The 71025-nt window shown below is 45.8% G+C and overlaps 2 protein-coding genes across 6 annotated transcripts in view; one reads left to right on the top strand and one right to left on the bottom strand.

Annotated features, from left to right (window-relative positions):
* Positions 1-11003, bottom strand: part of CNEP1R1 (CTD nuclear envelope phosphatase 1 regulatory subunit 1) — an 11860-nt gene extending 857 nt beyond the window's left edge. The window contains exons 1-6 of the mRNA XM_039880821.1: positions 10846-11003; positions 9612-9683; positions 7466-7539; positions 4226-4335; positions 4047-4101; positions 1-492 (exon numbers count right to left, since the gene is read on the bottom strand). The exon at positions 1-492 is cut by the window's left edge and continues 857 nt beyond it. Of these exons, the coding sequence (XP_039736755.1) occupies positions 451-492; positions 4047-4101; positions 4226-4335; positions 7466-7539; positions 9612-9683; positions 10846-10870 (378 nt within the window). The 5' untranslated portion in view covers positions 10871-11003 and the 3' untranslated portion in view covers positions 1-450. The remainder of the gene's footprint in view (positions 493-4046; positions 4102-4225; positions 4336-7465; positions 7540-9611; positions 9684-10845) is intronic.
* Positions 11004-14898: 3895 nt separating this feature from the next.
* Positions 14899-51757, top strand: LOC120617250 (nuclear receptor coactivator 5-like). 5 transcript variants are annotated; one of them, XM_039880820.1, is made up of 10 exons: positions 14899-15238; positions 18747-18871; positions 26068-26134; positions 38056-38138; positions 38288-38414; positions 41805-42004; positions 44929-45204; positions 46111-46302; positions 48327-48425; positions 51018-51757. In XM_039880820.1, the coding sequence occupies exons 2-10, from the start codon at positions 18865-18867 to the stop codon at positions 51047-51049; spliced, it is 1083 nt and encodes a 360-aa protein (XP_039736754.1). In that variant the 5' UTR covers positions 14899-15238; positions 18747-18864; the 3' UTR covers positions 51050-51757. The 5 variants fall into 5 exon arrangements, with proteins under 5 accessions (XP_039736754.1, XP_039736753.1, XP_039736750.1 ...); XM_039880819.1 differs by having other exon boundaries at positions 48324-48425; XM_039880816.1 differs by having other exon boundaries at positions 48279-48425.
* Positions 51758-71025: the final 19268 nt, after the last annotated feature.

Below are 71025 nucleotides of genomic sequence, written 5' to 3'. Positions count from 1 at the left end.
CGACGGCAGGTTCTGGAGCTGTGGGGATGACGAGCAGAGGTTCCTGACGCACTGGAGCAGGAGATCACCGTCCACAGGACGCTTCCTCTTTAACACTGGCATTGATTTGCTATTTACAGTAGTTTGCAAAAATACATTATAAAAACTGGATGAGGTTCTGTTTCTAAGTTTAACTTAGTAATGTACATACTTCATCTGCAAAAATCTTTGCAGGAGCCGAAGTACTAAAGTGACAATAATACTGAAAGACAGATAATCAAAGGTACCAAAGCACTGATGACGTGAGTCGTCCCCCTCAAGATTCCGGGTAAATATTGCACACTTCTCGTCAGTTGCTGCTGCTGCGAGGCCGTCACGTATCCAGCTGTAAGCGGGATCCTGTATGGCTTTCTGCTGTACCAGTTGTTTGAAAAAGGCTGTTTTAGGTCCCGTAACAATGAGTGCAGATTGTCACTGAACATGAGGCCTAGGTTTCAAAATTAGTTTTCCTGTCTGTAAAAATAAAAAAAAAAAAGTTTTTCAATACGTAGTTCTATTAAAAACACCACCGCTCAACAATAACCCTTAAAGGGCACGTGAGGGGATGAGAACACCTACTTTAGTCGTGATTAAGAATTAATGGTTGTTTTCAAAGTTTTCTTTGTGTGGAGCTTTCCTCCAAAATCTTTATTACTTTAAAACACACAAATACAATCTTTATTTGATGAATTCCATGTCCACTGGCTACCTAAAAATCAGCCAATCCATCCACTGGATAAAATAAAATCCCAACCTGTACACACTAATTTATGAAGCATATAAAACATGAACAAAACTATGTACCTGGCAAAGACGTTTCCCCTTTTCCAACATTAATTTTAATCTCTTCAAATTAAAACATAAGCCAATGGCTGGAATGACAGACACTCATACACAGCTGCCACAGGGCTGACTGTCCTATTTATGCAAAAAAAGTACATGCCACATAACCCAAATGATTCCACTTCTAGGAATTTATCTGAAGAAAACTAAAGGCCAGTGTGAAGATGTACACGTAAGTGTTATGCATCTGTTCAGCATTTACTGAGTGCCTCCCGTCTGCCAGGCCGTGTGTGAAATGCTAGGGATCCAGTAGCGAACTCAACGAAGCCCCTGTCCTTGTGGGGTTAAGTTCTACACCAACTTAAGATGTAAGTTGTAACATACAACTTACATGACATGCAAAGTGTGGAAACGAAACGGGGATCAAACTGATACAGCCATTAAAAGGGGACAAGGTGCAAAAAAAAATGGAAAACCTTAATTGAGATAATACAGGTAAAAAGGTGAGTCCAGGATCTCACACATGCTTAATATCTAACATATAGTGGCTCTTAAATCCTAACGTGTCAAAGGTTTGAAAAACCTGTAACACATTTTTTATAAAAAGTAAATGAGGATATATAACAAAATATAAAACATGGTGATTATCTTTGGTTGGTTAAGATTCTGGGTGGTTTTAATTAACACATTTTATTATTATCCTCAGGTCAAAAGTGTTGTCAGGATTCTAGTTACCTCTCGATTCTCGCTTTCACTTAACTTTTTGGTAATTTGAGTTTTGGTAATTCCTCAATATCTTGGTGGAACTTTGATACTCATTTCCCACTGTTTGAGGTATAATTTATATACAGTAAAATGCTCAATCTTTGTGTAGATTCATGTGTTCTGACAAATGTATATACCCACGTAGCCACTGCCCAGACAAGCTAGAGACCATCACCATGCCCTAGAAAGCTCCTCCACGCCCCTTTCCGATCAGCAGTATCCCCACTCCCTACTGGAACGTAACCCCTCACCACAGATTAATTTTGCCTGTCTCTGATCTTTAAATAAATGGAATAATACAGTGTGTGTTCTTTCACATCTACTTATTTCACTCAATGAGTTTGAGATTCATGTTACTACGTTTTAGTAGTTTGTACCTTCTTGTGTAAAATATTCAATATTCCACTGTATGAATATACCACTATTTCTTTATCCATGGTTTGAGTCTATTTTACCTCTATTTTAAATTACATGAATCAGATATTAATGCAATTTCGCTATAAAAAATTCAAACATAGGTAAGCTAAAGTCATCCTTTCCATCTTCCTGAAATTCTAGCCCTCTTAGAAAAAAAAAAGTTTTAGCATGAATTCTCCCAGATTGTTTTCTATGGATTATATTCACATATATCAATAAAAATTTGGTGTTTCTAACATGCTGAAATATTTGAGAGTAAAATGTATCACTTAGGGTGTGTTCCAAAATTGTCTGATGAGGCAGGTGGCCAGGGGTACAGAGGAAATAACAGCCATGGCTTTATTATTAACAACACTGGTCAATGGGTACATGGGAGTTCACAAGTCTTCTCTTTGTGTCTGGACATTTTCATAATTAAAAAAAAAAAAATTTAATGGTACCAAACTGAACATATTGTTTGGCAACTTTTTGCACCCAACCTTCCGTCATGCCCCTATTTATGGATTCGCTTCCGGTTTCCTATGACATGGCTACAGCACGGCCTATTTTACCACTCCCCTGCTGGGAAATACAAAAATCGTTTCCATTGTTCACTACTGCAAAGGATGTTACAGCAACTTCGCGCTTGCCTTCTATGTGCATGTGTGATGGGCCCCCCAGGGTAGATGGGGAGAAAACCAGAATGGTTAACTCTAAAAGGCATACATGTTTTACGTTTTAGAAGAATGATAAAAAGCACCCTCCGAAATGGCTGTACCAAAGTATGTTCTCAACAAGCAGGGGGTGGGCGCACCCATTTCACCAGGTGTTGGAATTATCAAAACGGTTCACTGTTTCCAATCTGACAGGTAACACAAATGGAAACTCAAGTTTTACTTTGCATTTCCCTGATTATAAATGAGGCTGTCCAGTCCTTACATGTTTATTGGCCATTTGTATTTCCACTTCTGTGATAATGACTTACCTTGTTCTGTTTTTAAAGTGTATTATTTGTCTTTTTCTTATTAATTTTTAATAGGTCTTTAAATATTCTGGATACTATTCTTTACAGATACCTATCACATACTTTCTTTTAATCACTGCTTAATATCTTGCCTTCTGCTATACAAAATTTTCAAAGGCTAGTGCATTTAAATGTATCCAACCTCTTCCATTATGGCATTTCTGTTGTGTCCAAAGAAGGTATTTTTGTATAAATATATTCTTTTGTATTTTCTCCTAAAGCTTTTATGGTGGGATGTGTATGTCGTTTTAAATGTATTTAAGACTTTACTTGGAATTAGTTTTAATTGATGTGAGGCAGAGATCTAAATTCATTTTTCCTAAATGAAGAACCAAGCGTCTTAACATTAGTAAATAGCCTGTTTCTTCCCTTTTGACTTGAAATACAATCCTTATCCTCTACTAATTTTTAAAAAATCAAAATGTCTAGTCTTTACTTTCTTCCACTGATCCAATTATCTTCCTGCCTTAATGCTTTTTTTGCTCTCTATTCTAATTTTCTATACTTGGTAGGTATCAGTTGTTTCAAGGCTTTTTAATTGAAGGTAAAAACACTTTTATAAATAAGCAACTCAAAACTGTCAGACTCTTATAATACATCAATACAAGATCAACTTTTAAAAACACAATAGGCTCCTATGTCCATAGTCTGTCAATGAATCTATGACTCTATTTAAGATCCTACACACAGTATACCATTAGAAAAATAACAGCTGACAAAACCAACATTAATGAGTCATTTTTGGCCAATAATTAACACTGTATTTCATTGATTCTAAGATGGCTTCAATTATAAGATATGTCATGATTTTGTCATTTAAAAAAGTTAAACTGTCAACTCTTACCAATTTACTTATAAGACACCATCGATTTAGATGCGTCTCGATTTTGGAGATGTTAAAATGTAAAAAAAAATAGTCTTAGAATCAATGCTATAAGGAAAATTCCCACTATTAATTACATAGTGAGTATTTATCGTTAATAAAATGCCTGTTCTACTTAAGCCAAAACATTTCAGTCCTTTCACAGAGTTATAATTTTCTAATGAAAAAAATACTTACGTCATCACAAGACATATTGTACTCTGCTAATACAGTTCGACATCGAGCGGCTATTCTGAATCAATGAGGTCAAAGGAAAACTTCTCATTTCAAGAGTCAGCTTTTAACAGCACCTAGATCATCGAGAAGGTGCTTTAACTCAGATCAGAGACTAAAAGTCCATTCACGGTAAAGGATACATTGACGGTGCCACTACTCTCTTGTGTATTCCAGCGAAGAACAAGCCTATCAGAGTGATACAGCTAATGGTGAAAAACGGATGATTCCATAATGATGTGAAGAAGGACACCTGGAAGAGAGTTTGAAGGATAAAAGTGTTAGAATCCTGATTCCTACCGCCCCAATCATATATAAGATATAGAACATTTTAATCCCCTAATGTATGAGCATGTGAAGATTTCCAGAAACCCTAGTTCTCCACATTGCTATGCTATCATGATAAATACATGTAATACGGGTTTTATATCTTCAAATGCAGTAACACAATATTGCGATACTCCCTCCTTTCGTTCCAAATACTTGAACCATTACAAATTCATTCCTATAATCGAAAACCACCCTACCAAAAATATTTACTGAACCTTCCTAGTGAGAAGCAATTTTAAAAGCACAAGACAAGATGTTCCGCCAGAGCAGGGCCGCCGGCTCGCGCCCTGCTGCTCACTCCCAACATCTGAAACAGCCCTTGGCAAATGCAGGTGCTCAATAAACATTGCTGAGTGCAGGTGAGGCCGCTGAGCTCAACGAAAACGCAAGTCAAATGTTACCTAGTTACCTTCCCTGTTAAAAAGCTTCCTTAAGAGAGCTGGGCGAGCTCTGCCATGCACAACCCAACCCCGGTCGAACCATTTCATGCCACACTTGCACATGTGCTACCATACTCCTTCTCTCCTCTCCACCTGGCTAACTCCTACACATCCTTGTAAGACTCAACTCCAGCATCGAGATTTCTCTCTGCAGAAACAAACATGAGTTTGGTTTTGAAGCTGAGATTCAGATGGCCACATGACATTCGAGCGGGGAAAAACAATTAGTAGCTATCCATAGAGAACTAGAGCTCAAGAGGAAAAAAAGGCTAATTTCAGATGTGGGCACAATCAGGTGACAGCAGAAAACATGACAATACACAATACTAAGACTATTTAATTTAGATGGAGGAGGGTCCAAGATCCAGGATTGGAACAAGAGGAGTCAGACTACTGGGAAACAGTAAAGTAGACTGAAGAAAAAGAGAAAACAAGTATTCAGAGAATCTGAAAAAAGAAACTGAATGAACTAGCAAGTAAGTGGGAGCAGCGGAATCAGGCTGAGGGCTTCTGTGCTCTACTGTCGGTACCAAGAGATGCCCCCAGGTTTCAAGACAGAGAACTAAACGTAGGAAAGGACCTGGCAGACGGCCTAGCCTGGTATCGGTTAAATAATCTGTCAAATGCAGAAATGAGAGGCTAAAAACATCAGGAGGGAAGCAGCTCCCAGAAGGATGAGATCCTGAAGACAGATTAATATTCCAGAGGAATGTCTTCTTACAACCTGTGAGGGCAGCTGAACTCCCAGGGGCCAGCTAAGTTCCATGCGCCCTGCAGTGTTATCACATTCAGGGTTCTACGCTTTAACTTTAATTCATCAGCCAGTACCAGTCTTCTTTCTTCTGTGGCAACAATCAACTGCATCCAACAATCAACTGCATCCCCTTGGCTCAGGCGTTCACGTACTTTCCAGGATGCCATATTCCCGCTCTCCCGGGGTTCTTCCAGCTAGCCACTGGCTTCTGAGTTTGCAACTCCTGCTACAGACACAATTGCTATTTAAAACTCCTGTCAGGTTTGAGGTTATTAAATACTAAAATATAAAGAGCCAACCCTTAGGCTAATCGTTATATTCTCACCTAATTTAGAAAATCATATTAACTACAGACTTTTGGGCCTACTTCGAATTACATTTAATTCTGTGATTTATTAAGATCTCAACTAGCTGAAATCAGCTTATATTTTTCCCAATTAGAAGTCAGATTCATTTCCCAAGACAGACCTTTTTCAATCTTCTCGCCAGCTACCTTCACTCTGCCCCTGAAGATGAATGCCAAGCGCAGCCTTAAGATCAGATTTTATAAATGAACACACAAGAGAGTTTCCTACCTGCCACAAAACCCCTCTATTAACATAAAATCCCATCACCACCCTCCTCTGCCTTCTACCCTTGTACACCTCCCTGCCAGTGGATAAAGTCAGGGAGGCTACATGCTAAATAAACCCTTGGCTGACTTGCCGTGCGGTCTGCTGACAAAAGCCTTACTATTAGGTTTTTCTCCTGTATAACCTAAAAAGTTATAAATAGAGCTAATGGAAGTAGTCTACCTAGTTACAGTTCAAAACGGAGAAGTGAGGTTAAGATCTGTAAAAACTACATCACCGTTACCTAAATAAAGGGGCCTTGGGGGCGGGGAGGGGGCAGGACGTCACTGATAAATTGGAGACTACTGCTTCTCTAATAAAAAAGCCAGAGTTTGAAATTAAGACACAAGTTAGTAGAAAGAGGGAGAAATTTGAGGAACATGCTATCGGCTTTCGTCAAAGGATGCTTCGAGAACCAAGATTATGAAACCTGTTATTGCACTTGCCGTAGGGGTACCCTTGGCCAGTGCCCGATGGGAGCTCTCTCAGTGTTTCCTATATTAAACTTCAGGCTGGGTATTTTTTTGAGAGAGAAATGCTGAGGGAAAAAAAAGTTCTGCTAGCTCAAAGAACTTACACACGTGTTCTACTTAAACAATGAAAACCACGGAGCCGGCTGTGACTTTATCGGTTAGGGAACTCAGAGACCAACCTAGAATTCAACTTTGGCGCATGTGCTGGCCCACACGGCCTAGAGTGTCAGTGACCTGATCTCCTTCCTGGTTTTGACCTCCTAGTCTCATCAGATTTTGCCAGTCTTGACTTTTAATTACATTTATATTTTGCTACTTTATTATATGCTTCCTACGAAGTGGTCTCAAATGTTTTATGGGATGAGGGAGGATATCAACAAAGATAATTCACAGGAGAAAATGTTGTTTCACAATTTTTAAAAGCTGGCACCGAGGACACGAAATGAACAAAGCAGAACAAAGACAACGTTTACACTGAAATATGTAAAAATATGTTCAAATGAGATACGTAAGCTGGACACAAGTTCAGAAAGAAATGAGAATGTAAGTGAAGTAATATTTCTGGGGCTTTTTTTTTCCTGTCAAGAGACATCATCCAAAATGGCCAGCCAAAGGTCTTCTTAAGCAAATTAATGTTAAGCATATTTTTAATATGATGATTAATATCAGTGTTAGTAGAAATAGGTAGCATGTGGATAACACTTTACACTTAACAAGACACTGCTATAGCCAGCATGTCATTTAATCTACTAAGGTTTTAAATGAAAAGTTCTACCTTTTGTGTCTCAGGATCTATCAACCAGTTCCAGGCACCCGTAGCTGTACAGACAGATACCACTATAAGCAGCACTGATGAGAGATAAACACGAAATTAGTAAGGAAATAAGCTCTTAATGTTTGATACTACATCATCAGTTCCTAATAAATGATGGCCAAAAGACACAGCGCTTGATTAAACGGAAAATGCACTTGACCCAGGAATTGGGAGACCTGCCATGTAACCTTGAGGGATTCTCTAAAACACTGTGAACCTTAGTAATTGAGGATGATACTGTCTCCCAATTTCTTGTCAGAACTTAAGAAGATTAATGAAATTAAAAACGACAAGAACCAAGATGGTAAAACTATAACGTAAAATTCTACGTTATTTAACTTTTAATGTGTTTTGTGCTAATATTGCAGATGCTGTAAATTAAAAAAAAAAAGTCTCATTTTCTAATGTAAACAAACCAAACAAAGACTCCTTTATAAATGCACTAAGAATTCTGACTAAAGGATTTTGCCTTGCAGATAACTGCCTGCTGTTCAATTAAATAAAGGCCAGTGTTAGGCCGAAGTGTGGATGGAGGCACCAATCAGTATCAGATTTTAAGGGACTTGAAGGAAGGCCAGGGTAGAAATCACTTATAGTTAGATCTTATAAAACGTTTTTTTCTTCTCATTAATATAAAATTATTTTTAAGATCCTAAACAGGTAAGTAACATTTAATAATAAGTGGCATTAAAAAAAATAGTAAAAAGGGATCAAGACTCAGTTAATATTCTGATCGAGACAGTCATTGCCTTTCGCTGGGCACATACGTTTTTTCAGTGCAGAGATCAAGCTTCAAATAGCAATACGGATATAGCAAAACCTTAATTATCTAGAATTCCCGGCGATGCACTGTTAGAAGAGGCAAATGACAGGGAAAAATCTCATTTTAGGTATTTAATAACAGAATCAAAATTTCAAAATTATGTTCTCTGCTCAGAACAGATTAAACTCAATTTCCTATCATTCTATATTTCCAATAAGAAATATAGTAGTTTGTTTGTTTTTTAATGAAGCAAATTCAACCCAATGAAAGGGACTTCACACACCTACTTTTACATGTACATTAACCATGTTATTAATATGCAAGACTGAGACCGTGAGCCAGAAAATGTATGTTCAGTATGTTACGTTTTATGAGATAAAACAGCAACACATACATTTGAAAAGATTCTCAAGCAGCAGTGAAACAAGTAATTCCTATGTAAACCAGAGAACACGAGAAAATTCATTACTTGTGAATTCTGACCAATCAGAATTCTCACAGCATATGAATTAACACTTTGTAAATAGATCGAATAGCAAAATTACATGAGAAACTGTAACATAGAAAAGGTCCCCCCAACTTCACAACTTCTCTTTGGGTCCCACAAACCGAGTTACACTCTGAAATAAAGTCCTTGACGTGTGCTGTTGTATTTCTTTCTTGGTAGGAATTAAGCTTCAACATCGAACATCCAAGAAATTAAGACTGGTCCCAAAATAAGTTAGCTTTTTTTTTTTTTTGCTGATGTCATCACTTGTGTATTTGTCTGCATTTCCTATGTATTTCCACTGGGCACTATCACGATTCTTTCAAATCATATTTTGCAGTATTCATGATATTTATGAATAGACAATAATAAAGTGAATTTTTTCCAGGTTAGGCTCCAAAGCAGCACAATTTTGCTGTTAAAATCAATTAAGGGTAATTTTATAAACTTTGCAAGTGTACGTTAAATATGATTGTCCCTAACAAAACTCTATTTCAACAGCTTGTATGTAAATTGTAAAACCGCTATACAGGTTATTGAAATTTTTAGTATGGTGCTGCTTATTGAATTTGTAGTATTTGTTTTATGAAGCATATTTTAATAGAAAAATAAAAATTCAACCACAAACACTGTACTTTTAGGATGGCCACTTTTCTTAAAAATTTCTTTATAATGCATTGTTTACAATGTTAAATAAACTTAAAAACTGTCAAAACAAAAGGAAATCCTATGGTTTAGTAAAGCAAGCATTTGTTAAATCAAGTTTTACATAAAAGCAAATCATTGCTAGGCGGGAATTTAAAAAAAAGTCTCAACTGTCAGTTTATTTTCCCTTAAAAAAACATTCAGGCACTTACTTCTCCAACGTCCAGTGGCAGGTTGCAAACAATGAATATATTCAGTAAGTCTCCTCTCGAAAGCCTTGAGATCTAGGCAAAAAGATTTCAATCCTCTAATTAGCTACTCTCACTAGTTTGAGTCTATTAAGATGAAATTTTAGATACTCTAACTGCTTCAGGTCTTAACACACCAACTTACATGTATCACTGCACTGTTACTTCGTTTACTATGACAGCTTTAAGCACTTGACAAAAACATTAGGTTTCTTTAATTCCAATTTCACATATAAGGAAACTGGCTGGTTCACTTTTAGAAGCTTCGTAAAATGGTATGAGGAAAATCAGCAGCAGCCTCAAGCCGGAGCCAAAAGCTAGAAATTTGGGAGTTGCAAATAGAAGGATCAAAATCAGGTCGAGGTTTAATTCTGTTGGAACCAAGAACTTCCTACTAAACAGAACGTATTACCTCCCTCACCCCACGAAGTTTTCGAGGTCTACTTGAATGCAATTACTCGATTCCGATTTCTAGCCCTTCTATTTAATTAACGGTTATGCTTTCTGTCTGGTCTTACTGGACTTCAGACCCGCTAATGCGTGGGTGCGAAAAGACACAGTCCCCTTTCCACCCTCCCGATGGGTTACGGGTGATCTTGACGCTATCAAAGCCCGACACCTTGTAACAGACAGGGGCGTCCGAGGTGTTCCCTCTGAACGAGCAAGGTGGGCTAGTATTCCCCTAGACGCGTTTTTTAAACGTTAAAAGGGAGATCCAGAGGCACTCTTACCCCGGCAGTTGCCAGAAACCAGCGCAGGGATTAGGAAAACAACTCGCAGGATTATCGGAATAAAGGAATTAGGGATACAACTCACGGGGCTATCACAATAAAACGAAGATAAAGTGAATTAGCATGCTACAATGCAAGAAGTGCAAATGTTTACTGATGAATAAAAAATGGCCCGGAAGGCGAGACCTATGGTTTAAGCTGGGAAGACTAAAGGGAGCTGATGCAACGCCCCCCAGCGTCCGCAGAGGCCACGCGCGCCAGAACCAGCGTCCGGCCGGGTCCGGTCGCCCCTCGGCCGCTGGGCCGGGCGGCTGGGCCGCTGGGCCCCCGCGCTCCCGAGCTCCTGACCGCGTCAGTCCATCCTTCGCGGTCCTCTCTCCCCGGGGCGGGGTCTCCGCGACTCCTGTCCCCCCGGCTTCCGGAATGAGCTCAGGGCGCGCCCCGGCGGCCCAGGAAGCCCGCCGTACCTTCTGCCTGCTCCAGCGAGTTCATGTCGGGCGGCAGCTCCGGTCACGGCCGCGGTCCCGTCCACATCGCAGCTCCGCGGCCCCCGCCCGGCCCGCAACGCCGACTCCCACCTCTAACCGCTCCTCTCGGCCCCTCCTCGTCGCACCGCCCCTTGCCTAGACCCGCTACGCTCATTGGGCATCTCTGCCGGACCCCACAACTAAGACGATTTTCTATTGGCCAACTTCTGCACCGGCCTCGGGGGCCCAGCTTGGACGGTCAGCCGGAGGGGCCAAGAGCTGCCGGCGGCCGGGCTCGCGAAACGCTGGCGCCGCCTCCTGTCCCGGGGAGGAACTGCAGCCTGTCCGAGCCCGTTTGTCCGTTCGTCTGTTTCCAGTTTCGGCTTCGTTTTTTTCCTTCCTCAAATACTTATTGAGCGCCCACTACCTTCCGTGCAGTGTTCTGATCGCTGACAAGGGATACAGAAAACAACGAGTTGGCCCTCCCTCTAGGACTCAAGAGGAAATATGCACGGAACTAACTAGAACCGAAAATAATGAAATTTCTTACAGTTCCTCTTTCCTAGATACCCAACCCCTCAAGCATTTCTCCCTAGATTACTTTTTTTCTCACGTCAACTTTCATAAATCATAAAGGAGGCCAATAAAGTACCCCAAACATCCAGAACTCTAAAAAAAAAAAAAGTCTGTAAGGGATCAACTACATTTATATTTGATTAAAATGCTTCCTTGCTCATTTCCTTGCCATTCGTTTGAGAACTATTCACTTGGAGACGTGCTAGGCCCTGTGTCAGGGATGCCTTTATCAGCAAGATGGACAAGATTCCCATCCTCAGAGTGGAAGGGTTACAGCAGGCGATAAACATGCAAATAAGTAACTAGTTTCAGATAAGCATAGTTCTGCCAAGGAAGTAATAAAATGGTAATACCATGCAGTGAGATAAAGAAGGCGGGTAGGGATGTTTAGCTGAGAATCCCCAGATGGACGAGAAGAAACTAGCCATGCAAAGATGAAGGCTAAGGAAGCTCCAAGCAGCCTTCACCTCAGTACTTTTCAAAGCTTCCATTCACAGAATGTGACTTTGGACCAAACCCTTTACGTACATTATCCCATTTAACACTGAGGAGGTACTTTTTAAGCTAGAGGTCAAAACCCCTGAGAGGGTCGTGAAATCCATTTAATGAACCGTGACTTATTATTTTTTTTAATGAATTAAAGTAAAATAAAAAAATACCAGCGTCACAGGAAGTAAGCATAAGTATTGTTTCATAATCTTTCGGTTGTGTATGTGGGCGCTCGCTGTGTTCCAATTATATTTAAATAACCGAGGGTTCCGGTAAAAAACAAAAGTTTGAAAGTTTGAAAGCAACCAAGGTAGGTATTAATAAGCTCATTTTACAACTCAGAGAAGTAAAAACGAGTTTGCCCAGATCTTGAAATTATTGTTATAGCCTGGATTTAAGTAACTAATTTGATATGCCATAGGGGATGGGGGAAAGTCCCTTCTGACTTCTTGCTCGCTGTTCTGTTTCTCAATCTCCAAGTCTTACTCATCCCATTTCCTTCTGGCACCCAGCAGTGCTTAGAGAATGGCTAGTGAACATCTGTTAGGTGACAGACTGTCCTGGGCCGGATCCTGGGGAGAACAGTGAGACAGGCCTATGAATAGGACATTGCAAAGCATTGTGATAAGTGCAGCTTTGCTAACTTGCCTTCAAAAGAGACAGTTCTCTTAACTGCAGGGCTTTTGTGTGCCCGAGGTGGTGTGCAAGTTTCCAGCAAGAGCTTGGCACAAGAGAGGAAAAACTAAGGACCGCCCCCTGGGGTTCTTCTTTTCCATCTTTGGTTTTCAATTGTGCACAAATAGATGTTGAACACGCCTTTGAAAGGGTGCACACTATTAACCTGTCGTTGACATCCACGTGTATGGATCATGGGGGTGGGGGCGGTAAGGGAGGAAGAGAGGAAAATAGAACCTTTTGGGCAGGTTAAGAAACTCGAAACCTGAAGTAACAGGGAGATCAAAGATAGATTTGTAGAAACATCCTATCAATGAGATTCAGCAAGGTGAAGATAGTCAACAAATATTGAAGGATTCCATGTTCCAGACACTGGGATATGATCATGCCGAGGATGTAAAGACCTTTCATTCTTGTCCTCTGTAAAGGGAAAGTTTGGTATAAAAACAAAAGACAAAACACCAAAGTTTCGTCTTTTTTTTTTTTTAAATCAAAGATTCTTAAAACATCAGTGATACAGATCAGCTTCAAAGAAGGATATCCAATACAATAGCTAAGTTCCGTATATTTTACTCGGAGGTCTGGCGCTCCACCTTTTATACTTTATGAGCATGACATCTCCTTTAAATCCCACAAACGGCTCATGAGTCAATGAGTCAATGGGTGTTATTAAACCCATTTCAGAGAGAAGTCTATAATTGAGTTGATCGACCCCAAATCCTGTAGCTGGAGTTATTGTCGCTTCTCTCTCTGTCTCTCTGTCTCTCTCTCTCTCTGCTCCTTCCCCTGCCCCCATAGTATATCAAATTAGTTAGCAAATCCTGTTGGCTTTACCTTCAACATATATTTAAAACTTAATCACTTCTCACTGATTTACTGCAATGATGTCACTGGTCTGCTTCCTCCCTTGTCCCAAACAGTGGTCTATAAAACACTAAAAGGCCATCTCACCCTTGTGCTCAGCACTTTCCAATGGCTCCCTAACGTGACATCAGCAGTGATTTTCATACTACTTTCATGGCTTCTGTAATACTATTTACAAATGCTATGCCTCTTCACGTTTTAAAAGTTACATCTGAAATTTTCATCATGGGTTTGAATACTTGTAAGAGATGGAGTTTCTGGTATATTACAGACATTTAGTAATGAACTGTTATACCGCTGTGTTCAATGGAATCTAAAGACCAAGGCAATTTGACATCCACCATAATCCATTTAAAAATGAATATCTTCTACATGAATATCTCTTATGAATATACACACAAAACTCTCAAAAAATAGTCACTTCTTACCTCCGCCACTCTCACCCAACTCAAGGCCACCATTACCCTTGTCTGGAAGACTGCAGGCCCCGTTCAACTGTCTTCCTTCTGCTGCCCTGGTAGGGTGACAAGCTTGACCTGGGCAAAACCAAGATGGTTGGTGACCCTGCACAAGGCTGGGTAGGCTCCGACATGCCTACCTCTTTGGCTGCTTCTCACGGGACTCCTTGCTCCCACTTGCCATCCTCCTCTCCCCTCCCCCACTGCCCTACATTCTCCCCTCTAGGGCTTACTTAGCTCCAGGCCCATGGGCTCCTTGCTGTCCCTCTGCTTGGAACACTCTTGCCCTGGCTCGCTCCTGGACCTTAGACTCCAGCTCGATGTCCCCTCTTCAGAGGCCTTGGGTGGCTCCAGCTTCAGCAGCTTTTGCCATCACCGCCCGGCCCCCCCTCCCCCCTCCTCGTTCACCGTGGAGTACCAAGCTCTCTGGGCCTCGCTTCACCCCCACCAGGCCTTCACATTGCTGCCAGAACGTGGTAAGTGCTTCGTAGTGATGGCGACTGTCGCCTTGTCCTGTTTTTTCCCTGCAATATCTGACTCGATCACGTTTATTTATTTCTTCCATGTTTGTTGTCTGCGTCTCCGACTGGGATGTGGGCCGCGTCGTGGGGATGTGGGCCGTGTCTGTTTCACGTCCTTCAGGGCCCAGGACAGAACCCGGAGACTATGTGACACTCAGGCGCGTGTTATGCGCCAATGAAGCTTATTGGCTGCACAAAACGTGACTACGCTTAATGCCAGTGAATTGTCCGCCTACAAATGGTTAAAATGGTAACCATTATGTTCTATAGATTTCACTACAGTAAAACAAATGCACGCTGGTGTCACATAACACATGTTTAATAACTTTCTTAGTTACAAAAGTCAGTGAATAAAACTAAGTCTGACCACCCCAGGAGTTGTCAGCTACTCAGGGAGGGGACAGCCAGTGTTTGCAGCTTTCCGGAACTTTTTTACATACCACTCCTCCCTCCGATTGCCCTCCTGGGGAGGTGGGTGGAGTGCGGCCAGGGGAGCCCCTGGAGACTTGTGGCCGGCTGAAGTGTTCTGAGAATCATTCTGCCTCCTTCACAGAGTGGTTCGGGGGAGTCCTCGGCAGGCTGAGCTCCCCACGCCGCTTCGTCACTCTTCCACGGACAGAGTCTCTGCAGCTGATCAGTACTGTGCCACTTCGCAGCTGTGTGACCTGAAGTCAGCTGCCTGACCTCCCTGTGCTTCAGTCCTTCCCCTGTATAAACAGGGGCGGTAAGAGCCGCCATCTTCCAGAGCCGGTGTGGGGGTCGGATGGGATAAAGCACGCAAGAGCTTAGAAAGGTGCCGGCTTCCACACGGTCAGTGCTATATAAACGTTCACTATTATTATGAATCTCTTTATTTTCCATCCAGTTTCTTAAGCCCCAGATCTAGGGGTTATCCGGGCCCTTTCTTTGCCCCGTTTCCCGTCTTCAGCCGCATCGAGTCCATTCGCTTCTTCTTCCGAACGGTCTCAAGTTTTGCGTCTTGCACTGCAGTCTTCATGCGGATCGGGAATACACCCGATTTCTCGTCATTTCCACACGGACCACCGGCGGGGCCAGCATCCTTGGCTGAAATCCCACCTTTTCTCAGCGATCCGCGGGGACGGCGCTGTCTGCGAGGCTCTGTCTCTGGATCCTACACTGTCCCAGCCCCCAGTCGTTGCTTCTCCTTCCTCCTCGCTCCACACACGCCATCCATCAGCAAGTCCGCACCGCCGCCCAGACACCTGTCCAGGCCATCGCCACTCATCGCCACGGCTGCCGTCCCCACCCGGGCGGACGATTGCGATGGTTTCCACCCCACCTGCCCTCAGCTCCCCTTCTCCTCCGGAACTCCTCACCCCATCCCATTCTCCTTCTCGCAACCCAGTAAAACTCCTTCTCGCTCTCCCCATTTAAAATGACAAACTATTTGATGTGCGCAAATATATGTCAGCCCTCCCCTTGGAGGTTGTGAAGCATGGCAGACACCCCCGCTCAGGAAACTGAAAAAGTCCTTTCATGTCTTGAGCGTCCTCAACAGTGCTAGGAATTAGGTGGGGTTTTTTTTTTTAAATTCTTTCTTTTAAAATTATTCCCTTGCTTTCCTTTAGAGTTTTACTATATATATACATATATATGTATATGTATATATACATATATATGTGTGTGTATATATATATCTATTCCTAAGCCATTTACTATTTAGTTTTGCTTGTGTGTAAGTTTTACAAAAATAGTGTCATGCTGTGACTGCTCTTCTGAGAGCTGGCTGGTTTACTCGCCATTACTAATTCTAAGATTCATGTGTTGATGTGTGTGCCGCCACCAGGCATTTTCACCTCTACTTAGTAATCCGTTGGCAAATCCGTTATTCATTTATGCCTTCTACTGTTGACAGACATTTGAACTGGTGCTTTTTCTTTGCTCTCTTCCTTATTTTTATTATGAGCAACACTTATATGTGTCTCCCGGGGTACCTGTACAGGAATTTCTTCTGGCTAGTGGCTTTCGACGTTTTCCCCTTTCTACTCTCGATAAGCATTCTGTTTTAGGTCGCGACCCAGTGCACACAAACGCACATATTTATCCTGACTTTTGGTGAGGCGCCTTGGCATTCTCTATGCTATTTCATTTGATTTTTTAAGAAGAAGTCGATCCACAAAATGATCTCATGAGCAACCCATCCAAAGTATGGAAAATCCTGGGGTCCAGTTTGAGTATATAACCAAGGGTGGGATTGCTGGGTCATAGGTTGGGAACAAAGTCAACTTTATCAGGTAGACCTAGTGCTCTCTAAAGTAGTTATAATAATTGACCCCTCACCAGCCCAGATTTGGAATTAACATTCGCTCTACATCTTTACTTGGTGGTGTGAGAGTTCTTAATATTTATCAGTCCAGTAGGTATAAAATGATATCGCATGATGGTTCATCTTTAGTGATATGCCTATGCATGTCTTTTGCCATTTTACTCTTGGATGTTCTCTGAGTGATTTGTTAGAGTCCTTTCTATGTTTTGGGTAGGAATCTCTTAATGGCAGTATTTATTTTAAGGGTTGTCTCTTGGTTTATATCTTGCTTTTCCCTTCCTTTATCACCAAAAAATCATGAACGAAAATTATTAATTTTGACTTATTCAAATTTGTCAATAATTTCCTTGGTCGTTAGTACTTTTTGGATCTTGTTTAAGAACTTTTGTCTCTTCTGAGGTCATAAATATGTCCTCCAAAATTTTCTGCTAAACAAAAATTTTTAAATGTTAATCTTCGACCACTAGGTATTTATGCGGCTCTCTTTATTTCCATATGGATTACCGGGCGTTCCCTCCCCATTTACAAAATAGCCTGCTCTTTCTCCACTGATCTGCTCAGGCAAGGCTGTCGTATATCGACCTTCTCTAAGTATGGGAGTCCATTTCTGCATTCTCCCCGGCTCCCTTTGTCAATGTGTCTATCTCTGTCCTGTATCACACTATCGTAATTAAGGAATGTCTGAGTATTCTTGGCTCTTTGCTCTTTTATATCCACTTTAGACTTAGCTGCACAAATTTTATGAAAAACTCTGTTAAAACCTTGGAATCGTACTGACTCTAGAAATCGTTTTTGGAGAGAGTTGACATCTTTATGATATTGACGATTCTATCAGTGAAGTCATATAGCTCTCATGTTTTTCAGAGCTTCTTTAGTGTCTTTCAATAACGATTTGTCTCTTCTCCATACTGTAGATCTCAAAAGGGCTTTTAAAAGTGTAAATTAGATCTCCTTCTTTCCCCGGTCATAACTTGATAATGGCTTTCTATTCCCCTTAAAATAAAGCCCAAATTTCTTACCTAGGTATGCACAATCTGCCCTGGCTACCTCTTTGATTTTGTCTTATAAAACTAGCACCCTCACTCAGGACTGGCCAGTCTCATTGGCTTCTGGTCAGTTCCTCTAGTTTACCTCAGGGAAGTTGCAATATCTGGTCAGTATTTACCTCTGCTAGCAAGGCTTCCCACCTCCCCACCCCTCAGCCTCGGCCTGGCTAACATCCAGCTCAAATCTCTATTTCAGAGATCCTTTTGAACACCCTACTCAAAATGGTTCACTTAATGCCCTTTCATAGGCGGACAGAGCTCCCTGTTCTTTCCCTTCCAACTCTTTATCACCTTTGGCAGTTGTTTGGTTCACTTGTGTGTCTGTTTAATGTCTGGTTCCCTGAACAGCCTGCAAGCTCCCTGAGGTACCTTGGCCGTTTGGTTCACTAAGACACCTGGTGCATTGTTTAGCACATAATAGATGCTCAGTAAATGTTTGTTAAAGGAAGGAAGGAAAAGAGAGGAACAGAAGGAGGGATTTCCATCCTTTAGCTAGGAAAGAAGAAACGAAACCAAATGAGGGACATTCAGACGGGCACAGCTCTTTGACATTCCACAGATCAAAAGCTGAGGTCTGTGTCCTGTTCCCTGGAGTCTGGGTGCTCTTTGCTATTGCTCTGACCGGTAGAATACAGCGAAATAATGCTGTGCTCAGTAAGATAACCCTATAAATCGATACCTAACTCAGCTGCTTGCTTCAGGGAATTCATGCGAGTGTATTTATCTGGACAGTTTGCTGGCTGGGCCCTCCCTTCAGAACCTCCAGCAGGATTAATCACCCAGGAAAACAATTTGCCTATCAAACAGCAGTTTTACATGTTGCAACTTACTTTAAGACCCTTGCTTTGCTGTGTTCACCGATCCTAAAATATTATATCACGACATTTGCACAATCTCAATCAATTCCTATTTTGAAAGACCTGCTTTGAAATATAGGTCGGATCTCAACCCTATAAATTTCCTTTCCTCACCTCCCCCTATGCAGATTATGAAGGTGGTGTTCTCCGTTACTGCAGCACGTCTAACAAAGTTAGCTCTGCTTGGTCACGGGTGTCCTGGTCGTCTTTTGGGGAGCTGACAGTCTATAAGTTCAGCATCATTTTATGAAACGTGAGTTTCAATCTTATAGGTGTATGCTGGGAAGTGATGTAAAATGTCTCGCCAGTGGGGGTGGTGGTAAAGCTGGAAAGCTGTTGATTCATCGTTGTCTTTGTCTCCTGGGAGGTAACCTGATAGGCACAGAGCTTTTGTCTTCTCTGCCTTATCCCCATCCTTTGACCAGTTTCTGCCACACTAATATTCGTTGTATGAAAGAATAAATGAAAGAATGAATGACAAAATGACTGTGATTGGAAACGATTAAAAGCAGAGGGAACAAGATGGAGGGAGGGAAGGCAAAGGAGTAACCGAGGAAGAAAGGGAAAGGAAAAGTAACAGGAAGAGGGAAAGAACAGCGAGCAAAGCGGGGCGCGGGCCCGCGCCTCCCCGCAGGCAGGGGGCGCTGTGGGCGGCCGAGGGGGGCGGGGCCTCCGGGGGGCGGGGCCGCGGGCGCGCGGGGCAGGGTGGGAGTGGAGAGGCTGGCGGGAAGAGCGCGCGCAGGTGCGAACAGGCTGTAGCCAGGTGAGCGTCCTCCCGAGGGCGGGCGGGCCAGGCCCGGCCACGCCGCAGTCCCCACGTCCCTAATCACCTCACGGGTGGGGAGCCCAGGGAGTTTGAGGCGGGGCCGACACCTCGGAGCCCCGGGGTGTCCCGCTCCGCGGGGCTTCAGTTTCCACAGCTGGGAAGGGGGCAAGTGGGCTGGGCGCGTTACCCAGGACCGAGCTCGGAAGCTGCAGCCGCCGCTCGGCGGGGCTCGCCGCCTCCGCGGCCTAGGGGCTGGGCCGCTGACCTTCCCGCCTCGGCCTGGCCTCGCGCGGGGCCATGTGGCCAGCCTTCCTCGGCCCGCAGCCCCTTTGACTCCCGGGAAAAGCTCCTCCTGTTAATCTGTGGCCGTCTCCACGCAGCCTTTTGTCCACTCTGTGAGTCAGCACATTCGGCGATCACATCTGGCGTCTGCAGTCGCCCCTGCTGGGTGGGCCACTGGCGAGCGGTGCGACCCCGGTGGGCCTGCGTGTTCTCATCCCTGAAATGGGGTATAACAGGACTTACCTTGGAGGAGCTCTTGATAGTCAGACGAGTTAATATGGAGGGAGGTTTAGAGCGGGGATAGCGTCCTGCACCGTCACCCAGGTGCCTCTGCTTCCCGGCCCTGTACCGCAGTGGGCATCCCGCTTCCGTGTGTCATTTCTGTTTTGCCTACTTAATGTTCGATTGATAAATTTTCCCTAGGTGGGCAGGATGGTGCTCTTCTTACCTTTGCTCACCCTGCATCCCCTGCCCCCAGCTCTGTGCCTGGGTGGAGTCCGAAGCCAGCGTTGGCTAGGCTGGGGGTAAAGGGGCGATCAAGATGGTTCTGACTTCGGTCCGAAAGAGGCGTTTGACAAGCATGGCGGGCTTGGGGCATTGTTTGGGACCTCCGTGTCTGGGGAAAGTCAGCTCAGGTCCTGTATATTACCCTTGAAGGAATTGGACCTCGAAAGTACCAAACTGAGATTTACCTTTTTTTACGATCATCTTTGTATTTCAGTTTTGTCCCAGCCCCAGAGGCAAGGGAAGGCAAGACTATTTTGCGGGTGAATGTCTCTGGCCAGGGCTCTCCCATAGGGGAGGAGGGAGAGCAGACAGGCCACCTGCAATTCGGTGTTGGCTTTTTAATGCTGCCTTCAATGCTGAGAACACACTGGAAGCCCCCAGCACTGCTCTCAGGTGATCACTGCCATCTAGGGTGAAGTTTCATTTGCCGCTTCTGGCTGAGTGGTGGGGCGACCCTGTCCCCAAGCTCGTGGTGGAAAATCTGATTTCCCCCTTGCACGTTTGTAAGTTGACAGCTAAAGTATTTTTCATTGCACTTCTAAAGAATTGCAAAAGGTATCATTACCCTTCTAGCCTGTCTTTATTATATGTTTAACTATTTTGAGCAAAATCTAGAGGTTGCACATTTAGCTCATTTAGTTAATGGAAATCGTCTGGCAAAACAGAACTGGCCAAATTGGGCCCCACTGTCCAACCCAGAAGTCTGACTTCATTTTTAAAAATAGCTTATTGGGGTATAATTTACATATCATGCATTCCACGCATTTAAAATGTAATAGTTTTTAGTAAACTTACATAAACTATCACCACAGTTAATTCTAGAATATTTTATGACGCCAAAAAGATGCCTCATGCCCATTTTTAGGCACTTCCTATCCTACCCCAGGCAACCAATGACCTGCCTGTTTTTATGAATTCACATTTTCTGGATATTTCATATAAATAGAATCATCATATAATTTGTAGACTTTTGTGACTGACTTTCACTTTAGCATAAAGTTGTTGAGGTCCATCCGTGTCGTAGCGTATACTTAATTCCTTTTTGTTGTTGCATAGTATTTCGTTGTGTGGATATACCACATTTTTTCTATTTATCCATTTATCAGTTGATGGACATTTGAATTGTTTCCATTTTGGGGGTATTGTGAATAATGCTCCTATGAATATTCACGTGCAAGTCCACACAGAGATAAGTTTCATTTCTCTAGGGTAGATGGGTTGAACTGCTAGGTCATGTAAATTTTTTTAAAAATTTTATTTTATTATTAGTTTCAAGTATACAGTACATTGGTTAGACATTTGTATAGTTTATAAAACGGTCCCCCTAATTGCTCTTTCTCTCCTCTGGCTCTCACCTCGCCATTACGTTAATGCTAACTGCATTCCCTGTGTCGGTCATGTGGTAAATTTATGTTTAACTTTTAAGGACCTGCCAACCTGCTCTCCAGGGTGGCCGCACCATCTTACATTCCTACCAGTAATATGAGTTCCAGTTCTTTGTGTTCTCATCAACACGTGTCTGTTTAATTATAGCTATCCTTGTAGGTGCGAAGTGGTATCTCATTGTTGGTAAAATGCACACGACAGAGTTTACCATCTTAACCATTTTAAGTTTACACTTCAGTAGTGTACAGTAAATTCACATTATTGCGCGACCATTCTCCAGGACTTTTTCAACTTGCAAAACTGAAACTCCTTACCTATTCTCTAACTCTCCATTTTCCCCTCCTCCCGACTGCTGGTAACCACCATTCTATTCTACTTCCTGTTTCTGTGAATTTGACTGCTCTAGATACCGCATATGAATGGAGTCATACGGTATTTGTCCTTGGGACTCGCTTATTTCACTTAGTATAATGTTCTCAAGGTTCATCCATGTTATAGCATGTGTCAGTTTCCTTTCTAGGGCTGAATAATATTCTGTGTGTGTCTGCGTATCACATTTTGTTGATGCACCTCGTGGCTACTGTGAATAATGTTGCTGTGGAACGTGAGTGTACATATATCTTCAGGACCCTGCTTTCAATTCTTTTGGATACATATGCAGAAGTGGAATTACTAGATCATATGATAGGTCTGTTTTTAACTCTCTGAGGAACTGCCATACTGTTTTCTATAGTGGCTGCACTATTTCACATGTCCACCAACAGGGCACAAGGGTTCCGATTTCTCCATACCCTTGATCAACATTTATTTCTGGCTTCGTTTTTGGTAGTAACCATCATTATGAGTGTGATGATCTCATTGTGGTTTTGATTCGCATTTTCCTTATGATAACGTCGAGCACCTTTTCATGTTTTGTGCCATGCATACGTCTTTGAAGAAATGTCTACTCATCCTCTGCCTATTTTCAAATTGTTATTTGTCTTTTTCTTATTGAATTATAAGAGTTCTTTATATGTACTGGCTGCAAATTACTTATCAGATACAGTCATATCTCATTTTATTGTGCTTTCCTTTATTGTACTTCACAGATGTTGCGTTTTTTTGTTTGTTTGTTTGTTTGTTTGTTTTTAACAAACTGTAGGTTTGCGGTCACCCTGAATGGAGCAAGTCTATCAGTGCCATTTCTCCAACAGTATTTGCTCACTTTGTGTCTCAGTTTGGTAATTCTTGCACTATTTCAGACTTTTTCATTTTTACATTTGTTCTGGTGACCTATGTTCAGTGATTTTGATGTTACTATTGTAATTGTTTTGGGGTGCCACAGACCACACCCATGTAAGACGGCAAACTTAATATGCGTGTTCTCATTTCTCCAGGCGGCAAACTTAATATGCATGTTCTCATTTCTCCATTGATCGACCATTCCCCTGTCTCTCTCCCTCTTCTCGGGTATCCCTATTCCCTGAGACACAACAATATTGAAATTAGGCCAATTAATGATCCAAGAGTGGCCTCTAAGTGTTCAGCTGAAAGGGTCACATATCTCTCACTTTATTTTTATTTTTTCAATTTATATTTTTCAATTAGAGTTGACATTCAGTATTGTTTTATATTAGTTTCAGATGTACAGCGTAGTCGTCAGACATTTATATAATTTACAAAGTGATCTCCCAATTAGTCTAGTCCCCACCTGACACCATCCATAGCTATTACAGTATTATTGACCGTATTCCCCATGTTGTACTTCACATCCCTGTGGCTATTTTGGAATTACCAATTTGTACTTCTTCATCCTTCACCTTCTTCAACCTTTCCCCCAACCCCCTCCCCATCTGGCAGTCACCAGTTTGCTCTGTGTATCTGTGAGTCCGTTTTCATTTCGTTTGTGCATTTATTTTGTTCCTTAGTTTCCACATACACAAGAAATCATATGGTGTTTGTCTTTCTCTGTCTTATTTCACTTAGCATAATACCCTCCTGGTCCATCCACGTTGTTGCAAATAGTAAGATTTTGTGTTGTGTGTGTGTGTGTGTATGTGTGTATTTTAGGGCTGAGTAGCAGTCCATTGTATGTATATACCACAACTTTTTTATCTAATCTATTGATTGGCACTTGGGTTGCTTCTATATCTTGGCCGCTGTAAATAGCACTGCAGTGAACATAGGGGTGCATAGATCTTTTTAAATGAGCGTTTTGACTTTCTTTGGGTAGATACCCAGAAGTGGAATTGCTGGGTCATAAGGTAGTTCTGTTTTTAATTTTTTGAGGCACCTCTAAACTTTTCCATAGTGACTGTACAAATTTACAATCTCATCAAAAGGGCACGAGGGTTCCCTTTTCTTCACATCCTCACCAACACTTGTTTTTTGATTTATTGCTGATAGCCATTTTGGCCGGTGTGAGGTGATGCCTCATTGTGGTTTTAATTTTCATTTCTCTGATAATCATGTTGATCATCTTTTCATGTCTATTGGCCATCTGTGTGTCCATTTTGGAAAAATGTGTATTCTTGTCCTTTGCCCATTTTTTAATTGGATTGTTTATTTTTTTTTTTTAGTGTTGAATTTTATGAGTTTTTTATAAATTTTGGATCTTAACCCCTTATCAGATGTATCATTGGCAAACACCTTCTATTCAGTAGGTCGTCTTTTCGTTTTGTTGATGGTTCCCTTTCTGTGCAAAACCTTTTTAGTTTGATGTAGTCCCACTTGTTTATTTTTTCTTTTGTTTCCCTTGCCTGAGGAGATACATCAGAAAAAAATATTACTAAGAGCAGGGTCAGCGAGTTCACTGTCTGTGTTTTCTAGGAGTTTTGTGGTCTCAGGTCTTACATTTAAGTCTTTAATCTATTTTGAGTTTATTCTCGTATGTGATGTGGGAAGCTGGTGGAGGTGACCTTACTTCTGGTCAAACAGACTTGTTGCTGTTCATCCCTGTGATGAACACCCCACTCTCCCGGGCGGACAGGCTTGGAGTTACGCTGGGAATTGGATGAACTAAGGCTGTGTTCCCTTCAGCGTCTCTTGTTGAAATTCTCTGCTTTGTTCTACTCTCCCCCGTTTCTTGAATCTTGTTCTGAAGTTTTACACTGGGTGATGCACTGGAGTAAGATTCCAGGCGGTGAGAGGCGGGTCTTTCTTTCATACAGAGGGAGCGGGGTGGGGTGGTGGGGTGGGATAGTGGGGAGATCACAGGCCTTTTCTCAGTCAGTTAGATCAGGGCCATTTGGGAAAGAGCAGAGGGCCTGAAATTGATTGTCTTCAGAGTCCCCATGCACTCCACAGAATATCTTACGGTCCCGAGGTTCGTATACCGAGTTTGCAGACTCCTGCTTAAGGAGTCTCCTATTCCAGGAGGCATTCTCTGGTTTCCCTCACTCACCTTTGTGTTCCTTCCTCTTCCCTAAAAGATCCTTGCACACGATGCTTTGTTTCACTCTCCTGAACTGTATTTACCCATCTATTGAGTAAATGTTTTATTCAGTGCCTAGTATGTGCCAGGTGCTGTGTTTGGCTCTGAAGACAATATGGTCAGCAAAGAGACAGGCATGTACCTCTTTTCATGGAGCATTCATTCCAGTGGGGGAGGCGATCAATCGTTAAATAGCCACACAAATAAACGTAAAATTACAAATATGGTAAGGGCAGGGGAGGGGTATGTGAAACTTGGTATCATGTGAACTCCCGGGGGAGGAGTGCCCTGACTCGTGAGGGAGGTTGGGAAGGCTTCTCCGCAGAAATGAAATAGAAATCAGTTGAAGGAAGGGCAGGGAGGCGTGAATGGAGGGTGGCGAGTGGGTAGACATTCTCGGTGGAGGTCGCAGCATGTGCAAGGCCCCCTGAGCTGGTTCCAGAGTTCCCAGGAACTACTGGGTAGGTTTGGGGAGACGACAGAAGATGGATGCTGTGCTCAGACAAGGACCTTAAAAAGGTCTTTCACGTGGATTCTGCATTATACATATTTGAATCTCAGAGCAAAGCTTAAAACAGAAGTAAACATAGTGACCTTGGGTTAGACAAGTGTTTTCTTAGGTGTAACATCTAAATCACGAGCAGCCAAAGTAAAAGTAGATCAACTGTATTTCATCAGAATTAAATACTTTCGTGCTTCAAAGGATACTATCAAGAAAGTGAAAGGGAAACCCTCAGAGTTGGAAGGAATATTTATAAATCATACCTGAAAAAGGTCTAGTATCCGTAATATATAAAGGACTCTTGCCACTCAACAAAAGGAAAAAACAATTAAAAATGGTCAAAGAATCCGAATACACATTTCTTCAAAGATGTGCAAGTGGCCAATCGCACATGAAAAGATGCTCAGCATCACTAATCATGAGGGAAATGCAAATCAAAACCACATGTTTGCCTGAAAATTGGTATAATGGGGTACAGGGTGGGTGTTGGAAGCAAGCATTGCTACTTGTAACTTGTACAAGGTTTATTTGCTATTGATATTGTGAAAATGGTTTTTTAATTTAATCCTAAAAGAAAGCAATTTATTTTTCTAGGCCTTAAGATGTCTTCGCTGGTGAGACATCATAGAGGACAATATGGAAGACCTTCAGTGGCTAAAAGGTAAAGTGAAGTATTCTTTAAATATGTGTCTTGGTTTTTATGTGATCCCAGGGTAAAACAACAAAATAAGATGAGAGCATAGTGTAGATATCAAGATTTAATTTTGGCAATTGTTGATTTTACTTTAATTTTAATTTATGTAATTAAAAAAATCCTTTTCCATCTTTTCTGATAGCAAAAGTAATACATTTAAAAATTTTTTTCATTTTGGAATAATTATAGACTCAGGAAGTTACAATAAATATTTGCTTTTAAATATTCAAGCAACTCTGAAGTGCATGGACAAAAAGTCCAAATCCCCTGTAACCCCACCCTGAGCATTCGCCAGTGTGAACAGGCTGGTGTGTATTCTTTAGGCTTTTTGTTACATTTCTGGAGAAATCTGTAAACAAAGTAAACTCGAGTTTGGCATGGTGGTCAGTCGTCTGCAGACCTAACTGCTTGTGTTTTACTCATTAACATTCACCTCTGCAGATGCCAAGACAGACACCGTCAGGCCTTTGCACTGCCCTGTCCTTCACTGTCACTTTTGTACACTGCTTATGGCTCTGGGGCCTAGTTACTGGGAGCTGGAGTTGGGCCCCCACCCTACTGTGGCCTTGCTTCTCCTGCGTGAAGAACTTATGAATGTGCAGTTTGTCAGGCCCCATTCCTGCTGTTTCGAAGGTCTGGGGCCCAGGGAGATGCTCTCTAAGTGCGCAGCTTAGGCGACGCATGCTGTCGGGGCCGGAACCTCTCTGGGAATCCTGCACCAGCACATTGGTGGGACCGGTTATCTGGGGAACTCTGCTAAGCCCAGCTACACCCAGCATTTGACCTATGACAGGTTGCTGCTGGTTGGAGTCAGGGCGCCTGTAAATGAAGCTCGTGTGGGTGCTGCTGTAGACCTGAGCACCCGCACCACACGCTCAGCCCTCAGGTCTGGCCTACTGCCTGCCTGCTACAGAGCCGGTCCTCCTCCAGTATCTGTGAGTTGGTGTTGAGTAAACATCTGAAGTGCTAAATAAGTAGTAGTCATATAGACTACAGCCTTAAACCAAAAGAAAGGAGAAAAATATGAAAAGCAGACGGAAACATTCAAAACCATAGATGTTTTTGGACCATACCTTAGTCTTCCATTTCTGCCATATCAAATTATCACAAATTTAGTAGTTTCAAAGACCACACGTTTATCATCATCTGGCTTGTAAGTCAGAAGTGCAACGTGGGTCTCACTGGGCTGAAATCGAGGTGTCACCAGACCGCGCTCCTTTGTGGGGAGGCCAAGGGAGAGAATCTGTGTCCTTGCGTGTTTGGAATTCAGTTCCTTGCAGCTGTAGGTCTGGGGACTGCGTTTCTCTGTGGCTGTCAGCCAAGTGCCGTTAGGGTCTGCTAGAGGCCTCCCTCTTGCATCTTCACGTAGTCTAGGCTCCAGCGGTTCTTTTAGGCCAGTCTTCTGCCTGCCACAGGCCATTAGACAGATGGTCCCAGTGACCCGAGAGCATCGCTCTGTCATGGGACAGCATGGTTACCCTATTTGATTCTAAGATGCAATTTATTTTTAAAAACTTTTTATTAAAATTTTCTAACATAAATCGAAATAAAGAAACTTTAATATACCCCTTAGACCATCACTGTATTCTAGTAAATACCGACTTTTGGCCAATCTGTGTCATCTTCTTTCACCCCAGTTGAAAATTATTTTGAAGCAAATCTCAGAGGACATATTTTTATATATATGCATTTTAATGTGTATTTCTAGAAGATAGGGACTCTGTTTTTGTTACATAGTCAAGGTTGGTTTACTAATACAACTCCCCCAAATCAGTGTGTACATAACGTTTCCAGTTACGTCGACTCGTAAGAGTAGTTTCCGTGAACGAAGCATGACCGGACAACTGTTTAATGTTAACTAGTTTGAAGACTTCTCAGACCCGGTACTCTTTCCTGTACGATCTTAGTTTCTTTTTGCAAGTGCTCACAGGACCCTGGAAAAAATAGAGTATACTAGTTTCCTGTAGATGTCATAACAAAGTACCCTAAATCGGTGGCTTAAAACAACGGGGATTTATTCTGTCACAGTTCCGAAGGACGGAAGTCTGAAATCCAGATGTTGCCAGAGCGGGTTCCTCCTGGAGGCTCCGAGGAAGCGTCTGTCCCAGGCCTCCCTCTGGCTGCTGGCGATTGCTGGGGCATTTCTTGGCTTTTAGCTGCATCACTCCAGCCTCTGCCTCTGTCGTCACATGGCGTTCTCCGTGTCTCTGTGTCCAGATTTGCTGTTGACATTGGATTAGGATCCACCTTAAACCAGTATGACCTCATCTTAACTTGATTGGACCTTGCAAAGACACAATTGCTAGTGTCAGCATTTTCAAATAAAGTCATATTCACACATACCAGAGGTTAGGACTTGAACATATCTTTTTGGGGAATACAATTCAACCCACAACAAAGAGTAATGTTTAAAGTGACACTTGGAAATTGTTGTACCTTGGAGGAAGACTCAGGCCACATACGCTGTTATGTTGTGCGTGAATATGTTGGAGCAGGGGATGGTGCAACAGACAGCTCTCGAAGGTTAAGGTCATGCTCTTACCACAAAGGAGGAACCTGGCAGCACCAAGTGCTTTCCATGTAGTTCATTTATGATATAGGCTTGAATCACTTCACTTTTTTTCTTTGGAAAAAGAAAAAACTCTTTCGGCGGTTTTTACCATTTGTGTTTTTGAGGAATGGCATTAATTCTCACTGAGAATACCTCTTGCATATGGTATATGGTATAATTGAGGTCAAGTTCTGAGTCAGTTTTATAAATTTGATCGTTTTCTCAGTGTGTGCTCTTTTGAGGGGTAGAATTTTAGAGTAATGTGTAGATGTCCCTGGGCCTGCGAGGTTAGTATTGGTGGACATTCACTCTCTTATTTGCAGCATTGAAACCTTTTCACACGTTCTGTAAATATTTATTTAGAGTACATTGTGTACTGGGCTCTGAGTGAGTGAGAAGGGACATGCTTGGTGCTTAGCAGACTTTATATGCTCAACAATTATTTATGCGTGAACGAAATTGGATTCCCAGCTCATACAGGTGTCCCTAAAGCACATATGGAAAGGTTGACAAACAGATGTAATGAGCAGGGAATCCTGAAAAGAGACTGAAGAGGAATGAGTAAAAAGGAGCGCTGTGTATCTAATGTGGCTGTCCACACGTCCCCATTCACACGGAGCCTTTGCCAGGGTTTCAAGCACTTGGTGCTGGTTTCAGGTGATCAGCTGAGGCCTAAGAAGTATTTTCTTTGACCCAAGAGAGCTCACTTCTGTTCATCACCTGCTAGATGGCTTCTCCCAATTGCTAGCATCGGCATTTTTTTCTTCAATATTTTCACTTAAGTTTATAAAATATTAAGGGCAAAATGCAATAAAATATTCAAGTCGTTGACCCAAATAAATACCATTACACAGAAAAAGCTGTCAAGAATGAGTATTAGCTCCCACGTTTCCCTGAGGGGCAACTTGATGTGTTGGCCCAATAGTGGCTGAGGGTCTTGATATACAGTGAAGAGTGAGTTTTCTGGATGTGGCAGTCACAGGAGGTCGAAGAGGTTCTGGTTCCAGTTCCTGTAAACAGCAAGTTGCCTAACCATGTGAGACCTAATTGTCCTTGTGTGCAAAATGAGAAAGGCTGGGCTCTGTGAAGGCTAAAGGTCTTTCGACATTTACAGTTAAAAACATTATTCATTTTAGCAAATTCATTCATTCTGCTGTTATTCATTGAACGCCTGTGATGTGGCAAGCACTGTTCCAGTTGCTGGGGAAACAGTGAACAGACAGACAGAAGTCCCTAGTTTTGTATTCTAGGAGCTTACCTTCCTACTTAGATAATACACAGTTAAATGAAAATATATAGTAGGTGACCAGTGCTCCTCAACACTGTCGAGGTCGTCAAAAACAAGAACAGTCTGAGAAACTGCCACAGTCAAGAAGAGCCCAAGGAGATGTGACAGCTAAATGAAATGTATCCTGAATGGGATGCTGGACCAGGGAAAAACACGTTAGGTAAAAACGGAGGAAACCAAGTAAAGTATGGACTTCAGTTGTTAATAGTGTATCGGTATTGGCTCACTAGTTGTGACAAATGTCCCACGCTAGCGTAAGTGTTAATAATAGAAACCAGGTGTATGTCGTATGAGAACTATCTTATAGTGGTACCATGTTTATGATGTTTCTGAAAATCAAAAACCACAAAGCTGGATCAGAGGGGCAGGGAGCACAGCTGGTGGGGAAGGTGAGGGAGGGCCTTACCGAGAAGATGGTACTTGGGCAGAGCCCTGGGTGGGCGTGAGCGAGCCACCATGTGGACGTGGGAGGGGGTCGTGTGTTGAAGACAGAGGGAACAGCAAGAGGCAAGGCCTGCCGCAGAGGACAACTCGGAGGCCTGCTGGTTGCCATGCAGGGCACCCGCTGGGAGAAGAGGTGGAGGTAGGGAGTTAGGTCAGATGCATGGGCTGGGCGGGAGGCTGGAGCAGTGGCTGGGCATCCAGAACCTTCCCAGGCCTGGTCAGGAGTTTGGCATCAACTCTGGGCCAGAGGCTGGCAAAGCGGTGGCTCTGGCCTTCTCCACATCAGCACGACCCTCCTTTCAAAGGCTTTGGGAAGTGGCCACTCAAAGGCCTCATTAGGCCTTAGAGCAGGGGTCGGAAAACTGCATGTTAGGGCCAAGTCCCATGTCCGGCTTTTTTCCGCAGAGGCGAGCCCGTGCCGTCCCTCGCCCTTCCATCCGTGAGGTGGTTTCGTACACTCATAGTACAGTTTGTAATTGTTTTGTCACATTCTGTATTCTATGCTGGGATTCTCCTAAATTCCTAAACGATTTGTTAAAATTTGCATACATTAAGGCTCACTCTTTATGCTGTAAAGTTCTATAGGTTTTGACAAATGCATAGTGGTGTGTATCCACAAGTACTGTATCATACAGAATAATTGCACTGTCTGGTCACGCTTTTCCTGTTAACTCTTTCCCATCAAACCTCTGGCGACCACTGATCTTTTCTCCATCTTTCTAGTTTTGTCTTTTCCAGAGTGTCGTACGTTTGGAGTCATGCAGTATATAGCCGTTTTGGACTGGCTTCTTTCACTTAGCAATATGCATTTAAGATTCATCCATGTCTTTTTGTGGTTTGAGACCTCATTTCTGTTTATCGCTTAATAACATCCATGGTACAAATGTACCACAATTGTTTACCCATTTACCGGTGAGGGGCATCTCGGTTGCTTCCAGTTTCTGATGTTTATGAATATAGCTGCTCTAAATATTCGTGGGGTCCTTGTGTGTGTGTGTGTGTGTGTGTGTGTGTGTGTGGTAAATGTGTGTACGTGTGTGTACGTGTGTGTACGTGTGTGTACGCATAGGTTTTCAAAAAAGTCGGGTGTATTTGCTGAATCGTATAGTAACTCTGTGTTTAGCCGTGTGTTGATCTCTGCTCTTTAGAGTATCACGGAAGGAACATATGACTTGTTTTGGTTTGTGTCCCTTTGACAGTGCCATGTTACTACTCTCTTCCTATTTCTGGAAGCTTGATTGAAATTTCTCCAGAGGAGTGTTAAAATTCAAATTGTTTTCAGTGAAATTTGAAATTATGATGGAGCTTCTAAGAGTAGACTCTTAAAAATCTTTTTAATTTTAAAATTTATCCCCAGTGGGTCCTATCCTGAGAACTTAATAGATCAGCTGTCTAATAAGTTGAGGTAATTGAGATACAACAGTAAAAGTTAAAAATAATCGTTCTAGCATTCCTGGAGGCTTTGAGAGTGACATGTACATTTAATTTGAAATTTGAGGAAAGTGTGAAGACTCTATAGATGAGTGAGGTTCTCTCCGTGTAGTCTTCAGCATCTACAAGATTTCTGAGCAACTCCAAAACTTGAAACAGATTGAAACCTATTAAAGAGGAGGAAAAAGCAGGAAAGCGGTTTGGATCTTTTTTAGCTTTATCAGTGTATAACTATTGATGTGGAATATTGATATATAATAATACATGCATATATTTAAAAGGTACAATTTGAGTTTTGACGTATGGCTGTCAGACCAGAACAAGGTAATGAACGCAGCTATCACCTCCCAGAGTTTCCTTGGGCCAAAGAGGTCGCTTCTGAATATGAGTCTACGCACTGTGTCATCATAGAGAAATGCTGGCTAGCCGGAAAATGTCACTTGAACTTAACGTTTCGCAGGATGCGATTAAAATGATCAGCCACATCAAAGGACATGCCCTTCTGTTCGTGCGGCTCTGTGAGGACATGGACACAGAGCATACCGTCTTCTCATACACAGAGGTGAGACGGCTTTCTACAGGCGGGTCACTGGCCAGAGGGCTGTCTCAGAGAGTTCTTTTAGAAAAATAGTCACCACTGGCAGTACGTTTCAGTGACACAGAATGGGTCACAAAACTTGCTTACTTGTGTGACATGTTCATCCCGCTTAACCAACTCAATCTGTCACTTCAGGGGAGAACAGCAACTGTGTTCAAGTCGGCAGATAAAGTGGCTGCATTCAAAGCCAAACTGGGATTATGGGGGCGACGAGTGAACACTGGGATTTTCGACATGTTTCAAACATTAGCAGAGATTTGGAAGTGACTGAGCCAGGGCCTTCTTTCTCCCAACTGGTACCATTCACCGTTCACCGTTCTCAGCTTTTACAAGAGTCAGAGTATGACTTCCCAACCACAAACACCCTCCGAACTGGGGAGGAACGAATCCACCACCCATTTGTGTGTGAATAAGCCAGGTGAATCGACTTCGTCCGTGCCGGAAGAGGATCAGCTGCTTGAGATTGCAAGTGACAGTGGCCTTAAAAGTCTGTTTGAGACAACTTTAGATCTCCATACATTCTGGATTAAAGTCAAGGCAGAATATTCTGATTGCCACAAAAGCACTGAAAAGCCGGCTTCCATTTCCAACAGCCTGTCTTTGTGAAGCAGGGATTTCAGCAGTGACAGTAACCACAACGAGATTAGGAGTAGACTGGATTTAAGCCACACATGTCAGGTGTCGCCGCCTCCCATCACCCCTGGATGGGATTGGCTAGTTGCAGGAAAACGAGCTCAGGGCTCCCCTTGTTTCTGCATCATGGTGGGTCGTATAATTACTTCATTATACATTACAGTGTAATAATAATAGAAATAAAGTGCACAATAATGTAACGTGCTTGAATCCCCCCACGAAACCTGTCCCTCGTGCCAAAAAGGTTGGGGACCACGGCCTTACTTTGTTGTTGAGTGACGTTCCCTTGTGCCGTTCCCTTATCCGGTGCTGCGTACTGAGTCGGGCTTCCCTCCCCCGCCTCCAGCGTGACTGTATTTAGAGACAGGACTTTTAAGAGGTAATAAAGATTAAGTGAGATCACAAGGGTGGGATCCTAATCCGGTAGGATTGGTGGCCTTATAAGAGGAAAAGCCATGTGAGGACACACAGCAAGGAGGTGGCCGTCTGCAAGCCAGAAAGAGCTCTCCCCGAATGTCACCGTGTTGACATCCTGATCCCAGGCTTCCCGCCTCCAGAACTCTTGAGAAAGTCGCCTCCTGTTGTTTAAGCCACCCACTCTGCGGGTTTGTCAGGACAGCCTGAGCAGGCCGAGATGCACAGACACGCCACACTTTGTTTCCCATTCACCTGCTGGGGGTCATTTCCAGTTTGGGGGTGTTACAGGTGTCGCTTCTGTGAACACGCTTGTTCAGTCTGTGTGGACTCGCGCTGTCATTTTTGTTGGGTAAATATCTAGCAGTGGATTGGCCGGGTTATGTGTGTTTTACTTTTTTTGGAAACTGCCAAACTGTTTTCTGAGGTGATTGTACCGTTTTACGTTCCCTCCAGCGCGCGGAGAGTCCCGGTTCCTCCGCGTGGGTCTTGAGGCTTCAGCTGTGGATCGCTCTTACTTGGGTGGTCCGCCCAGCTGTGTGGCGGAAGGCACTTCGCCTGCTGTCACACGGCCAGGAGAGGCGCGGGCGGGCAGCTGTTTCACTCTGGAGCCCTCCTTCATGCTCTTTATGTTACCAAGTGAGAATTTTTTATGCCTATGTTAATTTACTTTCCATAAAAATTTAGGATGACTTAATATCTTCATCCCTTTTACTTGTATTTGCATTGCTTTTCCTAATTTTTTTTACTTACAGACTTCCTGGGTTAAACTCAGAGTTTTGAGCTGAGAGGTATTGAAAGGAGCCTGGGTTTTAGAGTCAGACACACTTGGATTTGAAATTGAGCTTCACAGGCTAGCCGTGTGGCAAGTCATGTGATCTGAGCCTGTTTCCTCATGTTTTTAAACTGTGTGGAGGTTGACATTACCCAGCTTCACAGTTGTTATAAGGCTCAAATATAATACATCGAAAACGCCTTCATTGAACTACTGGAAAACTATCCTAATTTCCCAAGATGTATTTGTAATTATAAGTTCTGTTTTCTGTTTGACCGTGGTTGACCTGCTACCCACTAAGTAAGTAGGAGAACTGAAGTTTTAATGGGGGCCACTCGTTACAGGGAGACCACAAAGAATATGGCAAAATGCAGTGGCATTGCCAGGGCTCAGGGTGACCTTGCAGCGTTTAACAGCGTCCGAGCCTTCCTGCGGCCGCTTGCACCTGCTGGGGGATCTAGTTCATGTGTGTAGTATCGTGACTTCCACAAAGACGACTCGTGCCTGAGTGTAATTCCTCCACGCAGCTGGTTTGGGAATCCCCGGCCTCCAAGTTACTCAGCGGTTGTTGTTAAGGAGGGGTGCTTCTCGGCCTCTGAGCCCCAGCCCAGATACGTGCCCACCTTTCTCGGCCGGGCCGCGGTGTTTGCTCACAGGCCCTTTGTCCAGCTGGCGGGCATGCAGAAAGAGCGCGTGGGGCCTGCCCTCCGGTGGAGAAGGGGGAAGTTATTCTTTGCCGGCTGGGCGAGGCTGCACATCTGAGGCCACTGACATTTGAAGGGTCATCCTGCAAAAGAGTTCTGAGTAGTCAGGTGGTTGACGTTAGCATGGCCAGGTAGGCCGGAGCTGGAACTGCACGGGAGCGGAGGCCCCGGTGAGGCGGGAAGTGTGGGTGCCGGTAGGCACGGGGTTCATTTGGCCAGGTGGGGGTGTCTGGAGGCCTTTTCTCCTCTGCCCGGCTGCTGGGTTCCAATATCCTGCAGCGTTTCTCCTTAGAGCCGGCTGGCTTTCTTGGCATCAGTTGGTCTAGTTGCTAGGAAGCCGAGGAAGGCAAATGCAACTTCCTTTTGACTCGCTCACATTGAGCCATCTGCTTATTCCTTCTCGTGGCCTTCAAACTTGGCTGGGATCGTCGCGAAGAGGGTCGAGTCAGCATCTGTGCTCCTTACCCGTTTTGGGAATGGAGAGCTTTCTAATAACTCTTTAACCCTCTCAGTCCAAATTCACACACTTTACGTGTTTCGTCCCTGTTTCTTTCAGCTAACAGTTTGGAGCAGGCGTTTTCTTAGGTTTTGCCCTTTGTTTTTGTCTTAGATGTAGATCTACGTCGTATGTTAACCACACGACTCTTCAGCGAGGAGGGTGGTGTCCACTGTGTCAGATGCACATGGCATGGAAACATTCACAGTGGTCTTCATCGTGGACGCTTCACCCTCGGCATCGATGCACACGCATCGTTTAGGAGTTTGTTTCATAAGATGCATTGTGGAGTTTATGTCAGATACGGTAAAGGTGGCAGATAATCCACAGAAATTTATGGCGATGTTAGTGCAGCGTCTAGCAAAGAGAAGCTTTAGAAAACAGTAATTAAAAAATAATTACCACATACTCTCAGCTTTACAAACTTACAGGTTTAGTTCATTTGGGCAAATCAGGTTCATTAGTTCGAAGCCCCTTCTGTCATGAGTTTATAACGGTCTTTCTTGTAACAGAGCCGTGCCTTCCATTGTCAACTCTGCAGAAACAGTCAAGCAGACAACTAGACAAAAATAGAAATAGGCATTACAAAATAGAGGAGAGGTTCTGGAAAAAATTCTGAGAAAAGCCATTGTTCGCGTTTTAAAAACCCCAGTTTAACTGAAGATTTAATCGCCTTAGTGGGTACCAGAACTGTAGAAACCAATGTATGGACCACGGGAAGTAATTTCTTCTTAAGTGTAATTTTGTCTTTGTTGGTTTTTTAGCAGTAAGCCATATAAACCTTTTCTGTCGACTTCTTATTCTCCCCAAGAGGGCTACTTAAAGGAGGGGGAAGACATGCGAAGGTAAAATTTTATTGTCGTGGCTCAATTTGCTAAAAGCTTTAGTAGTAATTTAGATGTGCTCTTACTGTGCAGACTTATGTGTTTGTTAGATTTGATGTTATTAATATTTGCTTTTTGGGGAGTCCCTCAGGTCAACTCGATCGTATTAAGCCCTTCCGCTTTAACGTTCACCTTTCCGTAGTCATTTGGACTCGAGGAACTAAAACAGACCTGCGGACCGAAGGGACTCAGCCACCCGGGCCTTTTCTTCGCGGGGTTTTCAGTAAGCCCCACGTGGGTGACCCGCTCTGTGGGTCCCCCTTTCTTCCATACCTCCACACCTTTTTTGTGCTACCATCTAACCATCAGTATATGCTCAAAAATGCAAATTTATTTTATTAGGAGACGAATCAGTACTCCAGAGCTGAGCATGTCTCTTAAAAAAAAAAGTTCTTTATTTTTTTACCCAAAGAATGACTAAATGGATATAAAAATGTCTGATAATAAAAAAGTGAAAAATCCCTTTTCAAAGCTTTTCCATCCCCTCACCCCTCCTCATTTTTGACTTAAATGGCTGACGCTGGTGTGTTGTCCTGGAACTTAACTTCTTTCACTTGACTGTATATCTTGGAGGACTATTTGTCCTCCTGGTTTTGACCATTGTGTTGCATTCCAAAGTGTATTCCAAAGGAAACAGTTTTGAAGGTTATCTCGTTTCGTTTACTCTTCCACGATCGACGGTGGCGTTCTAAGCAACTACATATGTAAATCAGCATGGCGGTTCAAGATTCTCGCCTTGGGTCTGCCTCTGTAGTTTCGGTAAAAGCGGTTTTCCTTGAACTGTGTTTGAATTGATCTTTCTGTTAGGGCAGGGCCTCTCGCCCACATTAAAGATGAGATTTGTGTCAGATTAGATTAATAATTCAAAATGGAACAAGGCTTTCCTCAGCTGCGGAAGCACTGAGAAGCATGGGATTCAGGGGTGACTGATAGTGGGGGTTATCTTCTCCCAGGTAGCATTTCCTGAGAACGAGCCTTCAGATGCCTCTGAAGGAGAGATTTCCTCAGCCCGGGTCTGAGAGGAACCTAAAGACAAAGATGGATAACAATGGCTCACATCTGTTGAGGGCCTGCTCTGCGTCAGGCACCTGCATTAACTCATTCATTCCTCGTAGCAACACTTAGAGGTAGGATCTCCTAGTATCTCCATTTTACAGGTGAGGAAACTGAGGCATCAAGATGATAAGTAATTTGCCCAGCTTACCCAGTTAGTAAATGACGGAGCTCAGATCCCAGCCCAGGCAGCTGCAATTTCAACATCATATGGCCTTTCCCGGATGGCCAGCTACCAGCTTCTGGGGCACCTCCCGATCCCTCTGACTGCTGAGGGTGGTGGCAGCGCGTTTCCATACCACGACATTAAAAGGAAAAATGCAAAGGCAGAGGGGAAGCCAGCAAGAACACAGTGAAGCAAGGGTTAGAGAAGGCGGGCGGCTTAAAGAACGGCTTCTGGAGCCAGTGGCAGAGACGCAGACAAAGACACAGCCTGCTCGGGTGAGCCCGCGATCACGCGTAGGTCAGGGCCGGCCCGGACTCTGGCAGGGGCTTCGCTTCTGGAAGTCCAGAGCTGCGTGCTGTGCTAGGTGATCTGATATTTATTTTTCAGCTTTTGGGGCACAGTGAGAGGGAAACTGTCTGTACCAACTCTTATATTTTCATGCATCCAACAGCATTGATGAATTATGGCGGAATGTGGCTGATTATTCAAAAGGGAGTGACGATCACCGTGCCCGGTACCAGCACCCTCCGTTAGGTAAGGGTCCAGTTGAGAGTCTGCTTAATCTTCGTTGTCTGTTCCTTGTGGGCGTGTTGTCTTTCATTTACATTTTTGCAAGAAACTCTGAACACCTCCAATGACTGCTTTGGGCGTTGCAAGAGCATGATAATACCCATGTTTTTCAGATGATGCCAGCAGCTGGGACATTTGGAAAGAGGGGCTTTTCCAGCACTTTTATCAGATGGTTCAGAAAGAGCGTGATCGAGAGCGGCCTTCGGATTGCATTATTGTTTCTGTCAACAAGGAACAGAGGTAGCTTTATTTCTTCAGCGTGTCACATGGGAGCGCGTACTCATGGAACAGGCATTCAGCCTTAGGTGTGGAAGTCCCTGAGAGCCGAGAGTCTAGAAACGCTGAGTTAGAGCACTGCGTCAGCGATTACAAGAATTACGCTGTCGGGTCTCCCGGGCTGGCGGCAGTGCCGTCCTGCGGGCGGGAGGTTTCTGAAGGTTACCGTCACGTTCAGGGTTTCTGTGTTGCTTGAGTTTTCCACAGTGAGCATCAGTTTTATAATCATAAAACAACCAAAGCTATTTTCAGGGTTGGGTGGCCTGCGCCAGGCTCTGTTTGAGGCTCTGGGGATACTGTAGCGGGCATAGCCGACAAGCCGCTGCCTCGGGTGCTGACCGTCTGGCGCACTGCGCCTCCCAGCTGCCCGCGCCCACCCTAAAATGTTCCTCCCGTTTCTTAACCGCCTGTCGAATTCCTCTCAGTCTCTGTCCACACTGGTTTCTTCTTCAGTGTCAGATGCCCGTCCCCTCTTTCCCACCTGCCTCACTCACGTGGGTACTTCAGTGCAGCTGCGGCCGGGTCTTCTACGAGCTCCTGCCCTCCAGGCTGGGTCAGCTTGTCCTGTGGGTCTGTGCGGTGCTCTGGACTTGCACACCATGGCTGGAACTGAGGGCAGACAGCGGGGTTAGTATGTGGTGATGACTGTGTCTCCGGGTGAGGTCGGGTTTCATAGTGCTTGGCAGAGCCTGGCGTGTGGCCAGTGGTCACTTGGGGTCATGCATACTTACTCTGGGTTCGGTTCTTAGTGACACTGAGGACCCAGACAGATGAGCACTAAGAACTGAGCAGGAGACCAGCATGTGCAAAACAGCTCAGCAGTAAGGCAGCGTAGGTGTTCTCACTTTAGGTGAAAATTTGCCATCTCAAAATGACAGACTTTTTATCCTGTGGTATCTCCTTTACTGAAATCTAATTCATTTGTAGATAGCATCCTTACTGTAAGAGTTTGTGAAAGCAAAATTGTAGCTCTGCCTCATTTTGAGGGTACATGGGTTGGGCCTTGCGAGACAGCATACTGGAAGGAAGGGGTCAGCCACGGCATGGGAGGGCGGGAGAGGCCAGCCCCTTACGTCAGACTGTTACCGAATGCCCCGTTAATAATGGAAGGACAACCGACGTGCTCTGGATTACTGTGATCGTGTGATAATTTAAACCGACTTGGAACCCAGAGGTAGTAACAACTCGGCCTGCACAGTGGCTCTGTTTTTCCTCGACATTTAGCAGTGTTGGTGCAACGCTCTGCACCAACCAGCCAGAGAAACTGCACTCATCGTCGACTAGATTCGCTTCCTCAACACTCCTAGCGAGCATCACACCTGATGGGTAGCATTCGTTCTTCTTTTAGAATCGCGACCGACTCCAGCTGCCAGCTGGCTCACACCACCCTGTTATTCTTGCCACTTTCCCGTCTGCAGAGCCAGGTGACGGGTATTAATCTGAGTGCATTTTATCGTGATGCGAGGAGCGCTGGAGATTGCTGCTTTTGTCTCCCTTCATCTGGAGAGATGCGCAGAAGCCACCCCTCAGGTGCTCCCCAGCCTCTGCATGGTGTTCCATGCTCTGGCATTCTGCCGTGGGTTAGGACCTTTGGTGGGTGCAGGCTGGGACCTCCTCTGCCACGTGCTGCCACGGGAAACCCTTTAACTCTGCCGTGCTGCTCGCTCTGTTGTCACTTTGCTGTTGGAAAGATTCGTAGTGATAAATCAGTCGCCCGATTCATTCTCTTATACTCTAAAACAGTAATTAATTTTCAGATCATGTCTCCTCCAGTGTGAATTATTTTTGTGATAATTTTAACTCATGGATTGTCACTCTAAATATGAACCATGTCTTGTTTTTCTTGTTTTCCTCTTGAATTTATTTTCTGAAATGATCTATCCTCTCCAAAATTGCCAGAGAAGCATTTTCCTGCCATCATGTTAATTTTTAATTTACAGGTACACATTTAAAGTGCACCTGTTACATGTAAAGCTCTAAACTGGGCACGGCGAGGGCCACAGAGATGAGTAACAGTTCCTGTCTGTACCACAGGCAGTCGAGTAACATAAAACATGAGCGTAAACAGCAGATGGAGACGGAGCGGGCAGAGCCGTCCCCGCTCTACGCGGGGTACGCACACAGGGAAGAGTGGACACCATGTGGGGTCCAAGCAGGTGAATCATAGACGTGTCAGAGGACGTTGTCGTTTGGCTGGGCCTTTGAGGGGAGGACCGCTGAGTCTCGTGAACAGAACAGCAGGGAAGGCACAACTGGGAAGAGTGTACAGAGAGCTGGTTGTCCCAAGATTACAGGAAATTACGTTTGGGAAGAGAATGGGGTGCATGAAACTCAGGACGTTATAAAACCTGTTAAGATAGTTGGAGCCACATCTTGCCAGGACTTCGAAAACTAGAGTAAGAATTTAGGATGCTGAGCAGTTACCGTGGCATTTTTGAAAGCAGTACTTTTAACACGATGACTCAGAGGCCGAGCTGTAGGATGGGCTGAAGTGGGCCTAGAAGTCAAGGATAGAAGCTGTGGCAGGAGGCCTCTGCAGGTGTCTGAGCAAGGACTGGGCAAGACCGGGATCAGAAACCCAAAGGAGAGGTCTCAGACTGATTCTTGAGGACCTGAGGACCAAGGTTGAGGAAGTAGACGAGATGACTCTGGTTTAGATCCAGTGTTAGCTGTGAGATGAGCGATGCTGACTGAGACAGTTAACTCCAGTGTCATCCCTTTACTCTGTAGCAAGGATTGTCCCAGTGGTTTTAGCCTCAACAAGTATCGGTCGCCGCCAGAGCTAATTGTAAGTGAGCATTCTCTCACTTTTCCGAAGATGATGGTCTCGTTGGTTCTTTAAAACAATCTTAATGTTTCTTTCATGGACTTTAAATTGAAATGACTTCATCAAGTAACACTTGAATGATTCCATTTTGAAAAATGCTGGCCACACCATAATACTTACCCAGTGTATCATGACACACAAACACATGTCTCTGACGTGCTCTGCTTTCTTGATAAAATGATATGCGTACTCAACCACGTGAGAACACTGTGTTTCCAGAAAGGTGCGTTTCCTTTTGGTCAGAGTTGCCTCTACTTCTCATAACCGATCCCGTCAGACACGTGACATACCCGTGAGTGTCTTTAGCAAGTCTAAGAATGAAAATCGGTTGTAGGCACGTGTGATTTTTGAAAAAAAAAAGTAACATCTTCCATTTCTCTAAATACCGTAAAAAATATATCTAACCACTTACTTAAATTTGTGATGCATCAAATATCTATGGAACAGCTGCTCGACGACAGATTTTTTTTTTTCTTGTGTTTGATTGAAAGTAACCTGCCTTTTTCTTGTGTGCGCGTGTGTTTAAGGGAATACGCAACAGTCATAGGCCATCGGTTGCAGGATCACGGCCTCGTGGTGGAAATGATTCACCTCACCTCTGAGTCGGGCCTCACTCGCGCCCTGCAGGAAGTTAAGGATGACGGCTCCCCGTTTTGTGTCCTTGTCGAACAGTCTAATGTAAGACTTTCTTCTTGCACCGTAATTACGCTTCATGAGTCCGTGAAAAGTAAGTTTAGCTCAGTCTAGAACTACCACTTAAAATAGATCCTGCTTTAAAAATGTAATGTTTTTTTCTTTGTATGCTGCTACACTTTGAAGGTTTCATTTGTCAGTTACTAAACTGGGTCTAATTGCGGAAAGTGACTTCCTTGTTGGAATGGGTGTCACAGAGAACTCTCTGTGTATTAGACAATTGAAACTTAAATCGTCTTTATCATCTCTGACTTAATCCAAAACATCTTGTCCAAAATATTACGTAACCAATTCAGTTTTCTTATGCAGAACTTTTGACCAAATCTCACCACCATTTATTCTGCTCTTAGTGTTAAGCCTAAAAGATTCTGTGTTCATCATCCCCTGAAGTCTCATAGACAACCTTCTTGCCAACTTTACCTTTTCTAGAATGTCTCTAACATCTCGTTATTCTTGGGCTCACGAGACTACACCAAAATGAACTCTTTTTTTCTTCCCTAAAATACACAGATGTAGGCAAATGCACACTTCCCAGGCCACCCTCACCTTCTCCCTCTTGGTCAGAGCTGCTGCTTTAAGAGAGGGGCTGCCCTGTGGATGGCCACCTTCACAGCTCACCCAGAGTCACAACAGGACACGCCTGGCTTTTCTAGTCCTCTCATCTTGCAGAAGTTCTTGGTACCATCTCTGTTCCATCTAGAAATAACTTAGTTCTTCCTCTGTGCCAGGCACTGTACGAGATGTCAGGCCAACCCTGCTTCCTTTCTCTGCCCAGGTGAGCAGCAGCCAGACAGGCTTCTCCAGTCGGCCCTGGATGGTCCATCCCAGCTTGCGTCTCCTTAGCAGTGCGGGGTTTTCACTGCTAGGTCAGGAGACCTCTCCCTTGCGCAGAGACCCTGTGGAGCACTAGTAGCCGGATTTGTATCCTGCCTATGGCTTCTGGAGCCTGGAGAGAAGTCAGTGTAGGATTGATGTTCTCTAACCCAGCTATAATGTTGCATCCGAAAAGACAGTGGTGACGACCACTCGCTTCTCATCAGTTGGGGATGCCAGGACAGCTTACATTCTGACCATTGCATTAGCTTAGGCTCTTTGTAGCCACCAACACCCACCCACCTGGCCAGCTCTTGCTCAGTACTGTTCTGAAGAGTATGAAACTATGGTTTTTCTAAACACAGAAAATGCCTAATTTATTTTAAATAAATAATAAGACTAAACCACATGTACGTCATATGTAAGTTCTGAAAATGTAAAAGAAAACGTACACTATCAAAAATTAACAAATCCCAGTCTCCTGGAGTAGGGAACAGTATAATTTCAACAGGCTGTGCAGAGGACTAAGCACATCTGGTTACTGGTGTTAACTTCTTTGCAAGGTCATTTCGGAAATTATCACTAAAGTAAGTAGGCTGAATAATTTATCGAATACTAAAATACTTTGTAAAAAAGCACTGCTTCAAGAAAGCATATACTCTATAACGTATCACAAATCTGGAGGATAGTTTTTTTCACGTCCAGAATAGTATTAATAGGCACATATTTCATTTTTCATCCATTTAATTATTTAATTCAGATCATAAGTAAAAAGAACATTTTTTTTTTTATGCTATAAGCTACATGTATTTTAGCAAAGTTAATCTTAGCTGGTTCCTTTTCATAGTGCTTTATAGCCAAGAGTTTATTTCGTACCTTGCATGCAGCCGTTATTCAGAAGTGTGTGGAGCTGCTTCTATGCCAAGACAAACATTTAAAATAGGCAAACAATGAAATTTCAGTGTCCGAAGACAAATATATATTTATATTTCTTCCTAAATGTAACCTTAATAAACAGTTTAAGTATTTAGCCAAATACTGTAACCTCTGTCAGAGCCCTATAGTGCTGCCCTTGGGTCCTGAATTTGTTTGGCAGCTGGTGATATATGGCCGCCCATCTAAAATTAAACTTTTATTAAGTCTTATTCTCAGTAGGTAACCTAGGAGAGAGCAAAAGACACCTATGCATTGACTACAGCCTTTAAGTTATGTGAAAGCTGCTCTCGGTGTCTAGAATTTATTTAATACGTGATATTGAGGGCCCGGAGCACACCCGACCTGAGCTGGAAAGGCTTTTAACACGTTTAAGATCCCACAGGCCTGAGCCCAAGGCTGCAGAGCCACGTAGAGGATGTGGGTCACTCTCTGTGCCACAGCGACAGCCTGGGAGTCCGGCACTGCCAGTCGGCCTGCCTTTCATCAGAACGTCGCATACACGCAGTTCAAAGGTCAACACTAAGAGGCTCCCAGTGGAGAGCAGGGGCCCCGCTTCAGTCTTTCCTCGCCCCTGCTCTACCCTCTGGAGGCTGCCATGCTCAGCTTCTGGAGGTTGCTTTTGCGAATCACGCTCGTCTCAAGTTCTACACCCTGATTTCTGGAACGAAATAAAACACCTTCACTTTTAGATTTTGGGTTTTTTTTAACTTTGAGTAGCCAGCGATGGTTGAAGTTGCATTTTTTTTTAAGGCTGCATTTGTTTAGCCATAAGAATTCCCATTGACACACATGCCACCTCTTTCTCCCCTCCCCTCCCTCCCTCCCTCCCTCTCCTCCTTCTCTCTCTCTCTCTCTCTCTCTCTCTCCCGCTCTCCACCCACCCCCAGGTTAACATAAGCTGCCCTGCCCGATTGTGAGATGGGGATTCGTGGGTTTGCATGGAAACGGTAAACCAAACTGCCACATGTTATGATTTTGAAACAGAATTCATGTTTGATTTTGAAATCTGGCAGGGCGCTTGCCAGTGCGGGTCCGAGTCTGTTCATGGACAGACAATAAAATCTGTACAGAAAGCGGAGACCATTTAAACAACATGTAGTTAGAGTAACTGTGTTACTTTCTGATATTTTTTCCTCTTTTTTGTAAATGTGTTTTTAAATGAAATCAGGGAACCCACTTGATGTAAAGCGGACTCTTTCTTGTCCCTAGTACATCGTCATATGCCCCTGGAGGATGCCCTGGTGCTGGTGGCTAAGACGTATAGGAGACTTTTTGCTAAACGGGAGCAGCAGGAACATGCTGGCATTTCTCTGAGGGCTGGAGAGCTGGTAGATGACTTCCTGGCCCGGGAGTGCCTCACCAGCTACACTGTCCCCGTGGGCGTTCGGCACCTCCTCTTCCTGTTGAATGAGGGAAAACATTTGCACAGGAGTGAGTTGGACTTGCTCATCGACTACCTGAAGACCAGGAAAGGGAAGCTGGAAGGTATTCGGCACTGTCCCTTGCCTTCCCCATTTCGAACCCCAGAAAACCCTTTTCTGCAAATCCATGGATGATACGAAAGAAAAGTAGGAATTTTTGGTCGAGAGAACGTCCCTCTGTAATACAAAGGTAGCTGAGTTGGATATGGTCCAGATAGGGATACACTATCTTAATGTTTAACCTTCATAGACTCAAATGCTACTTTCAAAACTAAATTTCCTTTTGAACCAGACTTTTACTATGTAAATAGGATGACTTCTCTGTATAGATGGACACGTAGAGATAGGCCAGGTGTCCTGTCAGTTTATTTTTCTGTTTCTGAGTTGCCGTTTTCTGTTCATCGAGACTCTTGTAAGATTACATTTTTAAGTGTCTGGTAACCTGGAAGAAGCAGTTTCTAATCTTGGAGATTTTAACAGGCATTCCAGTCACAAGCAAGGTCCTTAAAGCAGTAACTTTTCACTTTGCTTGTTTTAAGTAGTTAAGAAAAAACAATATTCCACATCAATAGAGGAACAAGTAGCTGACGTTAATGGGACAGTGGTGAAGCTTTAAAGAAATTGTTCACCTCATAAAATGCTTCATTTTTGTACACTTTTATGTGCGCAGTTTCTCGGAGTGGGGAGGGAGCCCAGAAACTTAAAACAGCAGTTCTGTTTCTTTTTTCTTTGCGCTGGAACGGACATAAAACATGATGTTAGTGACAGGTGTACAACATGACGACTTGATGTTTGTGTAGACTGTGAAGTGATCACCACAGTAAGTCTAGCTACCGTCCTGTTTGTGATCATAGAAATCTCCATGGCAGAAAAAGTCGAGGTCTTCCTGAAATTGCGTCTGTCGTTCTCCGTGCAGCTTGCAGCCCGGCAGCAGGCTTCTGCTGACCATTTGTTTTCTCCATTTTTCCAGGCCTTGAGACACCAAGTCCTTTGACTAGCAGTGATCATTCGTCACTTCAAGGCAGGAACACCTCCATCGTGGGCAAGCCACCTCCACTTCTTCCAACTCCCGGAAAGAGGGCCTTCCTGAGCCCTCCTCCCCCCGCTCCTGCCAAGTCCCCCTTGTTAGGGGATAGGCCGGGAGGACTCCTTCCGCACCCAGGTCAGCATGCGCCTCCAGGAGCGGGACGTGCTGGCGGCTCTTCCGTCCCCTGGGAAAGCGGGATGGTTTAGGGCAGTGGCAGTGTTTGTTACACGTGTCTGATGAATGTCTAGACTTCAGAAGACCAGGAGAGAGACTTTGGGGTTCAGTGGCTGTCACTCTCTTGGCTCTTCTCCCAAGGTTTGTGGCCACCGATGGGCCAACTTAAACCACGTTGTCATAAGAAGCGCTAGGAACTTGGGAGTGTTTGTCAGGTTTCCTTTCTGCGTAGTTGGTGCTAAATGGTCTCTGGCCTGGGCCCGGCGTGAGGTTGCGTTACTGTGGACTTCCTCCGTCGGTGATGTGGAACCCAGCTCGGTCAGCTGAAAACAAGGAGGAGGCTCCATCAGCTTTCCTCGCTGGAAACCCCAGGGCTGACTAGCTTCAGGCCTCACGGGACCCTGCTGCTCGAGTGGGTGCAGTGCGGTGGCGGGGAGGGGGGCGGGCGACGTTGGGCCCCACATCCCCTGCACCCCTGCAGGTCCTGCGGTCTGAGCCTTCCCTGCCCCTGAGGGTGAAGGCTTTAGGCCCCAGCGTACAGCCCCGCCCCCCCAATCACGGCGCCCTAGTTTCTACGCGCTCTCGTCTCCCCTCCTGCCCTCGCGTGCCAGGCGTGGGAGCAGAGAGGAGCTGGGTGACAGGCATTCGTGGTCTGCCAGTTAAGGAGGAAGTTGTCCGCGCGGTCTTTGTGGGGGGCCGCTTTTTCCCTAGGCCCTAAATAAAATCGGGAGCTGGGGTGTGTTCGTGCGGCTTCGGCCTCGTCCGCGAGCAGGGTGCTGGTAGCCGGGGGACTTCGCTGTGGGCACAGTGTCCAGGGAGACTCGTGCGGACCCACAGGGAGGGGCCGCGCCCACGCCCTGGTAGCTGTCCGCGGACACGGCTGCCGGCGCGGGGTAGCGTAGGGAAGCCGCACAGCCAAAGGGCGAGCGTTTCTGCCCAGCTGCCCTGTGACTCGCTGACTGGCGGGATGAGTGCGGGGGCCGCGGCGGCCTGAACTTTGCCACCTCGGCTCTGTTCCTCGCCACCCTCGTCCCCCCCTCACCACTCCGGGCTCCCCCGTGCCACAGCCTGGCCCCTTCCCCGTTCACCCACCTGTGAGAAGAGTGTGAATAAAGGGGACAAGGGCCCAGGAAGAAATTTTTTGGCTCTGAATTTTTTCTCACCTTTGCCATTAACTTAAAAACAAAACTTTTTCAGACCTTCAAAGAGGGCCAGGCTCTTGCTTCAGGGCCTTGGCCAGGACTGAGGCAGTGTCCTGTTGGGCAGGGTGAGGCCCATGCCAGGCAGACTGTCTGCCGGAGCCGGAGGGGACAGGGTGCTAGGCCACTGCAGGCCAGTGCTCTGGGTGGGCGAGTGTCACATCTCCTGGAACAGAGCGCCTCGGTCTGCTGTGGCTCTGCCTTTCCGACCTGTCTGGAAACCTCACCGCCTCGGATGCTTGAGAAATTGTGTTGCAAGTGTCAAGACAGAGTGTTTGGAACAGACCCAGTTGTGAGAACGTGGGGGTGGAGGACCAGGACATCTAGACGGTCATGGACTAGACCAAGGATTTGCAAACTTCTTCTTAAAGGGCCAGATAGTAAATGTTTTATGCTTTGTGGACCAAGAAGCAAATTCAAGGCTGTTATGTACATACTTGTATAACCATTTAAAAATGTAGCCATTTGAAAATACGAAAACCATTCTTAGCTGGCAGCTTATACCAAAAGAAACTGCAGGCTGAATCTGGCCTGCAGACGCCAGCTTGCTGACCCTAGGGTGACCGCCGAGGCAGAGTCTGGGTCCAGAGAGAACCTGGGAAAGCTTTGAGGAGCTGAGGGCGGGCCTGGTGCGTGTGGCAGGTGCCGGTGCTCTCTGCTCACCCCTGTGGGGAGAGCAACTGGGGCAGGGTTCATCGTGTGTCTTCCGGTTTATGTGTTGGGTTTTGTTCTCTGCAGGACCGGTCAACCCCAAAAGTCTGTTTCCCCCTCCCCCGCTTCTAGCAGCCCCTTCCAAGAGGACTGCTCCTTTGGGATGCACCCCTCCAAAGCCTGGCAAGCGTCCACTTCTTGGGGAGAAACCAGGCCTTTTAGCACCACCACCAGGTGAGTAGCCAGGTGAGCTGTGAGTTGCATTCTAGACTAGTGCTGTCCAGTAGAACTTCCTGAAATGATGGAAATATCCTCCTCTTGTCCTGTACGGTAGCTGAGAGCCATCTGTGGCTACTGAGCATTTGAAATGTGGATAATACCACTGAGAAATGGAATTTTTAATTTAATTTAAATTAGTTTACATGACCGTCATCGTACAGTAATTACACAGTTGTCACACGTGGCTAGTGGCTACTGTAATGGGCAGCACAGTTCTAGGCTATTGGCGGTATCAAGAAGCTGTAGCAACAGGTAGGAAAGTATATTATGTTTTTACCATGTAGAAATCTATTATTTTATAGTCTTTTTCTCCCTCCTCCTTTTTTTTAAAGCTGGAAATGTACTTAAAAAGGGGAATATATTTCTACCATAAATGGATATCATTGTCAATTGCTATAAAATAGAAGGTAACTACAACACACACACACACACACACACACACACACACACACACACACACAGTTATTAAATCCCTGCGTAAGACTCCTCTCTAAGACTCCTCTCCCTTGGTTAAGAGGGGATTAATAAGGGTCAAGGAAGTGTTAATGGGACATTGACACTGCTAATGCTCTCTCCTTGACCGTTCAGAGGGGTGCAGAGGTTGGCAGAGGAAGTATTTTTTACGAGGTCGAATGTCATCTAATCTGCACCTGTGCCTCCCTGAGGTGGTTCGGAAGTGGGTGCCTTGTTTCTGCGTGGCCCAGGGAGGCGCAGCCCTTCCGCTGCCTGGCAGGAGGCCAAGTCCGATCTGCCTTATTCATGGTACTGACTGGTTGGTACCGCGCCCTGGCACGGAGCCTGCCCAGGAAGAGAGGCCATCTCTCCGCCTTCCTTCCCAGTGCTGACCGAGCCAGTTCTCATCTTCCTTGATGCTGCCTTGCCTTCTGCATGGCTGCGAGAGGTGAGGCCAGAGGCCTCCAAGCTGCCCCCAAACTCACCAAGGCACAAGGGCAGAGCTGCTTCGGCTGGTCTGCCACGGCAGTGGTTGAGAGCTGGGGCTGCACTCTGGCTCGGGGTGGAAGGCGGCCGGGCAGGCATTTTGCTGACTGCATCTCTAGCCATTCAGGCTCACGGCCTAGATGAAGGCACTGCCCGGAGTCCTCTGAGCTCACTCAAGTTCTCTTCTGAGATGGGGGCTTGAAGCCCAGCTGTTAGGGAAGCGAGCCTTTGTCCCTCTTTGTTCTTCATGAAAGAGACATTCTTCATGATACTGAATGCCATTTTAAAGCTTCAGTCTGTTTTTTTATTCAGACGCGCTTCCGCAGGATATATATTGCTGTGTTTGTGGTATAAGGGATGCACGTTTATAGAAATGGTGGCAAGGCATGGAACAAACATGGTTCAGTGACTCCCACCCACCTGGAGACTCAGATAATGTGTCTAACTCTGAAGGTCCTCATCTCACAGACAGCTTTTTGGGGAAATTTCGAGAACTTTGCTCCCCGCTAAAATGTCCCTCTGTGGTTTCTGAGGGCCCTCTCAGCCCCCAATTCCAGGACTAATAGTCAGAGAAAGCTTTTTTAAAAAGCAAAAATGAAAATATGAAGCATGCCTGTACAAGGTACAGCTGCTTCTCAGCTCACGATGGGGTTGTCTCGATAAATGTGTCATAAGCAGAAAATGTCCTAAGTCAGAAATACACCTAACCTATTGAGCGTCTTAGCTGACCTTGCTGGTTTCTGATGGATGCTTTCACACCATCACGAGGTCGAAAAATCATAAGTCGAACCATCCTAAAGTGGGGACCATCTGTCTGTATGATGATAACGGTTACCACGTATTGGGTTCTCATTCCGGGCCAGGCCTTGAGATAGTTTCCGTCAGTCCTCACACAGCCCTGTGAGCCAGCTACCATGACTTTCCCCATTTTCCACTGGAGTCACCTAAGGCTCCGAGGGTGATTAACCTGCCCAGGGTCACACAGGGGTGCCTGGCGGAGCCGAGACCGCACCCCAGCCCTGTGACTTCCTTCACACTCTGCTCTTGACCAGCACGCAGTCCCAGTAGCACGCGAACCTTATCAAACGGACGTTGCTTTCAAAACATCAGATTTTTGCTTGGACCTCAACCACACCCTTCCATCAACAGCCTCCCATTTGGCAAAAGGCCAAAGTGTTTTTACATCCCTCACCTGCTCTGACTGTCACAGTGTAAGGACTGGAAATTCAGAGGAGAGGACTGACTGGTTGGTGTGAGGCCGGGGTGAAGTCGCCAAGAGCCGGCCTTGGAGGAATCAGGTATTTGGGTGCCTGGAGGGAGAGGCGCTGGGACCCGCAGGTGAGGTGTTTGCGACTCAGTGAAGGTGGCGCCAGGTGTCCCGTAGTCGTCCTCTATAAAATGAGGGCTGTTGCCAGGATTAAACGAGTTAGTACGAATGGAAGTCTTCGAGACTCGATGAGGCTTGCACAGATGTCTGCTGATGCTACGACTTGGTTGACTTAAGTCTGCCTGCAAAGGTGGGTGCAGCTGGGGACGCGGGTCAGGCCGGGCGCTCTGTGGACCAGGGAAGGGACAGAGAGTGACGCCGCTGTGTTCCTCCTCTTCCAGCACGTGCGCAGGCGGTGTCTTTGCTGAACTAAGGAGGGCTGTGCTGAGCCAGGAGCACAACAAGGTGGCTGCCGCCCAGAGGGCGACTTCCCGTCCTCCGAGGACCAAGCCCGCAGCACCGATGGCCAGACGGTGGGGACAGATGTGGCATCCCTTCTGTCAACACGTGGTCCTGGGGAAACTTTTCATGTTGTGCCAAACTAGAGATTTGTGGAAGGTCGTCGTCATGGGCCTTGGACTCGGAAGTTGTTCAGTGACATGCATGTTAAAATGCGATTTAAAACTTTCGGCTTTTACATAGGGTGCCCCCTTTTTAAAAGCTTGTTAATTTGGAATGATTTTAGATTCACAGGACAGTCACAGAGATAGCATAGGGGCTCCCTCCGCGCAGCTTCCCCGAGCGTGACCATCTTAGCCGTGGTACAGTTCCCGGGGGTAACTCGGGTTCGGCAATGGCACCCGTGCTGCCGACTTCGTGTTTCTCCAGTTTCCCCACTAATGTCGTTTTTCTGTTTCAGGAACCTGTTCTGGGGACCACATTGCCGTTAGGCCCCTTTTAATTTTACTATGTTCTAGTTGTTTTTTACTATTATTATAAAAACATTTTGAATATACAGAAAATTTGAATGAATAGTGCAACGAATACTCATATATTCTGTAGCCAGATTCAACAGTTGCTAAAATTCTGTCATTTTTTAACTTACACATTCGTCTGTGTAAATAAAGATTTTTTTCTCAGCCGTGAGAGTACGTCGCAAAGTTCATGATATCTCACCTGTAAGCACTTTAGCACGTGTCTCCTAAGAACAAGGACATTCTCTTAGATGCTGATACCGTTATCACACCCTAAAAGTTAATAATAATTCTAATAATATCTAATTTGTGTTTCCAACATTTCAATTTTCCTGATTGTCCTAAGAATGCTTTTACGGCCATTTTTAAAACCGGGATTTAATTAAGGTTACGTATTACGTTTGGTTTTTATGCGTCACTAGTTTCTTTTCATCTAGAACAGTCTTCCTATCTCTTTTTGTCTCTTGTTTTCTAGAACAGCCTGCCTTCCGGACTTGTCTGGTTGTTTCCTCATGGTGTCACTCTTCTGTTCCCTACGTTTTCCAAGTATCCTGAAACTTGGGTCTAGAGACTTGATCAGATCCAAGTCCTATGTTTTTGGCGCGGCTATTTCATAGGTGGCACTGTTTTGTGTTGCGTCATGTTAGAAGGCACAGTGGGTGAGGTGGTGGCTGCCATGGAGCCGGCAGGCTTTCTCCTTGAGGCGTAACGCTTGGGGATTAAGCAAATATCCTGCCCCCAACAACTTTACCTAAATGTTTTAGGGTCCGTTGATGGCTCTTGCCTGATTCGGTTAGTGTATTGGGCTGTCCCATCTTTTAATTGAAGCGTAGCATCTTAAGTGTTCACTTTACTGAGTTTTGGCAATTGTGCACACCCACGTATCTAGCCCCCAAAACAAGGGATAGATGTTTCCATCACTCCAGCTCATTTCGGGCACTCCCCTAGCCCTCCGTGGCTCTGACTCCCGTCACCATAGTTTTGTATGTGTTTATAGTCAATGTAAATGGAATCATGTAGACTCGTTGTGATCATTTCATAATACACACAGATACTGAAGCATCTCGAGAAATTGAATCATCTCAGTTATACCTCAAAAAATAATTCAAAATAGTTTTTATAGACATGCAAATAAATTATTAACAGTAAAGGTTCTTCCCTTCTCCAATGTACAGGAATCCAGTTTTGCTTCGATTCATACATCCATTTCAACATTTCTGATCTAAAAACATGGCTGTTTGGATTGTTCTTTTAACTGGTTCCATCTTTAATAGTGGCTTAAATAAAATCTTTAACACATGTTCATTTTTTTTTAAGAAGAAAGGAATCGTGGAGTATATATTTTGTTGCGACTACCTTCTTTTGCTTAATGGAATGCTTTGAGGTTCACCCAGATCGTTGCGTGAGCCCGCAGGTTGTTCCTTACTGTTGCCAAGCAGACAATCATTGTCTGGCTGCGCCACACCACACAGTCCATTCTCCTGATGAGAGACTTTTGGGTTTCTACCATGGTCTATTATACGACAGTAGGTACATGTTCTTTTGTGGGCATGTGTTTTTATTTCTCTTGTAAATACCTAAGAGTGGAATTGCTGGGCCATGGGGTAGATGTATGTTTAATTTCATAAGAACTGGCAACGTGGCTGTACCCCTGTATCCAGCCACCGGCAATGTGTGGGGACCCTGTTCGCCCCGCACCGTCACTCACCTTGGGTGTCATCAGCCTCTGATGTCAGCCTTTCCAGTAGGTGTGGCGTGTTCGTTGTGACTGTCTTAGTTCGCATTTCTCTGATGACTTAATGTTGCACACTTTTTCTTTTTCATTGTCTGTTCAGGGAATGGGTTAGTGGAGACTTAAAAGGACTTTCTCGTCAGTGTACTAGTTGCCTCGGGCTGCTGTATAACAAAGTACCACCAACTGATGGCTTCAAACAAAAGACCAGGTCTCGCTGTCGCTGTTCGGGGGGCTAGGGGTGTGCGATCAAGGGGTCGGCCAGGCCAAGCTTCCTCCGAAAGACGTAGGGGAGAATCCTTTCTGGATTCTTCTAGCTTCTGGCGTTTGCCAGCAGTCTTCGGTGTTCCTCCCTTCCGTCTCTGCCTCCCTCATTACATGGCCATCCTTCCTCGTGTGTCTTCACGTCGTCTGTCCCTGTGCTTATGTTTTATCTTTCCACAACTTTAAAAAGAAACCTTTTTTCCTTTGTCTCAAGGCATCTCCTTAGGTGACGAGAACTCCTAAGTCTCTTTGGACACAGTGTAAGTGAGGCCTCACGTCTGGCCGGGGGCTCTTTGGCTTACTCTGTTGATGTTTAGTGTCTTGTCCTACCAAATGGATGACATGGGGCCACTTGGAAGTCCTACTCAGTGGCCACATTCCAGGTAACAGAGGGACAGGAGGTTGAGGAAGTCATCCTTGTGGAGCCCTCCATACCTGTTCTGTGCATGTGGCCTCAGATACCTGTCCGTAGCCACTGAGCCCTTCTCCTGCCTTAAAGACGTGTCCTCGGGGCCTTTGAGCCCTCCCTCGCACACAAATACATGTAAACTTTCTAGGGACGTTCAGGGTTGTTGGATGAATCACTAGTGTCTACAGCGGAAAGACTTTTTATTTTCTTACAGTTATCTAAATAGGTGAACAAGATTAGAACAGTAACTTGTGTTAAGGTTTTGAAGACAGTTCGTATATTTTTAAAAGCGCAGATTTTTCTGATACTGGTTTATTTTCTCTTCTAAAATGTTAGTATTGAAAAGTAGGCGATGCATGCACGTGGTGCAAAATTCAGAAGAAATAAAAAGTAAACAGTACAAAGTCCTCTCACTTCTGTTTCTTAAGTTTCTTGCGTCTCCTCCCATAGATGCTTACCTGCATGCAAGCGTTTGTAAACTTACGCTCAGATGGTAATGTTCTGTAAACTCTTCCACCTCTTTAAATATGTTTTCCATTCTGTCTTGAAAATGAATGTAAGTCTGGTATATTACTGCCTCTTCGTAACGACCGCTCAGCAAGCTGGAACGTAGATGTACCTTGATCTACTGCGCCGAATCTTACCGATGGGCATTTTAGGTCATTTCTGATCTTTGCCACTTAAGCAGAAGAGAACTTATTTTGATGTGAGTTGGTTCTGCTTTTCTGTTATAGAGCAACAACTTTTCCAACCGATTTCAAATAGTCCTGATTGCTACTCAGTAAGAAATGACAAAATTGAGTTTGTGCTATTAGACAGCAATATGAAGAAAACTCACGTTGAGAATTTTACAAACGATAATATTTCACTTCGACTCAGCGCTCATGCTTCTCTTCAGGCCGTAAGGCTGACGTTGGGGAAGATGTGCGGGCAGGAGTGTTTTCTGGCATTGTCCGTGCCCCTGTCCCCCCGCCCCTCAAAGTAGCGTGCTGTTCTTCCCGTCTGGTTGTCTTCTGCCACCACTCGGGTTGGTGTTAGCAAGAAAAAAAGAACAGAAACGTCCCTTCTCCAGACCCCTGCTGCACTGTGAATGTCATCTTCCCTCCGCTGTCACCCGCCGTCCCAGTGGCTCTGGGGCAGGCGTCCCGTGCACTTCCTGTCTGTCTTCGGTGGGAAGTGTGGGCATCGAAATGCCTTCTGGCCTGCGACGGCCCTGCTTGGTGCTTTGCACATGTCCCCTGTCCTTGGACACGGCGGGTTCCCCAGTGTGGCGTGCGGGCCACTGGTGCCATTTGAGACGATTTTAGGGACACGGGGACACACGTTTTTATTACAATAGTTCATCCGACAGCAAAAGTTTACTAAGCGGCTCCCACATGCTTGCCATGGTCGCAGGGCCGTAATTAATGGCCTGCGGATGTATGTCTTTTGTAATAGTTTTTATTTTGTAAATTTTCAACCTAAGAAAAATTATAGATTACAATAAATACCCATAAAGCTTTCACACACATTCAGCCATTATTGACTTTTTGTCTCGTTTGCTTCACGTCTCTCACTATGTGTATGATTAATATATGTACTTTCTGGGTTAGCCATTTGAGAGTAAGTTGCAGTAAGTGCTTTTCACACTTAGATACTTCAACTCTCATCTCCTAAGAGTAAGGAGATTATTCTCTTAACCATAGTGCAGTTATCAGAATTGGGAAATTTAATGTCGATACAATGCTGTTATCTGTATGTCCGTATTTACAGTTGTCCCAGGGTCCCCCTTCAAGCCACCACCTTCCCCGCCCCACGACCCAGTTCCGGGCACACAGCGCACTCAGCTTCATGTCCCTCTGGGTCCCTTTAAAGAATGGAAGCCTGTCGTTCTGAAGAAGACCCTTCAATTTGAGTTCTGTAGTTTTCCAGTTACTTCCTTTTATAACAAGCGACACTTTTAAATCAAGTACCATCGGTTTTCTGTTAATGGCCATGCAAAGTTTTCTTTTAAAATACTTAAAATGGAAGTCAAATTTTAAAACTAGGAAGTAAATAATAATAGTACAAGATATATAAGAACCTGGCAAAAATGGAGACGGTTGCGTATGAATGACTGAGATTTGGCAAAACCTAGTAAAATCTATAGAGGGTCAAAGATACCGTCATCTCTCGGTACCTGGGGGTAGAGGCGGCTGGGGCAGGCTGAGCCCTGCTCGGGCCCTGGGTTTGTGAGCTGGGGCTGTTCGTGCCAGAGCCAGCGGGGCCTCTGCTCCCACCGCGGGCCGCCCTTTGCCGCCGCAGGCAGGACTCCTTTGATTTCCGCCGTGTCCCGCGGGTGGTGTTTCCCTGTTTGCTCCTCTCTCCTCGTTCTCCAGGCTTTAAAGTCTTAAGTTCTCACTCGCCTTGAAGCCTTTCCCATGGGGAGCGAGCTCGTCATCTGAGCTACAATCTGCCATTCATCAAACTCTCCTTCTGATGGGCTGTTTCTTTTTTGCTTTTGTATGAATATATGTTTATATATGTCTGTTTATCTGAAGATGTGATTGACGTACAAAAAAGCCGTATATGTTTAACGTGTCCATCCTAGTGAGTTCGGAGGTTAGTATACGCCCGTGAAAACGTCGCCATATACAATGCCCTGAACTCATCCATCGCCTGTAGAAGTTTCCTCCCAGCCTCCTTTTTTTTAAATACGAACATTTAACATAAGATTACTCTCAACGAATTTTTTAAGTATCCCGTATGGCGTGGCTTGTTCGTCATGCATCAGCGAAACAGCGTTCTGTTTGGCCGCCACCTCCCTCCCAGATTCCCCACCCTGCTGCCCGGATGGTCACCACCTGCTTCCTCCTCCTGCGAGCTTGACTATTTTAGATTCCTCATATAAACGGGATCACGTGGTATTTGTTCTTCTGTGTCTGGCGTATTTCACTTGGCATAATGTCCTCCGAATTTCTCCATGTTGTAACAAATGGCGGGATTTCCTTCATTTTTAAGGGAAACATGTATGTATATGCCACTTTTTCTTCATCAGTGTATCCATCGGTGGGCACTTAGGTGGTTTTGGGGTGACATTAAATCTGTGGTGAGACTCCTGTGTTGGGTCTCTAACTACCGCATCTTCTTATTCTCGTTCTTCATTGTCTCCAAAGAGTGGAGCTTCTGGCCCGGAACAGACAGTGTCCGGGGTATCCAGCCTCTCCCCGCCACTCTCGCTGCCTTTCAGGCCTGAGTCCCTGTCGGCCTGGACCCCTGGTCACCCCTTCAGTGCCCTCCTCACTCCAGGCCCTCCTGCCTCTGTCTGCGTCATTTTTCTATGACACCAAGTCAGTGTTCTGGAAGCTGTTAATGTAATCCGGTCACCGCTGTGGTTTTCCCTGCCCCAAATATATACTTAAACCCTTCCATTGCCCACAGGATGTGTTTCGAATTAAGGACATAGACCCTGGGGGTCTTCAAAATCGTATCAAGGTGACTGAGTTCTACAAGGATCTTTAGATTTTGCGTTTCAGTTTTCATAATGCTCTTCAGGATATTTTTAACCTAAGCTTATACTGGATTATCTGTATCAGCACTTTACAGCTGATCCTGTCGTGTGATTTTAGTGCCTGCGTTTGTTTGGTTTGCTTTGGTGCCAAGAGATCATCTAAAGTGATAGAGTTTTAACTATTTACATAGTGTTTCTCATATGGGGGGTGTGTGTGTGTGTGTGTGTGTGTGTCTTGTAGCGCGCGCGCATGCTTATCTTTGTGTGAATTTGCACTGCTATGTGCGTGTCTTTCTGTGAGTTTGCACTGGGCCATATGTTGAAGCCATACTCCTGAGTCCAGTTTACAGGGACTCCAGCCTCAAGTCTTACCCTGTCCACGTGAATCCCATGTCATGGCTTCCTCCTTGCACCCTACACCGTTAGTGTACCCCTAAATTCCTTTTTACCGCTCCAGACTCAGCTCAGTGTTCCATCCTCTTGGAGACCTCAGACTCAGCCAGAGGCGATGTTTCTTATAGTTTCTGTAGTTCCTGTAATGCCCTCAGTGACAGCGTGTATCACACCGATGCCATCAAGCAGCTACCTGTCTGGGGACAGGACTGTGCTCTCTCCCTTTCTGTGCCTGGAACTCAACAGGTGCCTAATACACTCTTGTCACATGATTTTGTTCAGGCCCAGGAATTGGCGGTCATACCAAGTATCCTGTGAACTCCCTTCCCGCAATAGGCCTTAGGTCCTTGGTCCTAAGGAGCTGGGAGATTTGCTGCTCTGAGTGATTATCCGGCATCCTGCCATGTAGATAGTAGATGCTCAATTAGCATTTCCTGATTTCTCTGCTCAAGACAGGTCGAGGGTAATTTTCTTCCCCTATGGGCAAATGTTTTGAAAAAATATCAGAACTGTCGATTAAGACCGGAAAGAAGCATTGCTGGCATATTATTCGGCAGTTTTCCTTGAATTACGTCTCCAGTGCAGGCTACTCTCGTGCTCACTTGGCATCTTACTCTCTTTTGTGATGACTCTGGTTATACTTATTCTATGTTTTTCATAGCCGACCCCCGAAATCTGCAGGGTCTGTCCTGCCAGCCATGCTCTTTGGCTGCCAACGGGAACCAGCACCATGGCCCTTCGTGGTGGACTCACTGTATGATGCTTGCTTTTTTCCCTGGGGCCATTGGGCAAATGTATTGGTTTGAACTTGAACCCTTCTCTCTCTTGCGCTTGTTTGTGTATGATAAACTTTCTGAAGATGTTTGAAAAGTAAATGTTTGAATTGCACGTCCTTACGTGATCGATCGCTTGCACTCCCGTCACTGGCGGGCCGGAGAGACGTTGGAGATGCCGGCTCAAGGAAATTATAAAAGATGCCAGCAAAGCCAAGTCCACATCTTGGCAAAGCCAAGCCTCTCTGTGTCTTGACTCTCTCCTAATACTTCTGGCAGAGGCTGGCTGTTTAGGTAGAAATTAATTTAATGGCAGGGGTTTTTTTTGTTTTGTTTTGTTTTGCCAGTGGGACCCTGTGTCGTCTCTCCCGAGGATCACAATGAAGGTCACTGTAACCCCCCGGGATTCTGTCGTCTCAGATCTGACACTAGAGTAGGGTAATAGTGACAACCGTGTTACAAAAACAACATTTTTTACTATTATAGGAGGAATACACATTCAAGGCAGAACACTTGGAAGATTCAGAAACATCTCAAATAAAAAAGACGATTTCAGCACCCTAGGGCGGCCGCCACTGCCTGTTCCTCGTTTCCTTCTACCCTCTTCCTCACACACGTACGGCTTTATTTTCCAAATGTCGCGTACTGTTTCTTCCACTCCTCAGTGGAGCGTGACCATCTCCCCGTGTCAATGTCTGTTCTCACCATATGCAGATAGCGCATTTTACTTAACCAATCCCTGGTTGGACATTTAGTTTGGTTCTAATTTCCTGTTCTTATAGATAAACATCTTTATTCATGTGTCTTTGCTGGCATCTCTTTTATAATTTCCTGAGGATAAATTTCGAGAAATAGAATTCTTCAATCAAAAGGAACATACATTTTAAATACCAAAATAGGAATAGATTGTGACTTAATAAATATCATTCATGTAGAAAAATTAAAGCTTAATTTACAATCCCACAAGCAGTATTAATTTAATATTGATTTAAAATTCCTTTCCGCTCTGTATGGGCGACATGGTGCTGTGCCCACTGGGAGGCAGGGATTGAGAAAGGACACTCTGGAGCCACACCGCCCTGCCTGGGTTCTGATCCCTCTTACCAGTTATGTGACCTTGGCAAATCGCTTTAGCTCGCCTTGCTTCAGTTTCCTCATTTACAAAATGGGGACAGGAGAAGTACCCACCTCGTAACGTTGCAATAAAAAATGAAGTGAATTAGTATATATAATGCACTTAGAATAGTCCCTGGCACGTAGCAGGTGCCACGAAAGTATTTGCTATTATTTTGCTATCTGGTTTTTCACCGAACAAATGACTGCATATCAATGAATATGAAACATATTTTTCGTGGCTAGATAACATTCCGTTATAAGAATGTGCCTTGATAATTGTGTGTGACCAGTCTTGTGTTCTTGCTGGTTTTCTCTTTGTTATAAGTTCCGGTAGCTGTGTGGGGTTAGCGTAGGCTCACTTTTAAAAGCTTTTAGCTACACGTGTTTCTAAGTTGTATCTCCAGAAAGGAGAGCTAGCATGTTTACCTGGCAGCGTAGCCACAGTTTTACTGTGACTAGGTCTAAAAGAATGTTGTGCTTTGTTGGATGGCTTCACCTTGTCACCTGGGCATAAATGGAATTGTGACGACAATGGAGAACATAGACTTTATTGTTAAACTTGAATGGCTGAGACCTCCACAGCTGTTGGAGAAAGCAGCTCCCTTGGAAGCCAGAATGCAGGTCAATAACCAGGAATTCCAAAACGGCCTTGTCCCTGTCACCATCTTGGGCTCACTTATGGGACATACAATACAGAAAAACTGTCCAAATGCGAAGAAGGAATTGTTCCCTTTATTGCTTTCGATTGTGTTTGCTCTCATTTCCCCTACCCTTTATAATGTTCTAATTGGAAAAGTAATTCAAAGAAGAACTTGCAACCTGTAAAACATGGTTTGGAATGAAAGTAAATCTCCCTCCTCCCCCAGACCCTAGTCTTCCTCCCAGGAGCAACCAATGTTACTATTTTTTGTGTGTGTTTTTCTAGAAATAGCCTACTCTTGTACGAATATATGGCTGTGTCCTTGTAGTTCTGTGCATTGATTTTTTTTTTTCACGTAGCATAAAAGGGTTTCATTTCTCTTGTCTGAAGGATGTTTGGTGTTAATACCCTTCAGTGGTACATGAGCAGGTGACTAAATGGACGGGATGCTTTCATTACGTTCGTGGGGGCGGCTGCCAGACCTCTCTGACAGAGTCCTGCAGAAGTGAAGGGAAACACCTCTGCCTTCTGCTGTCACTTCATGCAGACCAAGCACGGAGCGGAACTTGGCGCCACATGGCATTTCAGGACTGAGTTTGGCAGCCTGACTGACTAGCTGCGGGTCACTGAAGGGAGACAGTCTCCCTTCCGGGCCCCAGTTTCCTCATTCTTAAAATGAAGAATTACATCGTAGGCGCTCAGGAGAGTCTCATGAGGTCAGGGCCTTGCCTCATTCCCCACTTCATCCCCCACTCCTAGAACACGGAGGGCTGATGGGAAATGAGCATATGGAGAGATGCTCCGTCGTACTTCCTGATGTCAGCTGCAGCAGCTCACTTTTCCCTGTGTCCTTCTCTATGTGATCTGCATCATATGCGGAGTCCTTCAGCAAAGAGACCTGGGCGCTGGAGGAACCTCCTGGAGTCCACGGTCACGGACACATCCAGGAGGGAGGAGGGGCAGGGCCGTCTCAGCCCGCTCTGTTCGTCCACAGCAAGCAAGGCTGCTGGTTTCTGCGTCCGCCTCCATTGTGTTTTTGTTTGTTCGTTATTGAAATGGCCACAGTCCATGGCCAGGAGAAGCAAAGCGCACGGGTCATTCTCATCCTGCAGGTGACAGACCTCAGTACCAAACTCTCACGAGACACGACAGCCGTTAGTTACACGTAGAAGCTGCGTCAAGTGCTTACGCATCTAACTTCATTTAATCCTCACGATTACCTTCTGAAGTGAGTACGTGTCATCATCCCAGAGAGGCGAGGTCGCTTGGGCAAGGTCACACAGCTAAGTAGCAGAACTGCCGATCCCACTGTGTAACTCACATTTTCTTTATTCATTCCCCCTTTGATGGACACTCTGGTCATTTCTGTGTCTTGACTATTGTGGATGCTGCTGCAGTGAACTTGAGGCTGCAGATATCCCTTCGAGATAGTGATTTCATTTCCTTAGATATCTACCCAGAAGTGGGACAGCTGGATCATATGGCAGGTGTGTTTTTCATTTTTGAGAAACCTTCATACTCTTTCCCATACCGGCTGCACCAATTTACCTTCCCACCCACAGAGTGTGAGGGTTCCCTTTTCTCTACTTCCTGTCAGCGCTCGTTATCTCTTTTTTTTAATTTCTTTTTCTTGCGATAACAACCATTGCAACAGGTGTGAGGTGCTATCTCATTGTGGTTTCCATTCCTATTTCCCTGATTAGTGATGTTGAGCACCTTTTCACATACCCGTTGGCCATCCGTATGTCTTTTTTCGGGAATACGTCAGGTCTTTTGCCCATTTTTAAATTGGATTATTTGGGGTTTTGCTTTTAGGATGTATGAGTTTCTTATATATTTTGGATATTCACCCCTTATCAGATCTGTGGTTTGCAGATATTTTCTCCTGTTCCGTAGGCTGCCTTTTCACTTCGCTGGTGGTTCCGTGTCTTGGACAGGCACCGTTTAGTTCGATGCGGTCTCTCTTGTTTATTTCTGCTTTCGTTGCTTGTGATTTGGTGTCACATCCGAAAAATCGTTGCCGACACCAGGGCCGAGGAGTCTCCCCACTGTTTTCTTCAAGGAGTTTTGTGGTTTCAGGTCTTACATTTAAGTCTTTAATCCATTTTAAGTTAAGTTTTATGAGTTAAATTTCATTCTTTGGCATGTGAATATCCAGTTTTTCCAACACCATTTATTGAAGAGACTGTCCTTTCCCCATTGAGTATTCTTGGCTCCCTTGTCAAATGTTAGTTGACCGTATATACATGGGTTTATTTTTCGTTCCCGATTCTGTTCCATTGATCTATGTGTCTGTATTTATGCCAGCACCACACCGTTTTGATAACTATAGCTTTGTAATATAGTTTGAAATCAGGGTGTATGATAGAGCATTTTTCATTTGCTTATTCATCTGTGTCTCTTCTTTGGTGAGGTGTCTATTAAGGTCTTTAGCCCATTTTCAAATTAGGTTTTTCATTTTGTTGTTGAGTTTTAAGATGTATTTTTTGCAAATATTTTCTCCTTTATCAGATGTGTTTTTTGCAAATATTTCTCGAAGTATAATTTGTTTTCTCATTCTCTTGACATTTTCTTTCACGGAGCACAAGTTTTTACTTTTAATGAAATCCCGCTTATGAATTACTTCTCTCCTTAATTATACCTTTGATGTTATATCTAAAAAGTCATCACCATACCCAATTTTCTCTGATGTCGTCATCTAGGAGTTTTATAGTTTTGCATTTAAGTCTGTGATCCATTTTGAGTTAATTTTTGGGAAGGGCGTGAGGTCTATGTCTCACTCCGTTGTTTTTGTATGTGGATGTCCAGTTGTTCCAAAATCATTTGTTGAAAAGACTATTTTCCCCCCCTTGTATTGCTCCTCTGTCAAAGACCAGTTGACTGTGTTCATATGGGCTGTTTCCAGGCTCTCTCTTCTGTTCTATTGATCCGTTTGTCTGTTCTTTTGCCAGTACCACACTGTCTTGATTACTGCCTGACATCGAAGTGGAGTAGTATCGTCTCCCAGCTCTGTTCTTCTTCCTCTGATAATGAGTTGGCTATTCTGGGTCTTTTGTCTCTCCACATAACCTTTAGGATCATTTTGTCAATATCCGCAAAGTTTCTTGCTGGGATTTTGATTGTGATCGTATTGAATGTATAGATCGAGTTGGGAAGAACTGACATCTGGACAGTATTGAGTCTTTCTATCCATGGACATAAAATGTCTCTCCATTTCTTAGGTTTTCTGATTTCTTTTATCAGAGTTTTATAGTTTTCCTCATATAGATCTTGTACATATTTTGTTAGATTTATATCAGAGTGTTTTATTTTGGGGAGTTGCTAATATAAATGGTACTGTGTTTTAAATTTGAAATTCCACTTATTTATTGGTAATATAGAGGAAAGTGATTGAATCGTATATTAACCTTGTATCCTACAACCTTTCTATAATTGCTTATTAGTTCCAGAAATTTTTGTTGTTCTTGTTGATTCTTTTGGATTTTTCACATAGACAATTAGAACAATCACTTATTAAAAATTATTCCTATTTGCTCCTAATCTGTCATCTACCTACTGAGAGATTTTGTTGGGAGTGGAGGGTCTGAGGGGGGAAAGAACCATCACCCATGATATTAAAACACATCCTAATTTAATATACATAATGTGTCTTATAAGAAAAGGTGCATCTTAGACCTTTCTTCCTAGAAGCACGGTGCACCCTGGACTTCTTCTTAGAGCAGAAGCCATATCCATCTTGGGGCTTGGTCTCAGGTTGCTGGGTCGTGGTGTGCCGAGAGCTAAGACCTAGTGGGTGTCGGCGCTGCCCCAGATCTATGTGGAAAGAGCCTGGCAAAAGCAGCAGCAGCCCCTCTCCACCCTGGGGCCTTTTCCCAGTGGCCAGTGCAGGGCCCACGGGTGCCTTGGCTCCATGGGCCCGCCAAACGGGTACTAGGACAGTTTCTCTTTGTTTGGTGTAAAATCGCTTCTAATCGTGACATAGCCCAAAAGAAACAAACAAAAAACCTCTGAGGATTACAAAATCGTCTTTTGCAGTAGACATCGGAGATCTGCTCACAGTACCTTGATAGCCCTTTGGAGAACTCTACCCCTCCTTGAGCCTAGGACTCTGGGGTGGTCATGTGACTTGGGCTTGGCCAATCAGCATATCCCATTGGCTTGACCTCTATTATTGGTTCAAGGGTAGACCTGGGACTCCAGCTGGTCCAATGAGAGCCCTCCCTAGGACTTTTGCTAGGACTCGTTGGGAACCAGGCAGGGGTGCCTTTTCTAGTGGGGTTGCCATGTTTAGGATGTCATCCTAGAGCTGGGATTGAGGGGGAAGCACCTGGGGTAGGACCTGGGGAGCCTGCCCGCAAATGAAGCCACCACAGAGGAGAGCACAGGCAAGAGGTGGCACAGAGACCGGGGTCTCACGCAATTGTCTGAGGGCCTGGGTCATACCGTGCTGGAAGGCAGCCATGCCCTCGCATGTCCAGTTACATGAGCCAATAAATCCCCTCCTACACTTAATCCAGGTGGCGTATGTTTGTCACTTAAAAATGGAAGAGCCTAAACTGACATCTTCTGAGAGCCATGCAGAGGGCTGTATGCCACGGACCTGGTTCTGGAAAGACAAACTCCGGACTCCCAGGAAAGAAGCTGGGTCTGTGCCTCTGAACCTGAGCCTCCCTCCAAACTCCCTGCAAACTCCCCAGCACGCCTGCCTGGGGCTGACTATTAATCCCTATGAGCCCTATTACCGGCCTACAGCCCTGCCTGGTATGCAGCTGCTTGGTCATCCCTCTGTCCATCTGTCCGTCTGTCTCCTCCAGAGACTGTGAGTCCTGGGGGAGCTGGAGCCCAGTGTGGCCCTGCCCTACAGGTTCTGACACCCTGCCTGCCACTTGCTGGGTGCTCAGTGAGCCAAGTGGAAAAGGAAAGCAGCCCAGCAGGAGCCCGGATCACCTGGAATCTGGGCACGGGCAGGCTTGGGACCAGGCCAGGGCGGTGGACTCGGAGTCCAGACGTAGAGGAAGGCCCCGTGCGCCGCGCTGTCCCTCACTCTGCCTGGGCCTCTGAGCTGCAGCGGCAGCACCCGTGGCTGGGAGGTCTGGCCCTCGGTGTCCGGGAAAGTGCTCGTGACGCCAGCACTTGGGGCGTCGTCTCGTGCCATGTGCTTTGCGTGTGCGATCTCACTGAATCGTGCCACGTGCTTTGCGTGTGCGATCTCACCGATTCCGCTCTGCTGCTGCATCGGGAGGGCTGCCTTAGTACTCCCGTTTTACAGATGCGAAACCGAGGCGCCCTGAGCCTAAGCCGCTGCGCACAGCAGGTCAGTGGAGAAGGCTGTGCCGGAGCCCGGATCTGCCGCAGAGCCCTCGGGCCTAGCTTTCAGGCTCTGTTCTCTGTGAGGGCGCAGAGGCACCTTCACACGTGTCCCAGGCTCCAGGCCTCCCTGAAGCCCTCCACCCACTTGTCTCAGCGGGTATCTGGTCTTGGGCCATGCGCAGGCCACACTATTCCCCGATAGAGGCTTCCATGTGTTACGAAGTAAGGAAGCATTAAAGTAAATAAATGCCTATCGTCGTTGTATGTATAATACTAACAGATTTAACCAACGGTGCTCCCAGCGCACGCAACAGCATGATTTAACTGTGCCAGAGTAATTAGCATATTCCTTAAGAATTTATTTATAGGTCACGGAAGGCAGCATGGCCTGGTAATGGGACAGAAGTTTCAGCATGGACAGTGTTGCTCTTTTCCACCCCGTTCTTGTGACTCACGCAAAACAGCATTTGGAGGGCAGGTCGCAGGCACACATTCGAGGCCCTCGTCATGGTGAAAGGCGGCTGGGCCCGCAGGCCCATGGGTTTGGGAGAGGGACCGGGGACAGTGCCCAGCCAGGTTCAGCCCAGCACCTTCCCTCCATCACCTGCTCTGGAATTCCTGCCAGGGGCGGCTTCCTGAGAATTTCCAGCCACCAGAAGGGGGCAGACTGTGACTTCTGAAGCCCGGACACAATGGGTCTGAGGAGGCAGGCGGGAAGGGTGGTGGTCCCAGGTTGCCACCATGACCACGACTGCCTCAGGACAGCTGTGTCCCGTAGGCTAGGCCTGGCTCCCCAAAACATTCAGGAGTGGTCCGGCTCAAAGGACCCCACCCCAACCCCACGCCTTGCATCAGGTCAGCCAGCAGGGACAGCCAGGACAGGCTTGGGGTGGGCAGTCTGGCAGGGAGTGAGGGCTGGGGCTCGTCTTGAAGCTGAAGGACAGGCACGCTGTCTTCCTGGATGTGTGTCTACTGGGGGTGGCTGGAGGGGCTGGTGGAGATTTGGGGTGAATTTACGTTCTCCCAAGCCACCCCTAGGCCTAGCCACTGCTCAGGGAAGTCCTTGAGGCCTCAGAAACCTCCAGAGCCACCACGCTGCTGTGTGTGGGAGGCACAGAGGGCCGAAGCTCTGAAATGCCCTGTGCATTGTGGCTCCGGGCGGGCAGAGCCGGGAGGTGGGGGTGCTGCCCCTCCCACCCACTGGTGCCGGTGGCAGCAGGATGCCTCCGGGCCGGCCTTTGAGCAGAAGCCAGCCTCCCAGACCTCATCCCTGCCCGAACCCGGTCCTGTGGGGATTCCCTGAGCCCAGCAGCCAGGCTCTCAGATGGCTCAAACAAAGAGAATTTTAAAGTGACACAAGCTGGACACGCAGCCACGAGAGGGTGTCTGCCTGGATTACGGCGAACTCCAGCTTGGGCCTTTGAAGAGCCCTTGATTGCCCGGGGTGAAGATGGGTTTTCACAGCAGAATTAAGAAAGGCCTCACCAGCAGCCTCAGCCGCTGGGACGGGCCTCACTGTGTCACCAGGGAGGTGGGGGAGGGTCAGGCACCTGACGTTTCTCGCATCCCCACTGCACACGCTGCCCCAAGCCGTGGCACAGACGTCACAGTCCAGGACCTGTTCTTGCATGAGTGACCTGGTTCCAGCCGTTCTCCACCTGCAGCGGAGTCACCTTCTCCTGGAGCAAGTCCCACCACTGTGGCCGCCGCTTGAAGTCTCTCCATGAGACCCATGGCCTCAGGAACATGTCTGGCTTCTACCTTCTCCATGCGGCCCCGCCCCCTTTTCAGCCTGTGGTCACCTGCTTCCCCTTCCTCCCTCCCACGTGGACCCCACCACGTCCCCTGACCCCTGGGCTTGCCTCCCGGCCACCGCGCATTGCTTGCTCTGCCTGGACCTTCTTCTGCTGTGTGCTCCTAGCTCCTCATCCTTCACGTGTCAGCCTCGATGTGACTTCTTCCGAGAAGCCTTCCCTGACCACCAGGACCCTCAGCCCCGTCCCCCAGCTCTGTGCTGTTACAAGTCTCATCACCAGTGTGTGTCACTACTGGTCATGGGCTAGCTTCTGAGTCCCACAGCCCAGTTTGGTGCCATGTGCATAGTAGGTACTGAACAAATATGGTACCTAAAGGCAGGCAGGAGAGGACACGCTGAAGGTGGGGGTTGGCTCTAAATCTAAGGACACCTGAGCGCACCTGAGGTGACCCCACCTGCCCATGACCTGCTCCTTCCCCTCCTTAGGAAGGCCTACACCGCACATCCAGGGCCTCCCGCAGGAACCGAGCTGAACTGGTTGCCTGCAAATGCCCGCACAGGGAGCTGCCATGGTAATAGTCCTGGGCCTGTCTAAGAGATGTGAGTTTTGCTTCTTGGCCCCATCCCCTCCCCTCTCCTCAACACTGGCCTGAAGCCCACCTGCCTGGGAAAGTGGGGGCCTCAGCCCGACCACTCCCCTAAACTCCCACTGCCAGCCTCTTGCTGGAAGGTCCTTGCCTGGAGAGAAAGGTGTCCCTCAGGATGAAGCCAGGTCCTCACCCCCGCGATGGTTTGGGTCCCCAGGTGAGGGCCCAGGGCTTGGCATGTGGCAATGGTCCATTATTGACTCACCGTGCTGGCCAGTCCTTTGAGCCGTGCACAGGGCTCAGACTTGGGGACCAAGAGGAATAAACGGAGCCTCGTTTCCCAAATCCCCAGCCTACCCCAGAGTTCTCATCCTTTCTGCTCAGGAAAAACCTTTGAATGAATAAATTTCAGTGGCTCATGGGAAGGGATTAAAGGTTTCAAAGCACCTCTAAGCTAGGAAGAATGACAGGTCACCAGCAGAAGCTGTAACTGCAGAACCAGCTCAAACTGGACCTATCCTGTTTCTAACAAGACCTGGAACCCAAGGTGAAACCTTGGATATGCCACTCACAAGGAACACCCGTGAACCCGTAACGGCTCCCCCCACGGAACCGCAGGACCTGGACATGACCGGAACCCGAGGGCGGTCAGCTGTCTAGGAAGATCCAGTGCTGAAACCCCTTAAACCTTGCCCCGAACCCTGGACTGAGGAGACATTTGAGCCTTGCCTCCCGCGTCCTGGCTGGTCAACCTCACAATAACAGCTTTTTTCTTTTCTCAAAAGCCGGTGTCATAGTATTGGCTTCTGTGCACGTCGGGCAGCGAGGCTCTGCTCGGTACCAAAGTGGGGAGCAGCAGAGCCCACCCTTTTGCTGTCTGCTCAGGGTGTCCTTTGGTGGCAGAATAGGGGCAGGGCACCCCTGGAGTGGCTGCCAGAGCAAACGGCGGGCAGTGCCCAGGGGCTTAGGAGGCCCCGTTCCAGCTCCCACCAGCCCCTCTGTGACCCTGGACAAACTCTTAAATCAACGTCGCAAATTGAATTGCCGCAGGGGCCAGGTGACCGCATAAATGAGGCCCTTGTGTCAAGTAGAGAGAGCCCCACTGGAAGCCCCACCTGAAGGGTTGGCCATGCTGGCCCACTGGTACCTGGCAGAAAAAATGAGGTGCCAGAGTTGTCAGATCTGCTGATCGGTTTCAAGAAATTATTTTTTTAAAATCTGGGTGGTTATATAAAAGTTCCCATTTTAAATGTTGGCTCAATTAAAACATTAACACACCAGCAAGGCAAACAAAATGTTCCTGTGAGCCATGTTCTTCTTAATTCTCTGAATTAAGCTCTTGGAGTTCATCTGTAAGACAAGGGTGCTATTTCATGGCTGGGGGGCCACATGTAGCCCCTCCCAATGAATCAACTCTGCCTGTAGGCCACTTGACCCCTGGCCACTGCTGATCGGACCAGGGGGTGGGGCACCTGACCCAGAGCAGCCAATCCCAGGCTGGCAACAATTTATGCTGTGACTTGGGGCTGAGAGCTCCCTTGGGCCACAGCATGCCCACTCGTCATGCACCTCCCAGGACTGGCCTCTTTTTGTCATTTAGATCCGGTGGTACCTCCTTGTTGGAGCCATGTCTTGATCACCCTGCTTGACTTGCCCATTATGCGAGGGCCGATTTTTTCTTCTCCATTTGCCCTCTGATGTCTCTGCAGCCCCCTGAATGATGCCTGACACATCGTAGACCCTCACCAGATATTTGCTGAAGGAACCAATGAGTCCCCACAAGAGTCCAACTCCCTTGTCACCATGACATCGCCCCCCGCCTCCACATGACTCGTGCTGGCCTCAGCAACCAAAAGAAATCACTGGCTGCCATGCAGAGTGAAAGAGGGGACCCGGTGACAGCGCCAGGCGCAGACCCTGCTCACACTCGCTGCTCGTACACGGTCGAATTTTTCTTTTGGGTCTTTTCTCTCCTTCAGTGGCCGTGGGCTGCCTCCCTTGTGCGGATGTTTCAATGCGAACGTTCTGGTGGCCTCAGCAGGCAGATGGGAGCCCCACTGTCATCTGGAACCCCTCCCCCGGCAGTTCCTGGCCTCAGACTCGCCAGGGTCACAGCCTTCCTGGAACCCCACATCTGGGCCCGTCCCAGGCCCACTCAGAGTGTCCAGACTTGGATGATGAGCATCAGGCTGGCGTCTATGGCTGATAAAGAGATCATCAAGCAGCCGGTTCATATTGCGTGTCATCCAAAAAGAAAATCAATTTTAGACATCGGATAAAATATGACAGGCGTTTTTAAGAATGTATTTTACAAGCGATGCACTATGAACAGGGTTGGAGGGCGAGCTGAGCCCGGTCAGTGAGGTCTTACGTGGGTCCTCTCGGTCTCCATGGTCTCTGGCTCAGCACCGTGGCCCCCAACACCCAGACTGCAGGACGCCTGCAGGCTAGGCCACTGGTGGCGGTGGGGAGCTGGCCAAAGAGGGTCCCACGCTCGAGGTAACGGCCACGCCAACACCACACCCACTGGAAACCTGCCATGTTGAGAGCGAGGAACCTGGTGTTGGTCCAGTGCTAACTGTATTCCTCCAGGGAACCGAGGGCCACTCTGTCTTTCTGGGCCCTCCATTCCTAGCCACGGGGAGGGGTAAATGAGGTCGGGGAGGAGTGGTTAAAACATTTTGAAAAGGAATCTATTTTAAACAGGGGAAACCTTCATGAGACAAAAGTTTTCAAACAATGCAGAAGGCTCTAGGATAGAGTAAATTTCCTTTCTGCCCTTGGACCCCCCACTCCTCCTGTCCTCTCCCCAGAGGCAGCCACAGGCCCTGGGGAGCTTTGTCTTTGTCCCACAGGGCCCAGCGGGGAGAGGTACACACTCTGCTTCATCCTGGACCAGCTCTTCAGAAGCACTGGCCGCGGCGCTGGGTGTGGTCTCAGGGGAAGGCTCAGACCCAGGGAAGCTGGGCCAATTTCCTTTGGGGAC

This window comes from Pteropus medius, unplaced genomic scaffold (genome assembly GCF_902729225.1).
Source record: "Pteropus medius unplaced genomic scaffold, Ma_sr-lr_union100, whole genome shotgun sequence".
NCBI classification, from domain to species: domain Eukaryota; kingdom Metazoa; phylum Chordata; class Mammalia; order Chiroptera; family Pteropodidae; genus Pteropus; species Pteropus medius.
Note: the sequence above shows the minus strand (reverse complement) of the source record. Positions and strands in the feature narration are given on the sequence as shown.

What these genes read in the sequence shown, in the direction of transcription:
- LOC120617250 (XM_039880816.1), top strand. An exon ending in CAGGAAAGGGAAGCTGGAAG is followed by an intron (nt 45,205 to 46,110) that starts GTATTCGGCACT and finishes CCATTTTTCCAG; the next exon opens with GCCTTGAGACACCAAGTCCT. An exon ending in AGGACTCCTTCCGCACCCAG is followed by an intron (nt 46,303 to 48,278) that starts GTCAGCATGCGC and finishes TGTTCTCTGCAG; the next exon opens with GACCGGTCAACCCCAAAAGT.